The sequence below is a fragment of the Microchirus variegatus genome (genome assembly GCF_963457635.1).
Source record: "Microchirus variegatus genome assembly, chromosome: 3".
Taxonomy (NCBI): Eukaryota; Metazoa; Chordata; class Actinopteri; order Pleuronectiformes; family Soleidae; genus Microchirus; species Microchirus variegatus.
In genome coordinates this window covers 13997908-14069996 of record NC_139804.1, presented here as the reverse complement: position 1 = coordinate 14069996, position 72089 = coordinate 13997908, and the positions used below count along the sequence as shown (strand labels likewise).

Below are 72089 nucleotides of genomic sequence, written 5' to 3'. Positions count from 1 at the left end.
GCCACGCCCCCTTCCTCTATATTTTCCAAGTTATTTCATTTCAAATGTTAAGAGGTTTTTTTTATGTATTGTATATGTATTGTTCTGTGTAGCAGTGTAGCTCACAACAATAGTATCTGTGCTCCAGTTTATGTGATGGGAAGTAGCTCATACAGAGATGTGTGGTTTCTCCTTTTGGCCACAAGGTGGAGTATCCGCTAAAGTGAGCACTGCTCAGGAGTAAACAAGGCAAGCACATGTGCATGAGAACAGTTTTCCTCCCGGTTCCACAAATTATATTATAATTTTTTTGGTTTGGTTTGATTATGAGTGGCTGTTTTGTAGCCTACCTGCCACCAACCTTTTTTGTTCATTACTGATAAATTGATACATATTTTAAAAGTGGTGGGGACAAAATTGTTGATCATAAATAGTGTTAGCTATTGACACATGCTACAACTCAGCTATTACTGTTTCATGTTTTTTTCACGCGTGCATCAGCCTGAAACAAACACTCACTGAACAACTTACCTTTTGGGAGGACGTTTCTCTCAAAGTATCCAGGATTTGTGGTGTTGCCTGCTGGCCGGTACTGTGCGACCACATAGGACCTGGTGCCAGCGATGGCCACGCCCACACCCAGTTGAGTGCTGTCTTTCCACACCACCTGAGTGAAATGACCTGGGTGAAGACACAGACGTGCAGTGAGTTTTTTGGGAATGTGGCGTCACTTATGGATGTTTTTTTTTTAAAACTTAAAATAGCTTTATATTCTTGGACTGAAGACAAAAAACTTGTAAACACAACTTGTGATGATGTCTTTTTCACCTGTTTTGTTTCCATATCCAGGGTTGCCCCAGTTGTAGTCGCTCACCTCACTGTACCATGAATCTACTGCATCGTTTGCTAATATTCAGAAAGGGAATGAGAAACAGGCACATAGTGAACACTTTATTTATAACAATTGTTGGTCAAGTTTTACTGTTTTAACATCGAAGAAAAATGAAAATAATCAGTCTGTGTAAATGACCCTAAAATAAACCTAAAAAAACAGGATAATACCAAATACTACTAGGGATGAGCCGATACGATACTCAATATCTGTTTAAAAGGTATTACAATGATCGCTATTTGTAGTTTGTGACATTAGTATCGGACCTGAAAAAAAACTTAAGTTAAGTTAAGCAACTTAATATCAGGACAACACATCTTATCTTTATCAGCAAAACCTACATTTAGTTTTTCTTCTTATCTGAACACACACCGACTTGTTGCTAGTGTCTTCAAATTCCTTTTGTCAGAAACAAAACCCACATTTGTGAGCTGCCTTAAGCTAACAATAGCCACCTGCTGATAATGTGGACATTATCTTTAATCGCCAACGTCTTACGAAGACTCTTTTAAGAAAAGAAAATGTGTGTGAGATGCAGAGGAGAAAATATAAAGAAAAGTTCCTAAATGATTTAACTTATTTTCTTTAATAATTACTGAGCATGATTGACATTTTGAAAATGACTACTAACATATGCCAATAGTTGTTTTATGGACATTTACTCTCCTCACTTGGCTATTTTACAAACCAATCATATATCAGGTCATTGTCAATTCTAGCCAAATAATCTCACAGAAATGACGACAATTAGCTGTAGGCTGATGCTTTTTTTAATGATGTATTCAATCAGTTTTTCAACCATTTGTTGAGAACAGTGCTCTATCGCCAGATCACTGATCAACATGGTGGTTTTTAAAGAATTAATAAACAAGCAAAGAACACTATGTGTGTGTGTAATCCACCTGTAAGTGGGGTTGATTTCATGGCAGTGTAGACGTTCTCTCCATCATCTGTGTTGCTGTGACTCAGGAGGCCAAGCGACAGCAGGTGCTCGGCCCATCTCTGAGCTGCGTCGTTCAGCTCACTGCTGAGGGCCAGGGCTGGAGCACCGTGAAGACTCCTGTAGCTGTTGTGCGCGTCCAGGAACTCCCTCTGAAATCTGGAATCTGCAGACCCAGGGAATCTATTATCACCTGATGGGCTTTTAACCCACTGGCTGCCAACGACGTCTATAGACGTCAATTCAAATACAACCGTTCACTCCCAATGATGCCAATACTCTTTCTTTTGTGTTTATATAGCCATAGAAAACACTGTTTTGTGGGTCTTAACTGTGAAAAATTCTTGGCGGTATATGGGGCTGTCTGCGCTGGAAATGGCTGGCAGCCAATGAGTTAAGTGCTCTGGGGTTTTAAGTGCTTTTGCTGTATGAGTCACTGGAGCTGCAGGCTATAGTGAGACAAATGAGAATGCTAATAATAAGTGAGCGTATACTAACCTGCCATGGTGTCTGTGGCTAAGGAAGCTGCAATCAAATATAACATTTAAAAAAAATGGTCAATAAATGAAAACAATCAGAAAAAAAGCATTCAGAGGGTGATCAGGCTCAGCCCTGATCCCCTCTATGTGTGTGTGTTAGACGGGAATGCACTCACCTGAGTCAGTGTGGATGAATGTCCTGTTTAAACACCGATCCCTTTGCTGTTGTGAAGCTGGTATTTATACAGAACTCACCTCTCCACTCCTCGTATCTGTGTGAAGGAGGAGACAAACACCCTAGCCACTTCCTGTAAGTACTGCACCAGCGAACAGGATGTCTTCAAAGCATATGCATATGCAGATTCATAAATTCATATTTTGATGCAATCTTCTTGAACAGAGAATAAAACCATAACCAGTTCTGCTGCTCTGTCTGGATCTGGGGTGTGTGTCTGTCTGTCTGATAAATACAAGAAAACTATAAACAAAATACACTTGTGAAGGCACAACGTGGTTAAAAGCAGTTGTGGGTGTGACAGCACACTTTTCCCACTGTCTGTATTTTACCACACATGCACAAACACAGACAACAGCTCTGGCTCCTGTAAAAGGGCTGCAGGTTTTCTCTGGAATTGCCGTAGGTGTGCAGTGCCACTGCGTCGGAGGTCTCCATGCAGATCCAGCAAGAACCAGCAAGTTACACCAGAGGAACAGTCAGTGAATATGCACCAAACCGCAGTCCCATGGCCCATGATACCCTGCACAAATGATCATGATTTCTGTGTGTATATGTTTTAAATATCATGCAAATGAGCTGTGTTATCAGGACATTTCTGTTCTGAGGAACGCTAACTAGCATTGGTATTGTAACCACGTGAAATATGAGTTCGTGTTAGCTTGTTTTTGCCAGCTTCATCCTGTTTGTGAAATCAACAAAGACAGGGTGTGTTCTAGTGATATCTACTGTCTTTTCAGGCAGAATTTAGTGACTTTTCATTGACAGTAATACTGTCAAATAATCTCCAAACACAAGATAATGAATGACACCGCAAGAGAGAGCTGGGAATATAACGCCATTGTTTTCCTAAAGTAGTGTATTTGCTGTCTACATGGAAACGTGAGGCCGGCATTTTGAGATTTTCCCACTCAAAAATCGTATTTCAGGTCCTGTAAAACGCAGTCTCCATGTGGACAGAAGGGAGAAGGGACAAAAAGGAAAAAAAAGTATGCATATTCACCTAACAGCCCCTTAGTCTGACAATAGCAAAAGAAACACTTGCCTTGCACATGTTTCTGTTGGGGTTTATACAATAGTCATTTATATCCTCAGGCAGTTAGAGGAGCTGCTTTGCATATACTGCAAACACCAGACACAAACCATTTTTGACATGTCCCGGATTCCTTCAAATGCCACCTGTAATCACGCAGTTATGCTCAGTGGTGGAAACTTTACAAACACTATTTAAAGCATGTAGAGCTGTGTTGTGAAAAGTTGAAGTGAGAGATGTTGTGCAATACTGCTCTGTCTACAATTTCACAGAATATGTTTGGTCATTTTCATGGCCTTTTGACTCTCTAAAGCAGTGTTTCCTGTTTTTTTTCTGGGTCATGATTGTTTGTTCAAAAACAGCCCTGCACAAATGTGTGCATTATGTCGCATTTATGACATTTAAGGACTCCAAAAAGAAAAGTGTTGACATTTCAGTGCTGTCTCTACCTCACAAGAAAGGCCCAGACAGAAAAACACACCTATCCTTTTAATTGACCAAACCCAATGAATGTTTTGTTGTGGTTTGCATATTTGTGAGCAGATTAAATGCTGTGGATTGATGTGGACATGCGTATTGTGCATAACTGTGACACATTTGTGAAGAGAGGCCGACTTTGCTTTGTGCTGTGATCACTGATTGGAGTTTCCCAGGGTCAGCTATAGTCTACATGCCAGTGCGACACTTAACCCCAAGTAGCTCCTGGCAGCTGTTAATGAAATACAAATAATGCTGCATATATGCTGTATTTAGGTCATTAAGACGAGGAAAACATGACATAAATTAGACCATTTACTCCATTGTTTCCCAAGCTTACTATAGGAGGACCCACTTTTTAAAGATGTCAAATGACTGTGACCCAAATCACAACATAAATCGTGACAGCGAATTTAAAGCGGACCTAGACCAGAAGTTCCAATTAACGCTGTTTTTTAGTGTGTATCTGCGTCATTTTATTGTTATCTCGGGCTCAGCGAGATCTCTGAAAAAACCCGGTCCGGTTACGTAAACAGCGGTTCTGCTGAACAGCAGATCCTCCTGCTCCGGGCACTAGTCCGGGCACATCCGGTTGCATACATTGAACCGCAGAAGAAGAATAACGTCCGTTGTGGAGGTGTTTCACGAGCGACAGTGTCTTCTGACTCTGGGTCTGACTCTGGGTCAAAGTCATAAAAGGGACTGCAGCGGGGAGTCGTGAAGAAGCTATTTTTAAACATTGTTTAAACAATGTTTTGATAATGAGGAGCAGTGCATCCACCGTTCCAGAGGGGGGAGCTGCGATTCTGAGAGCGGGTGTGCTGAATATGTCACTTCCGGGTACTGGCCAATCACAAGACTCTGTCTTCTGGGTGAGAGAGTTTAGTCTCAAATCTCGTGGCTGGGAAACACCGTCAGAAAAGAGGATTTCTATCGGCTCGTTTACAGCAACTAGGAGGTTTTTGACCATAAAAACAAGTTAATGTATGTAAGTAGACCTCCATAACTAACATATATGTGCAACAGGACCACTCTATGTGAGCTTTAAAGCTATTTCTGTTACGGGTGGCAGACACACAGCATGGACCCAAATGTACGAGACCAAACAGGAGCAACGTTTAAGAGTTTTTAATGCTCAAAAAATGCGTCATAAACAAAAACAATGCACAAGGCATCAACAACAATAACAAACCTGTAACTTGACCTTCAAAATATACTAAACTTAAAGGGATACTTCACCGATTTGAATGTGGCTTTGTATTGCTAGAATAGCAGTAGTATTTTTTAGAAAATGTGCTTCCCTCCCTCAGTTTTTCACTGAGTTGTAAACAAATCTATTTCCATTTTCAAAATTTGCCCTACTGTGATGCAAAACGCGTCATTTGACTCACAGTAGGGCACATTTGGATAAGGGAAAACATATTTTTTACAAGTCAGGGAAAAACTGAGGGAGGGAAGCACATTTTCTAAAGAATACTACTGCCATTCTAGCAATACAAAGCCCCATTCAAATCGGTGAAGTATCCCTTTAAACATAAACATTCTTTGGCGAGAGCAATGCATGAGCAGGAACAAACGTGTGGGAACATACAACAGCACACAGGGAATGAGACGCCTATGTAGGGGACGAGGGAACCAAGGCCATGTGCAGGTCATCAAGAACCACATCAGGTGCAAACATTTAGGGGATCAGAAAATACAGGAAATGAACAGGAAAGGGAACCCTCACCGAAATAAAACAGGAAGTGACAGAAAACGTGACTCAACAGAAAAGGAAGTCGAACATCACTGATATATACATCTCTCTTGTCTCATTATACTATTGTAATTGTACTTGTTTTGCTTTTGTATAATTTGTATATTTTATATTGCTTATTTCATATAATAGTGTAGTACTGTCTGCTCCCAACCCTGCTGTTGCAACCATGCAAGTGTGGGATCAATAAAGTCATAACTAATGTTCACTGTGAGCTCCATCCCTGGAACATAGTGGTGGTCTGGCATTTCCCCCTTCAACACTTCGCCACTGTTGAGCAACTCCTCCGTACTAGTACTTGATATTTGATATGATATGATATGATTGATGATGATATTTTACATTCACACAAGTCCTTCTCTCTCTGTTTCTCTGCTGGTCTATTTCCTCCTTGGAATATGACAGTTGGCTACTGTCATATACAAGTAACTGTCTGATGAAGTCAAAGGGGTCCGATATGAAGGCTGCCCACTTCCTGGTCCTCTCATTTGCACGACGCCTGTGACTCCCTGACCTTTGTAGGGTGATACGTCTTTCCCTTAAGATGCTGCATTTCAGGGACCTCAGCTGATCTTTCTGCTCTTCAATTCTTTACATAAGCTATGTGACTTGACACACTGCTCGTCAGAATCTGAGATGATGTCAGGCATTGTCTCAATTCTCCTAAGATCTGAGCTGCTAGCCCTCGCGTGTGTCTTCATCCAGAACATTGCGCCACGAATACAACAGTGACTCACAAAGCATCTGTCACAGTCTGCTGTTCAATGAATGCAGCTGTTTGCACTAGGGGACCTAGTAAACACTCTGACTAACTGACTGGTGGAGCGTGAGACACGGTGTCAGTATGGAACTGGTATGGTCAGATACCTGTTCTGTCATGCAACATGTTGAAACTGCTTTTCTTTATGTCACTGTTAAAATACCGATGGATTCTCTGCTGGTTGTTCTGGGAAACTGTATCTCAATCATAGAGATGGGTGAGCTGCAGTTTTACCAACAGGCACTAGTTGAACCTGCAGACTGGGGAATCTGGGGTCATTAAAAATGAATATTTGTGATTAAAAATAGGAATCAGCACTTACATAATCCACTGGTTAAAGTGTGACAAATTATGAGCATGGCTGTGCATTTCTTAACTGAAAACAAAGATAAATGGTACATGTGGGTGGTGAATGGCTGATTAAAGGAATAGCTCAGCTTCTTGTATGGTGTGGTTGTATGAAATGCTCACTACAGAGCGCTCTGCTGGTTATTACCTTGCTTGCGTCAGTAACCTGGCCCCAATTGAACACTCAACCCAATCAGGACTGTATTTAAGTTTTTGCTTCAACTAAAGTATGGCATCAAAATAAATGAGCAAGCAAAACCAATATTAAGCAAAACTTATTTCCATTAAGAACAAAGCAGAAAATTACCATATAAAGCATGTTTTAAAAACTATTCAATTCAATTAACTCCAATTTTATTTGTAGAGCACAACATTACAAACACTATTTGCCTTGAAGGGCTTTACAGTCACGCCCTCTTTCCTTAGACACTCACGTCGAGTGAGGACAAATTCTTGTACAGGGAAAAAATATGAGAAACCTCATGAAGAAAGAGCCACAGAGGAGAGATCCAGTACTCTAGGTGTCACATGTACAAACATAAGTTTACAAAGAGAGGAAAGTGAAAGAGATGGAGACAAGGATCATTTCACAAATAAATAACATTTATAACAATTTTCAATTATTAATTATTAGCAATCAAATACTTTCAGACACCTGGGGTGAATTCCAATTCCTTGCTTAACCCTCAATCTCAAAAGTGCAAGTGCTGTCCCGATTCTCAGAAAAATTAAGTTAAGGGTCAAGTTTAAGGGCTGTATCGCCCTCAATATTGAGATTTTCCGAGACCACCCTTGGGAGCAAGGGATACCCAGAATGCATTGCGTGTTTTCACATAACAAAGATGGCGTCGAAAGCAGCGAAACGAGTGCGTGTTTTTAAATGTTAACATCTTTCAGACTATGGTAATGTTAATATTGTGCAAAGCACATGTCACAGCTTTAAGAAGGAATTATTTCAGAATGTACTTGTTCCTTTTATAAATGTGTTCCTTTTTAATACACATTTTTGTTGTCTGTATTTTAATCAGGTGCAACAATAAACTATTGTGCTTAGGGCACTGAGGTTCATTATACTCAGCAGGAACACTGCAGTTTCACTTCTCAGCCACAAGATGGAGACTGTAGGCTCAAGGTCTCTGTGTGCCTTTAGGTTCACATAAACTCCAAACTAGAGCCTGAACAGAAACAAAATATGTGAGTCTGCATGTGTGTGTTAGTCATGAGTATTAAGCAATTATAATGTGAGGATATTAAAAAAACAAAAAAACTATGTCTTTAAAGTGTGTCAAGTGCCACCCATGGCCAAGTGGAAAGGGAACTTGGCTTGTGACCGGAGGGTTGCCAGTCCGATGTCAAAAAAGGGCTGGGGTATCCCTGTGCAATGTACCCAATCCTCATTGCTCAGTGGCTGCCCGCTGCTCCTTCTGGGAAGTTTTCTAGAGAATGAGTGAAATGCAGAGAAGGAACCCCCCTGTGGGACTGATAAAAGACTCATTTAAAGTAAATGCATAGAACAAATTATGTAGGCTGGAAAACCGTGGCTGAGAATGTGGAAAAAATACCACTGTGGAATAAAGATTTACTGTTCAGGATTCAAGATCTCTCTCTCTTTTTTTTTTTTACCAAAATTAATATTTATTAATTTTTAACCACTGGATAAAATCCAGAATCATCTGCAAATGTAATAACATTTAGTCATTTGTTCACATCAAAGAAGCAATGTCTCCTTCCTCTGAACACATTTCAAATGCTTTTGGACATGTATCAGTTGCTTTCATACAATTCTCTGCTGTTTTATAACATTATCATTTTCTTATGTCATGTCAGTCAAAATAAACTATACTTATGGATGCTGAATAGTCGTTCCCATTAAAACTAATAGTCTTCATTTCATTGCTTGTGTCATTACATACAAAACTGTTGAACTAGTTATAAAATTAATTCTGTCAAACTAATTTTATACAGTTCTTTATCATGTGTTCCTGGAAATGTCTCCTAAATTGAACGATTGTTCTCAGGTGAACTTTAGCTTTCACTCACAAGGAGGTCTGTGAAATATTGTAACCGATGACAAGCTACTTGTTCACAGTCACTCAGGGATGAATCCCATGAACCCTCACTTGGCAAGAATATATGAACCAAGCAGGATATAGTGTGTACCATTTCTACAATTCTGTGACACAAATGGAAGGTCAGCATCGTGGAAGAGGGGTGAGGATGTGGGGAGGAAGGGGAAGGTGACAAAACGGGGGAAGAGGGAGAAGAGACCAAATACATAGACAGATTCTTAATGAAATTAGAGCTACAGTTGTGGATCATGTTGTCAATCACAGCCTCACAATGGCTGAGGCTGGTCAGAGGGTGCAACCACATGTTGGAAGAACCACTGTGAATTCAATCATTCACACATTTTGTAGGGAGAACAGGTATAGTACTGGACAGTAATCCAACATCTCATAATATCTCACTTACTCCCCTAACTACAGCAATGTGTAACTTTACTGTATTTTTCAAATGGCTGTACAAGTGTATAGTGCTGTCTTCAGCATTTTCAGGTAGTGTCACCGAGTTTAGACCTTTTTTGTTGCATTGGAAAACACTGAGAGAATAAAGTGTCATAATGAAAACATGACAAAGCCATTTGACTATCTTGTTTATACACGATGGTGTCAAGACTTCTCATTTAGATGACACTGACTGTTTCATTGACATGAATACTTGCTTTTGAGTAATGAACGATCCATGTTGAGTAAGTGACATGCTTTTGCCGGTTATCCTCTAGGTTTTGCAGTTTGCACCAATTGTTTTGAGAAATGCACTGACTGCTGTGCAAATGTTAGTTTTTCTCGATTGTTTACACACATTTTCTGAAAGCATGCACACAAATCCAAAAACACACACACACAATGGGCAAAAAAACCCTCAATTCTCCTGCAAAATGAAACTTTACATTCAAAACAATGTTTTATCTTCTCAAAATGGTATTTTGTTTTCAAATGACACACACAACCCATCATATGAACAGACATTTATAACAACCAGTTGAACAATGATGTGCTCAATGTAAAACATTATGATGAATGGAAAACACTTCTTCTCCATTGATCATAATGACTTAGACCTTTTTTAGTGTTTAGTGTTACACTTACTACAGACAGTACATACATAAGTGTGTCGTAAAATATTTTAGAATATTGTTTTTTAGGCCATGTGATGGACTGGCGAACTGTCCAGGGTGTGACCCAACTGATCGCCCTATGTCACCCCGTGGTAGATAATGGATGGATTGTTTTTATACTCAAAACACAACAGTAACAAATATATTTTATTCCTTTGTATTTCCTACAAAAACAATGTACACAGTGTACATTCCAACCAACACAAAGTTGCACATACAGTGATCTACATACAAAACAGAAGTACAAACAGAGTCAGTTTGCATAGTAGGGAAATTAACTTTAGAATTTTGAACGACAGTGTGTTCCTTGTGAAAACAAGAGATTTTCTTCATGAAAATTGTGCCAAATGCAGAGAATTGTTTGTAGTGTTTTGAAAAAAGTGTGTTTTAGAACTGCAATTTGAGTGTAAAGCAGGAATTGTGCTTGTAGTTTAGCAGAGTTGGTTCAGGGGGTTGGTTCATGAGTTACCTGTCGTGGTCATTGTGTCTCAAGTACCAATATTTGTGTGTAAACAATTGAGAACAACTAAAAATCACCCACTAACCTACTCTCTAGTGACAAGTCATTGGACTTTTATTGTGAAAAACAGCAGATAGCTCCTTTGGATGAAGTTTTACCCACCATGTAACTCAGATGTAATTTTGCAGCATGTATTATTCATCTTAGACATTTATCCCCATTCGTTTTGAAACGAGAAGATGGATACAGTAGACGTCGTCATCTGTCTGCTCATTCATGACTCCCCTGCTACGAATTCCTCACAGGAATGTCAGAGCTAAGCTGACAGACAGACACAATCTTAAAAGCGAGATGAAATCCTGTGTTTTACTCTTATATTTACTTTCCAAATATGACGAGAGAAAGTTTGCTTTGATCCCTCCTGGCTTTGCTCAAATCCCTTTTCATTACTTGAGCATTTGAGTGGACATACTTCAGACCAGGTGTGGGTTAATGGGGGATGTTTTAGAAGATTGAGGGGGCCCTTGGCGGTGGGGTGGGGGTGCGGTGTATTATCCCCTCATCAAGCTTTAGAGCAGATATATAAGGCCAGTGGACAGGACAACAGACGAAGCTCAGCAATCTCTTGATATCATACAGAGAAAATGTCATTAGAGAAGCGCTTGACTGTTTTACCTCTGCACAACATATTCTTATCTTGAGCCTGGAGATTTAGCCACACATCCGCTGATTTTATTGGAAATGAACTATATATTGTAATGGCACGTCGTATAGATTCCAGGCGAAGACATAGAAAGAGCCAGTAAATCTATTACAAATCAGCATTAATACTGCAGTAATATTTAAACATGACTACATTTAAAGGTACAATATGTAGTATTTATGGGTTTATATAACCCAAAATCCACTTTTTTATACATATTATGTGCTCCTGCATTGTCTAGTCACTGTATAATAGTTTTTGTTTCATTTTCGTAGTGTTTCAAAAAGTCATGTAAAATAACATGGTCGCGGTTGCATAGCCACTGTTAGCAGCGAGACGCCATGTTTCTACCGGACTCTGTAAGGACAAACCCGAGAGAACAAATCAAGCGTCTCTTTACTTGTAGCGGAAGTCCCGCCTCCTCTCTCTCCGCTTCGTCTGCTACGGCCGCGGTAGCTCGCCCTCTCCCTCGCCTCACGAACCTCATCTGCTGACACGAAGAAAGACAACGAGGACGACATTGACCACCTGAGGATACCGTAGCGCTCAGGGAAGGGAGGGGGTGAGCAGAGCAGCAGGTCTTTGTTGTAAATTTCAGCCTCTCCTCTAGATGGCACTATAAACTACTTATTTCCCCTTTAAATGTGGACAATGGAACTACACTCTCTTCCAAAACTCTTTTAGTGAATGATCTGATAACTGGTAATCATATTGATTTAGTCTGTTACTGAAACATGATTAGAAATGTTAGTTTAAATGACTCTGGTTCACCCACTTCTCTTCTTCTTTTAATATCACCAGAAGTCAACAGGTTACGCACACACACACACGCACGCACGCACGCACGCACGCACGCACGCACACACACGCACACACAAAGAAACACACACACATACAATGTGCTGTCGACACGGGATGTTTTATTCTGTATAGCAAACCAGATATTTTGTTTTCCTACTTATAAGATACGATAAGATAAACTTTATTTATCCCTCAAAGGTTAACAGTTAAGACAGACGTGTGCAGACAAATTAGACAACACAAAACAAGGGATTAAAGAATGGTAACACAGAATAAAAGGACTATAGTCTATGTGCATTATGTACAGACAAAGTTATGCCGTTATATCCAATAAATGAATGGCTAGAGAAGTATTGCACGCAGGTAGATGTGTAAATAAATATAGTGAATGATACTCGGTAACACTTTATTTGAAGGTATAACGTTTATGACTGTACCTTCAAAATAAAGTGTTACCATCTTTTCTTCCAGACAATGTAGTGTTAATGTCAAACAATAAACTAGAATAGAAGAAATTAAACTTTTAACTTCATGAAAATCAGATGTATTGGACCTTTAGAGTTGTATTAGTCATTTTATATATTTAGCACTTTTCCTAAATTCCTTGAACCTTCAGTTGAGCTGAATTTATCTGCTTGTAAGCGCTAAGTGTTAAATGCACTTTGAATGCCTCCCGTCCTGAGCTGTGGCAGCACTCGTTTTTTTTCTTTTTGTTAAAGGGGAGTCAGGGTGGGGTTAAAGCCCAATTTATACTCCTGCGTAAAGTGCTCTGCGTAGCTACGCAGAGTCCTCTACGTCGACGCAGAACCTGTCGAAGAGCCTCTGCGTCGTCTCCGGGTGCACGGAATATTTTTTAAGTGTCCGTCACTCCGTCAAGGGACTACGGAGACGGCAAGAGCTGCGATTGGTCCTCAGGACAGGCCGAGCTAAGCTGCTCTGTGCCGGCTCTCAGTGCGCTCCGGGCGTCCTGACAGAGGCGGAGCTGATCCCCGCCGATAACGCCGCTGCCGAACTATAAATACGTCATATCTTAACACACACAGCACATGTTTAGACTCTAAATGGCCAATTTCTCGCCTCAAATTATCTTAAAACTGCGTTCCGTGACACAGAAAAGTGAGAAACGGCCACTTTTTCAACAACAACAGTCTTTCTCTCTCTTTCTTTCTCGGACGCCATTGCTCACTGTAGCCAGAAGCACAACAACCTTGCGCAGCGACCCCTACTGATCGGGCGGGAAATTGCAGCGAGTGTCCGTCACCACGACGCAGAAGTATAAATGCTCGAGGCGTCTCCGTGGTGACGCAGACGGATAACGCATACGCAGTCAGAGAAGTATAATGTGGCCTTAATGCTCACAGAGCTCCTTTGAGATGCCTTTGTTGAGACAAGATGTGGAGGGGAGGGAACGTGCGTGGGGGAGAGAGAAAGAGGGAGAAAGAGCGAGAGACGGCAAATCTCCTGTCTGGAACTTTATAAGGAGACTGATATGCAGCTCTGTCTCCTCCTCTCTCAATTAAGGTGTGTGTTCAGCAACGCTTAGCATTCCCATTTCATCTTATTTCTCATGTTTTGTTCTGTTTTATTAAGTGTTTTTTTTTTTTGTCTTAATGTGTGAATGCGAATTTCTGCAAACACGAGTGTACATTCTGATTTTAAAAACACCATGCCACATATAATGATAAGAAGAAGGTTTTTCTAATTAGCTGGGAGGTCATGACACTACATTATTTGCAGTTTAATCCATTCTGATTCCTGGTGTTTTGTAATCGTGCATAACACCCCGTCATTAATGAAGTTTTCTGCCGAGATTCTTCAGAATTCTTTACTCTGCTGTGGTCAGAGTGTTAATGGATGTACAGTGGGCAGTAATTGACTGTTGCTAATCTTCAACAGCAGAATGCATGTAGGCTGCCCATTAGCAACCAGCTGCTGCTCTTCCCACACATTGTAAAATACCACCAACAGAGCCATGAGCAGAGCTGCACACACAGCGGGAGGTGCAGTTCACATCTGAGAGGTGACATGCACTTTAACACACAACAGAATAATGTAATACTAAAGGCTCAATGCAGCATAATACCTGAAAACGAAAGAAGTGTACAGATTTTTAGCAAAAAACGTCTTCTGTCATCTGTGCTGTGGTTATGTAGAACCAGACGGTTGAACAGGTAGAGTTCAACCGTCTGGTCTTGTGGTTTATAATAAGCTCAGCTTTGAACCCCGAGTGGATGCTGTATGTAAAAAAAGCTGATGTGCTTTTATTGTAAACTCTGCAGGTTTAATGTCAATGTCATATTCATGAACATATTTAATTGAATCTGCTCTGATATGCCCACTTTTCATTTAAACAGAAAATAAATAATTTACACAGTATTATTAAGGTGGATCTAAATAATCTCTGACAGGTCAGAAACAAGGTTTAAAGTTTGCTTTAGGTGTTGAGGTCATCTGGGGTTAATGCCACAAACATTGTTGACCCCAGTTTCCACCCATCACTTCTTTGTGGTTAAAAAAACTCACATTTTATAATGTTAGAAATTCCTTTAGATAACTTCCCTAAATAACAAATTGGTAAATTATTTCCCAAGCAAACTCAATTACCCTTCAAAGTGAAGCCATAGATGTCCCCCATAGAAGAACAAGAGTATAAGATTAGGCACACAGCTGAATGTTTAATAAAAGTAACATGTGACAATCAAAGATTGGGATTAATTACTGTACAAACAAAGCAGTTTTTCATTCAAAAGTCAGAAGCAGCAAATTAGATGCAGTTCTTAATGGAGGAGTAACTGTTGACATCCTGTTCATGGCTGTCATCTTCAAGTCTGTGATGTATTCTAAGCATGTGTCGTTTTTTTACCCACAGTTGTATCTGCTTTCAGATAAGATGAGCCTCAGTAAGAAAAAAACCCAAAAAAAAAACACAGGGCAGAACAGACAATAACTGTTGGAATGGTGTTCACGTGCATACTCACACACACACATACACTCATACACAAATTAGTTTTCATACTTAATCTGAAAAATATTAATCAATACTTTCATAACCTGGTGACCTCTCCAGGGTGTAACCTCACCTTTTGCCCTATGTCAGCTGAGATTGGCACCAGTGACCCCGGCGACCATCATGTGGAGGCCAAAGCATTAGAAGACGAGTGAGTACGGACAGAAAATAAGTGAGTGAGTACTGACAGAAGATGAGTGAGTGAGTACTGACAGAAAATGAGTGAGTACGGACAGAAGATGAGTGAGTGAGTACTGACAGAAGATGAGTGAGTACTGGCAGAAAATGAGTGAGTGAGTACTGACAGAAGACGAGTGAGTGAGTACTGACAGAAAATGGTGAGTACGGACAGAATATGAGTGAGTGAGTGAGTACTGACAGAAAATGGTGAGACCGGACAGAAGATGAGTGAGTGAGTACTGACAGAAGACGAGTGAGTGAGTACTGACAGAAGATGAGTGAATGAGTACTGACAGAAGATGAGTGAATGAGTACTGACAGAAGATGAGTGAATGAGTACTGACAGAAAATGAGTGAGTACGGACAGAAGATGAGTGAGTGAGTACTGACAGAAGACAAGTGAATGAGTACTGACAGAAAATGAGTGAGTACGGACAGAAGCTGAGTGAGTGAGTACTGACAGAAGACAAGTGAATGAGTACTGACAGAAAATGAGTGAGTGAGTACTGACAGAAGATGAGTGAGTGAGTACTGACAGAAGATGAGTGAATGAGTACTGACAGAAAATGAGTGAGAACGGACAGAAGATGAGTGAGTGAGTACTGACAGAAAATGAGTGAGTACTGACAGAAGATGAGTGAGTGAGTACTGACAGAAAATGAGTGAGTGAGTACTGACAGAAGATGAGTGAGTGAGTACTGACAGAAAATGAGTGAGTGAGTACTGACAGAAGACGAGTGAGTGAGTACTGACAGAAGATGAGTGAGTGAGTACTGACAGAAGATGAGTGAGTGAGTACTGACAGAGCCCAACCTAAATCTGACAGGCAAATTTAATATAATCCACACTCAGGTTGAGCCTAATGGAGCAAATTTAAGCTGTGCTAAATTGGAGTAACCATGGTTACCAATGTTTCCCTTTCTTTAAAAACGTGCTGTGTAATTCTATCGATCCAGTATCAGATATTTATACACACAACATTTTTAAAAATCATCGAAGAATCGGTCTTTGTTCAGAGCGGTGACTACACGGCAGCCATCGCTTTCCCTATTGTGAGCCGTTTTAATGAAGGCAGCAACCCGCCACTGTGGAATGTGAGGCTGCTGTGAATCACCACCTTGCACATTTGCATGTCGCTTGATGGAGGCACTGAAGTGAGAAGGGCCTGTCTCAGCCAAACACCCACCCCCCCCCCCCCCTCCTCTGCACAGCAAGTGTTTAATTAAACTTTTTGTTGTTGTGATCGCAGCAGGTTGGAGTTAAGCCTCATACTGGTGGGGTTGGGGTTGGACTGGGGTTTGGGGTTGGGGGTAGAGAGGGAGTGTGGGAGTGGGAGTGGGGGTGACTAAGGCATTGGACTAGCTGCCAGAGATGCCTCCACCAACCAGTTATAGCTGGTTAAGCTCCTCCCTCCCCCACCTCTTTTCCTACAAGAGGGGGTGGAAGCCGAGGCGACCGTGAGCAACAATTCAGTAATTTGAGACTTCCACTCATGCTAATCCTCGACTGGACTCCAGGATTGGCTTCTAAGAACATGCACTTGTCAGTGGGCGACAGTTGAATTTACATTTTAGATGGGAGTGACCATTATTACATATTTAGGTTTTAGAGTAGCAACTATCTGTTGTTACCATTACATTTATAAACAACCCATTTTTTGCTGCTACAAGTGAAACATCTGTGGGAGGGTGAAGTATTGCTTTTGGCAGCTCTGGGTGTCTGTTTGTGCTTCCGTACGTTCACTTGCCACTATGACCAGCAGGGGGCGCCAGATGCTTGTCGCGTGAATGGGGTGAAGTCTGCTATCTCTGATTGTCTTGTTTCATTTTGAAATGTTTCAGGATTTCTTAAATTATAAAGGGGCCTAATTAGACGGTTTCAGACGACCTTTTTGTGCCTATATGAGTATAGAATATGGAGGTTCTTTCAAAACTCTTGGTACATTCACTGAGTTTCATTACTTATCTTCCGACCATCTATAAAGAAAGCCCATTTTTCATCAGACTTTATCAGGGATTAAAAACAGACTTATTTCCAATAACTAACAAATCAAGATTCCATGAGTGTTCCAAGAGAGGAGATGTTTTACCAAATTCAAATCAAACACATCAAGCCTTTATGTAATTCACATGTATTCTCATAGAGTATTTGACATCACTGAAATATTACAATATATGTGAAATATAATTTTACATATGTATTATTAAAGTTAAGATATCTAAGTGTGTGCAGTGAGAAACTCAACATACAGAAAATGCTGGCTGTGAACAGTCAGTCCATTTCTGGTGTGTGTGTTCGAGTGACAGACGAATGATGCGAGCAAAGGACCGGTGGTTCAGTGAGTCCAATCCAGTAATCCATCCCATGTTTTACTGCCCTCACTCTCTGCTGGGGTGATTACTCTGCTTTACTCCAGCCCAGCTTGGACCCTAGAGAGTTTCTCATTCACACACACTCTGAGTCTCAGCGGTCTGGGATGGAGGTGCAACAGGTTGGATGGAGATTCTATGGACTCACTGGATTGTTCTGATCTGACTGCAGTGACTTTACCATGGAATTTGTCCGAGATTGGTCTCGATATCAGAGGACGTTGGTGATCACTGTGATGGTGTTCGAACTGGGTAAGTCCTCATTTTCAGTGGAGCAGTGGGAGACATAGACACAAGCTCTGAACATCACAGGAGGAACATTGTTAGACACTCTTAGACAACAGTATCATAAGAGAAACAGATAACACATAAGATATAAATAAACTGTTGTACAGCTTTTTTACAGGCAAATACAAAGTAGAGTGAAATGTACATAAAAAGTTGATTGTATGGTTTCATTGAAATTTAGATGGACAAACTTTGTCTACAAGAAAAGAGGAAATATTAAGAATAATATAACAGTAAATAAATCAAGCATATCATTTTACTAACAATAAGAAATCTATCTTCAAACAGTATCATTGTTTTTGCACTATGTTGTATTTACTAGTGTATTCGAAACTGGCAAATTGAGTTGTTTATCTCTCTATAAAAGTGTCTCATTGCTCCTCCATGTGTGATGAATGTGTAGCTGGTGCAGCAGCAGTCACTCGTGTGTCAGAACGGGGGGGCTGTGGGTCCACGCTCGACCCCCAATCCCTTATGAAACTCTGCTGACCCATTTTTCCCGCGACCTTTATTTAAATAAAGCGTCTGAAGCCCATTTAAAAGGTGGCGGAGCGGCAGCATGCAATGGTTGGTGGATGGATTGTTAAAGGTCACCATGGCAACGAGCTGAGTGTCCGGCTGCACTGCTGCACAGTTTTTTGTCTCTTCTCTGAAAAGGGGGGAGGGGGGGGGTGGAGTATTAAGGAGCGTGGCAAGAGACTTGGCACTTCAGGATTTAAAGACATAAACAACAGCTGAAAACAAAACTGGAAGCAGACAAGAGTGACTCAAAAATACAGTTTTCTTATATATATATAAAGTAAAGCTTCAATGAAATCAAGCCGCAGAACAAGTGCAGTTTAATCAAGGAGAAAAACAGGTCTGCCATCTCCAGATGACGCGCACAGATGAGTCAAGTGGATTTCAGGCTCTCGGAGAAACATGTGACTAATTAAAAAGGAATTTTGCTCTAAAAAAGTGTTGAAAGCCAGTGACCCAAACTAAAAACTGAAAATATCTAAGAGAAAGAGTTACAAAAAAAAATAAGTAATCTAAGTGATGAGGTGTCACACTTTTGAATGAAGAAAAGCAAAAAAGGATTTTAGGAAGGGTTGCATCAGGGGGCCACTTGGTTGATGTAGTGGTTAGCACTCTTGCCTTTCTGCATGGAGCTTGCATGTTCTCCCATTTGATTCGTAATGTCAGTTATAACAACATTAACCTGAGAAGTTAAATATCTCTGTTTCTTGTTTCTGTTTTTTATGTTCTTCTTGAGAGGAAATTAGATAATTAAATACAGCACACATGAGTGGACACCAGTGTGATTGACAGCTTGCCTCATTCCAAGTGACAAACTGACATGGTGTCAGTCAAAATGCTCTTCAAAACAACTGGAGGACTAAGACCACTTTTTATATTTGGTCTATGGCTATTATTCATGGGGTCATGGGTGATTTCTTTTGGTTCCCCCCATACACATTTGCATAGTTTTACCAAAATGAAATACACATTTTTATTTATCTTACCAAACATCTCTTGATCATGATTTGCTTAACAATTCAAAATGACAGATATGGTTGTAAATGTGTGGCTAAATTATGCACAATTTGCTTGTCATGATTTTTATAGTGATTTGGATTTGTGATGTTACAAAGCAGGTCCACATCGTAAGTTTGGGAAACCCAACTGATTTTAGCCACTTGATTAATGACTGACCTCAAAACTATTTATATTTGTGGGAGGGTGATGAGCAGTTTACCAAACAGCTCAAACACATTGTTCAGATATCGTAGACTTGAGCAGGCATGTTATTAGGTGAGCCTTTTGTAAAGAAACTATTCCAGTGGCCATGTTTTCACTCAGAGTGATGTTGCATACAATTTCGTTAATAGTATAGTTGCCTAAGTCATATTTGAACATTTTCGGAAAACAAGAAAAAACGATTTTTTTAGCAAGCACATTGGTAAAGTTACGCAGATATCACAATTACCAAAAAAAAATTACTTTTGCAATTATGCTATTAGGCTAACGATTTGGAGACGGAATTCAGATTTCCAACTCTGGAAGTAAGAACATTCTCACCAAACCCAATGTGATTCAAACATGGCTCTGCTAACCGTAGACATGTTGTGATGATGTTTGCATGCACAAAATACTGCATTGAGCTCTGTTATCAACTGGTCAGAGGTGGAAAGTAACGAAATACATTTACTCAAGTTACTGTATTGAATACTTTGTGTGTATTTTGTATTTTTTAAGTACAATTTAAGATCAGGATTTTGTATTTTACTTGAGTACGTATTGACTCAAGTATTGTACTTAGTTTCTCTATAAATCCTATCCATTACTGAATAAAAATAAAAATTCAGCACATTGAAGACCTACAGGGGGAAAATATACACCAGAACCAGATGAATGATGATGTGATTAGCACCAGCACTGGTGCGTGATCATAGAGGGCGCACGTCAAAAGTGATGTCATATCCCGCGTCGTGCCGGGCGCGTGAGCTAGTTTTGAATTTCTGACCCCTTGTCATATTTCTACTACCCTCACACCGCACGCAAAGTAACTAAGTAACTTTTACTTTTACATTTCAAATGAACTACTTTTTACTTCTACGTGAGTACATTTTCAGATGACTACTTTCACTTTTACTTGAGTAATATTTCATCAAAGTAATGGTACTTTTACTTGAGTACAATATTTTAGTACTTTTTCCACCTCTGCAACTGGTATTGCTAAAAATGGCTAAAAATTAGATACGTTTGTGTCCAAGGTTTTTCAACTCAACCCAGGACCAACATTAACTGCTTTTCACAAGAAATATATTTCTACATTAGGTCTTATTATTCAATGTTATTCTAGTTCTACTTAAAGAGATTGTTCAGTTTTCTAAGTCGGTTTTACCGAACTACTGACACAAAGTCAGTGGTGACTTCACTGAAAACATGGCTTCCAGTGGGGACACAAAAACAGATTATAGCCACGTAAAAGGACCAACTTATGAGATCTATGGCAGCAAATGTTAAGGATTATCTCAAGAATATGTTTGCCATGCTACCTTGCTGTGAAAAACAGCAGTTAACAGGAGCCGCTATAAGAACAGTTACAGCAACAAGCACTGTTTCGAGTGAAATCCTGCAAACAAGGAGTAGGCATGGCCTGCACATGAGCGCTGTCTGCGATAAACTCACCACTATCTAAGTACATTGTGTTGAAGAACACTGCTAAAAAAATCATCACCATCACTCAAACAGCTAATCTGACACTAATAATGACATCCCTATATCACCACAGTCAGATTCACTGAAATCTCATGTTTTCATCATTCTGATGTTTGATGTCCATATCCACGGTATTTATACTGGACTTTTGGTAAACCATCCATTCATCCATCCATTTTCTATAGCCTTATCCTCCACTTGAGGATCACTGGACTGCTGGTGCCAATCTCAGCTGACATAGGGCGAATGGGAGAGTCCACCCTGGACAGGTCACCAGTCCATCAGTCCACACATGGGGAGAACATGCAAACTCCACACAGACATGGTTGCCCTTTGGTCAACCACATCTCCTACCTCCCCCCGAACTGAAGAGACACACTAAGGTCTCTGGACAGCGTTTGTGGTTTGATCAGTTAGCTCAGTTCAGTGTTATTGTTAGCTGGAGATCCTGGTACCAGTCACTGCCTGGGATCAGCGTTGTCTGACAATAACCATGATCTATGAAGTGCTGTGAGACAAGGGCATGTGTGGGAGGAGCAGTTATCAGCTCTGTGGAATGTGTGAGGAGTTGATTGGCTTTAGATAGAGGGTTAAAGAGAGAGAGAGCGGAGACCCCCACTGTCCTTGTAAGCCTGCAGGACTCAGAAGATTACAGTGTGTGGAGGTTTAGAAGAAACGACACTTCAGCTTGGTTCAGATAAAAATGTATTCTCTTATGGACACAATCTATATTAGATGGATTTAGCAAATCATGTTTTCAGAATGCAAAGGTGATTCAACTGGAAGGTTGTGAATTTGATTCCTAGCTCCGCTAGTCTACATGCCGAGGTTTCCTTGGACAAGAGACTTAACCCTAATGACTGCGTGGGTGAAAGATGGCAACACTGAAGTATAAAGTTTGGGCACCCCCTTTAAATTTTCATGATTTTCCTTTATAAATCATTGGTTGTTTGGATAAGACATTTCAGTTAAATATATCATATAGGAGACAAACACAGTGATATTTGAGAAGTGAAAATGTGGAACAATTATTTAAACAAAATTAGGCATGTGCATAAATGTAGGCACCCTTGTAATTTTATTGATTTCAATACCTTTAGCACTAATTAATGGAACTCAAAATTGGTTTGGTAACCTCAGTGACCCTTGACCTCCATACACAGGTAAATCCAATCATGAGAAAAGGTATTTAAGGAGGTCAATTGTAAGTGTTTCTCCTCTTTGCATCTTCTCTGAAGAGTGGCAACATGGGAGCCTCAAAACAACTCAGAGATTTAAGCCCTCATTTTCAACTGTGAGGAACCATGTGAGGAATTGGAAGACCACAGGCACAGTTCTAGTTAAGGCCCAAAGTGGCAGACCAAGAAAAATCTCAGATAAGCAGAGGCGAAGGATGTTGAGAACAGTCACAGTCAACCCACAGACCAGCTCCAAAGACCTACAACATCATCTTGCTGCAGATGGTGTCACTGTGCATTGTTCAACTATTCAGTGCACTTTACACAAGGAGATGCTGTATGGAAGTGTAATGCAGAAAAAAGACTTTTCTCTGCACCTGCCACAAACAGAGTCGTTTGAGGTATGCTAAAGCACATTTGGAATAAGGTGCTGTGGACTGATGAAACTAAAATAGAGTTATTTGTGCAAAACAAGGGGCGTTATGCATGGCAGAAAAAGAACACCGCATTCCAAGAAAAGCACTTGCTACCCACAGTAAAATTTGGTGGCGGTTCCATCATGCCATGGTGCTGTGTGGCCAGTGCAGGGACTGGGAATGTTAATGTTTGTTAAAGTTGGGGTCGCATGGATTCCACTCAATATCAGCAGATTCTGGAGAACAATGTCCAGGAATCAGTGACAAAGGTGAAGTTGTGCCGGGGCTGGATCTTTCAACAAGACAACGACCCTAAACACTGCTTAAAATCTACGAAGGCATTCATGCAGAGGAACAAATACAACGTTCTGGAATGGCCATCTCAGTCCCCAGACCTGAATATTATTGAACATTTGTGGTGTGATTTAAAGCGGACTGTCCATGTTTGGAAACCATCAAACCTGACTGAACTGGAGATATTTTGTAAAGAAGAATGGTCCAAAATACTTTCTGCCAGAATCCAGACTCTAAATTGGAAGCTATAGGAAGCGTTTAGAAGCTGTTATTTCTGCAAAAGGAGGATGCACAATTTTTTTCTTTCTTGCCTAATTTTGTTTAAATAATTCTTGCACACTTTCTGTAAATCATATAAACTTTATTTCACTTCTTAAATATCACTGTGTTTGTCTCCTATATGATATATTTAACTGACATGTCTTATTCAAACAACCAATGATTTATAAAGGAAAATCATGAAAATGTACAGGGGTGCCCGAATTTTTCTACAATTCCAAAAGAAAAATGTATGTACTTAATTTACTTGTGGAAAGTTATATACACAAAAGTTGCCCTTAAAACAATATTTTTTAAAATATAAAAGTACGTTTTTACAAGGGAATTCAAGCTGCAGTGGAGTCAGCTGATCTCGCATTGAGCAGGAGCTGTAACCAAGAAATACAAATAAAAAAATACAAATAAATTGTAAACAAATAAATAAAATGAAAACATAGTTATTGGCTAAGGTCTGGCTCTATGATTCATCACTGCACCTCGTTCTAAGAGTAAACTGTTGACTTTTAGGTTATAAAGACCATACAGGTGCATGTTATCAGGAAGCAGGAACAACAGAGCATTTCTCATGAGGTGTCAGGTATGGAAGACATGGTGGTGGTGATGGGAGGGGAAGTGAGCGACTGATGTGAGGAGGAAGGATCAGATAAGCACTGTGATAGCAGATGCATGTGAAAGTAACTGGGATTGTCTCAGTGAATACAGTAAGAAATGAGGAAAGAAAGGTGTTACAGATGTTCTGAGACATTGTTTGTTGTTTGTGTGAGTGAAGTAGCCTGGCTAACCCCAGACTGCATCTCATTTTAGATTCAGTAATTATCTAGAAAGGGTGTCGTCAACTCCCACTTTCAAGAGGCGTGACCAAAGAATGCAGATCAAAATGTACACGTTTACGGATCGACCTAGTTAATGATCCAAATGATGGAAACGCGCTTGTTGAAATTATCGAGGTGCTATGGCTATTTAGTAATTGTGTCAAATTAATTTTCAAGAATTGTCAAGTGGAAGCCACATCCGAATTGAAAGACAGCGATTCTCTGTCATCATCATGTTAAACCTGCCTGTCGTTCCCCTGGGGATTGCAAGTTGTTCCCTTTCTTTAGTGATTCTAAAATTGGCCAAAATGGCTAAATGCCAGATGTGTCTGAGCTCATATAGTCACATATGAGCTTGAATCCCAGTACTTGGATCCTGATGTGTTCCACGGTAAAAACATATTAATAGATTACATTCGAATTCACTATACTCCTATAGAATTTATTATGTTATATCTGACTGAGAGCTTTTGCACCTCAGCAGGAGTTTGATCTGTGATTTCATCCTAAACTAATTTTCCACTTGCCTTGATTCCATTCTTCAGTCTGCAAATAAAATTGCCATGCTACCTTGTGATATCAGAGTTTCAATTTCCAGATCAGAGTTCTTCTTCTTGGCTGAATTACATTTCTACATGGTGCATGTGAATGGTTTTGCATGTAGAAGTAAATGGTCTGTATTTATATCGAGTTATTATTATTATTATTATTATTATTATTAATCGAGTTTTACAGCATGAAGGAGTTGCTGTGGCATCTTTGTTTGATGTTAGCAACTATACTGCAGCCAGATGTCATGACATAAGAGTCGATTGTTGTACACCAAATAGCATATAGCGTTTTTTGCACTCCTGGTTCAATGTCTGGAATTTGAATCTAATCTAATCTAAAAAAAAAAATATGTATGAGTAAAGCTCTGACAACTCCACCATGGAGATGTTAACGCAGGGAAAGAATTTCAATAGAGGGTTAGGGTTCGGGTTAGATCAAACTACCCAAATAAGCGTGCACAGGTTCATAATTCCAAGGAGTAATAATAATAATAAAAATAATGCATTATATTTGGAGGTGCCTTTCATGACACTCAAGGTCACCTTACAACAACAAAATAATAAGAACAATAATAACAACAACGGGCAGAGAGTTAGAGAGTTAGAGGGAGTAGGTCTGTTTAAAAATGTGGGTTTCAGATGGGATTTGAAGATGGAGAATGAGACAATGTTCGTCAGACGGGCAGGAAGCGCAGTGAGGCTGATAGATGAGCCAGATCTTAGTGTCCGGGAAGGGGTGTTGATGTGAAGGAGGTCAGAGAGGTTATGGATGGCCTTGAAGGTGTGAAGCAGAATTTTGAAATCGATGCGCAATTTAACCGGAAGCCAGTGAAGCTGTTGCAGAACAGGTGTGATGTGATTGATAGATGGGATCCTGGTGATGATTCGGGCGGCAGAGTTCTGAACCAATTGGAGTTTATGAATGGACTTGTGGGGAAGACCAATGAGAACGGAGTTAATAGTCAAGGCGGGATGTGACCAGGAAGTGGACCAGGATGTCAGTGGAGTTGGGAGTAAGGGATGGGCGGAGACGGTTGATGTTGCGTAGATGGTAATAGGCTGACCGAGTAGTGTTATTGATGTGGGTTTGGAATGGGAGAAAGAAATGTATTTCCATCCAACAATAATATTTATTACAATTTGAAAATATTACATTAAAACACCATACAATAGCTAAAATATGGGAAGGAGCTGTAGTAAATAAACAATTAATTAATAATTAATTAAGCTAATTTCCAAACTAAATAAATTGTACCAATAAACAAAAACAGCAACATTGTGGTGACTTGAATGTTAAGAAAAGAACTTGAATGAGAGAAAGCACGCAAACAAAATTACAAATAAACAAATCTCATCCTGGTGGTGACGAACGAGGTACGTGTTTTATAAATGAATACAACAATAATTGTTGAAATTCTATACTCCCCTTAAAATGATGTGTGCATCTGCCTTTCTTGGCCAGGTCACCCTGCTGTAACCTATAATTACACACGCATTCATAACTTGTAGATCATGATTATGGTACAAAGGAAATAAGAAAGAAAGACATACCAAGAGCGATCCGCAAGAGGGGCACCTGTGGAGGGAAAGGCAACCTAGGAAATTGCAAATAGCTATTGTCGTCATGGAATGTTGCTGAATGCGCCTTTAATATTTAATATCTATTTACTCTTCATTTCCAGGTCTGTGCACAGTGGCAGCTGACAACTGTGTCTCATCTCCCTGCAAAAATGGTGCCATATGTGTTCCAAATACAGATGATTATGTTTGCCTTTGCCCTAAAGAACCCGTGTGGTACACGGGTAAAAACTGTGATGTGCTGTATGATGCCTGTATCACAGCACCGTGTATAAACTGTACCGGCAACCGTGGGACTGGTGAGTTCTCGTGCCACTGCCCAGATGGTCTGATGGGGAACAACTGCACTGAGGACATAGATGGATGTGACAGCAACCCCTGCAATGGCACCAAGTCTTACTGTGTCAATAGAAACAACAGCCGTCATTCCTGCCACTGTCCCATTGGCTCGGAGGAAACATGTCAGAACGGTGGCACATGTACGGATATCCCTGATACTGGCCACAGGTGTCTGTGTGCTGCTGGATACCAGGGGACAAACTGTGAGAGGAACACTGACGAATGCCTGTCTGAGCCCTGTCAGAACGGAGCCATCTGTAAAGACGGTGTCAACGCCTACCAATGTTTCTGTGTGCCTGGATTTCAAGGCTATCACTGTGATTTGGACATTAATGAATGTGCCTCACGCCCCTGTCAAAACAATGGCACATGTCTGGATATGGTGGATCACTACACATGTGACTGTGCTCCAGGATTCAAAGGTAAGACACTGGTTATAGTGTGTCAGGGTTTATACTTACATTAAAGCTGCTGTCAATTACAGTTTGTCAACTTTTAGCTAAATTCCCGTCTGCTACTGCATTCCTATCTCTCCTTCTAGGTTTTCTTGGACTGTAAAACCAACCTTATTTTTGAATGCATAAGTAACTCTAAGTTTAAATTTGTTTAATCTGTGAATGGAGCAAAATTGCTTTTATAATGTCTGTAAAAGTATTGATAGCAAATCAGCTTCACATCAGTGTAGTATCACAGAGTGGGAAGACAACTTGAGGAATGGCCTCACATTTCTCTTTTGATGATACTCTCGTACGGTGGCAAATGCACTGCAATGTCCCAAAACACATACAAAAGGAATGTGCCACAGAAGAAAAATGATCTGTAGAAATCCAGAACACAGTCCAACTTTTGTTTTGTTACCTGGCTCTCTTTAAGTGACTTTAGTGTTGCTGTTGTCTGCAGCTCTTGGCAGCCACATGCTTATTACTACAATAATTATGTGTGTTGCTCATCTCATATCTTGGCCCACTGCCACTCCGTCTCTCTTTCCATCAGGGATTAACTGTGAGGTGGAGATTGATGAGTGCGAGGTGCACCCCTGCCAGAATGGCGCCACCTGCCGAGACCACATTGCCATGTACAGGTGTGAGTGCGTAGCGGGCTTCCAGGGCCATGACTGCGAGGTCAATATTGATGAATGCGCCAGCAAGCCTTGTCTGAACGATGGCACGTGCATCGACGGGGTCAACAGGTAAGATCATGTGCGTGTTTATACTGCGAGAACTACAGAAGTGTTTGAATTATTTTGTTTTTTTGTGGGTGCTGAGGTCTGACACACACCACAGATATTTTAACTTTAGGAAAACGGATTTAATGTTTATGAACTGAAGATTACACCATACTTACACCAACATCAGGTATTGGGTTCAATGCTGCCCTGGTGTACTCATATTTTTATTGGCAAAACTACTTGTTGAATGGGGTCTGCCGTACCTGATTGCCTTGACTCAGAATAAATGGCTGGAAAAACAAACAAACGTGAATTAGTTATTTGTGACAATCCTTTCAAAAAGTGTGTATGTTTTACTGTAGCAGAAGATATTATCCAAATATTTGAGAATTGATTTCTGAAAAGTTAATTAACAATGGGTTACATGGCAGAGCAGCAGCTGGTGCTGGAACTGCAATGGACTGGTGACCTGTCCAGGGTGTGTAGAGTATATAGAGGTAAAACATTGTGAATGAACAATAACACTCAACTCCAATCAAATGAGCAGACCCATGATCCCATCCTGCTCACATGTAACTACTATAATTCTAATCTGTCTGTGTTTATCTGTCCCTCTCTTGTTGAGCCTGGATAAGCCAGTGTGTCACATCCAACAGTGTGTGTGTGTTGTGTCAGCTCCAGATTGCATGGCAGACATTAAAGGATGCCAGTGATGAGAATTAATCCACTGAACAGTGAGTCACAGTAGTGAGGCATTAAAGGGCTGGAGGTGCTGACAATACCTGGTATAGTGGTATAACTGTTGGGAACAGCAGGGGGTGAGGGAAATGATGGGTGAATATATAAGATGAGACATCTGAGCTTTCTTGTCACTCTCATTTCAAAAAGAATTGTCTCTGTTTCTATCTTTATTTAATGCTTTTTTTATTGTTGTCATTTGCATCTCTACTTTTTCCCCGTAGCTACAAATGTGACTGCGAAGGAACAGGCTTTGTGGGTGACCACTGTGAAGAAGATATTCCTGAATGTGCTTCCAACCCCTGCAAACATGAAGCCACTTGCTTGGAGGGAATCAATCTATACCAGTGTCTTTGCTGGCCAGGTACACTGGGACTCACCACTGGCTCTGATATTACCCAACCCTTGTAGGTTTTAACAATCACCTTGGACATAGCAAGGATTTTGGAACGAGTTTAAAGGCCCAATATGCAACATTCCATACCACAAAATGTCAGGAAACTGGCTGCTTTGATGCCCAATTCTGATATATTGCTTGATTTGATTGGATTTTTCTATTATTATTTATTTGACAACTTGCTTACATTTGAAAATCTGCATTTACACTGGAGAGACCGAACTGGAAATGGTTAGTATGCTGACATGGAGTGAAGGTGGAAGTGGTGAAAGTGGTTTTATTTTGAAATCCTTGTCCCATTGACTTAAAAGGCAGGAAACCTTGCCATGAGTGCACTGGCTTCAGCCTTCTCCTCCATTGTATTGGCCAAAAAAGATTCATGTGATCATAGATAGTCGCCATGCATGTTTACATCATTTGATGCAGTCTAATGTTCAGGGATTATTGAATCTATCTGCTTACAGTGTAGATGCTCATTTACATTCTCATTCATATATGATTTATTTCCACGTACAACTGATGCCTAGAACCAATTATGAATTCAAAATAATTGTTTGAACTTCTTCTTTTATGTGTTTGTATGCGTGCGTCCAGGTTATGAGGGAGAGAACTGTCAGGTGGATATAGATGAGTGTGAGCACAATCCCTGTGAGAATGGTGGCATGTGTTTCCAGCGTTCAGACGCCCAGAACTATGGGCTGTTCCCTGAACTCGGCACTGCCACGCTCACATATGAAAGTGCAGCTGGATTCATCTGCCAATGTGTGACAGGCTTTACAGGTGAGCAACGTCACAGCAAAGACACCTTCACATTCTCGGTTAACTGGTCATGAACTGACAGAAGGCGTTTGTTCCTCATGCAGGAGACAACTGCTCCATCAACGTGGATGAGTGTGAGTCAGCGCCATGTCAGCATGGAGGACAGTGTCAGGACCTGGTCGACTCTTATCAGTGTGTGTGTCCAGATGGATTCACAGGTAAGAGGAGCAACTCATCTGCTCTCCTGCTCTTTTTTCTACCACTTACCACTGTAAATGGAAAGCATGACCTCCAGCCAGAACCACCCTACAGGCCATCTCTAATATGACTAATTGAGTTATTCCCATCTTGACCCGCATGGTCATAATCAACACGAGGTTAAAACACGTTGACCTCATCTTCTTCTGAACATAAGTGAGCAAGTTAAAGGGATAAGTCTGACTTGTTTGAAGTCTCTCTCACATACAGCTGTGCTTAAGAGCAGCAAGCTTTTTGAAAACAATGAAACAAGGAAGACATTTTGAAGTCATCAACTGTCCAACAGTGGAAATGACTTTAACTGATAAGAAATGAGCTCATACTAAAATGAAGGGAAAAAAATAAATACAATAAAATAATAATAATAACAATAATAATAATATATAATTGGGGAGTCAGAAAAATTTAGCTTTTTGCCTTTTATATATTCTACATATAACAGTAACTGGAGGCCCATGGGCCAGCATCAGTATTGATGATGAGTGCTAACTGACAATTAACTGACATATGTCTGGTTTGAAAAAGAAAAACAAACAAACAAACAAACAAACAGAAAAATCTTTAGAGATTTTTTTAATGTTTAGAGAGTAAACTAACTAGCATATGTCAAATGTGATATGATGTACAGTTATTATTAACATTACAAACAGCGTAAATATATTTTGTTAAAAGCATTTTTTATTTTATTTTAAATCTGTGTCTAAAAAGAGTCTTTGTAACAAGTTGATGATTAAATATATGATGATGTCACCATTATCACCGGGACACTATTGTTAGTTCAAGGCTGTTCACAAATGTTTTTTTCTGGGTCTTTTGTGTGCTTTGTCTCTGACAAAAAAAGTTTTAAGACACAAGCAACAGTTTTTATTTATTTATTTGTTAAATTACACTTTTCTTAAATTAGATTGAATAGTTTAAATTGGGGTTTGCCTGATGAAGATACAATGTTTTTATATTCAAAATGATGCTGAACTGTTTGTTTCCCTTTTATTGCTTAGTGTTAATTTTTCACAAGTCATACAGGCCAGTTTAGTCAGATAACTCACAATCTTCTTCAACAAACACTAAAAAGGGTTTATCCTCCTCCTGCTGACCACTCCTCATGGTCCACCAAGGCATTCATTCGTCATTAGAGGAGATTTAGCTCTGCATCACTCACGACAGGGACGCTGAAGTTGGATCTGTGCTTGGAAGCGAGGAATTCAACCACAAGCTTTCGTTAACAAAATTGGGAAGATAATTTGCCACCGATGTTATGGCCACACGATGTTAAGCCACAAAAGAGTGAGCAGTCAGTTGGGATGATAGTAGGCATATGGTATAGAGGAGCACAATGGAAAACAACAAAGCCAATAAAGAGGCCATATGTCAGACAGCCATGTTGGGCATTAAACGGGGGTCTCTTAGGAAATTTGTCCGTGGGAGGGGGATTACAGCAAAGCTGCTTAGCAGACTAATTAAGGCCTGAAAAAGGACAAAGACGTAATGGTTTGTTCTTTTTTTTCTGGATCTGTATTCCATTCCTGATATATATATATATATATATATATATATATATATATATATAAACATATATATATATATATATATATATATATATGTTATAAACTAAATCAGCATCTGCAGCAGTGAACAATGATGGAGGGAAAACAAGAGACGAACTGCTCCTCCTGTGTTGTCTTCGTTACACATCAGCCATGTACATGTGGTACATTTCACATTCATTATGAAACAAACAAATATTGTAGCTATTACAAGCCAATTAACTAGTTAGTCAGATAGTTAGTAAGTTAGTTAGCTCTAGTTAGTTAATTCAACAATAGACAAATGAAACAAAAACAAGTCTTCAGTATTCTGGAGGGAAAAAAGAATAACATTGAAAACAAGGCTTCTCAAAAACTAATATGTTTTTTTCTTCTTTTTCTTTTACCCACACAGTAAAAAATATGCAGTTTCACAGTACTGTAAGAATCATTTTAACACCATTTCAGATTACAACCAAATCCATGACCGTATTAATTTTAACTATTTCATTATTAAAGTAACGCACAGTGAGTTGCATAGACTAAAATAGGTATTCAACTATTTAGTGTTAAATTAAGACTAAAAGAGTTCAATTTAACTCTAATGTTAATTGGTGTTAAATTGCTTGAGTGTCCTTATTTGAAATAGAGAAGGTGTAACTTTTACTTTATGTCACTTGGTACAACACTTGTTTTGAGTAGTAAAGTAAACGCATATTCAAGGCAAGTTTGTGCCATTCTTAGACGAGGCAATTCATAGTGCTTTACAGGCAAGCAAATACATTGGAAATTAAAACACAATCAATTCAAAAAAATAGAAATCAAAACAATGTAAAACCGTACAACAATTTAAAATCAAGCAGAAATTAATAAAACTGTGGATTTTATTTTAAAACCATTAAAATCAATCAACAGGAAAGTTAAAGTGGTTAAAATTTGCAATATTAGAAAGCTACAGTAAACAATAATGTTTTCAACCCTGATTTAAACCAGCTGACAGTTTGTTCAAGCCTCAGGTGTTCAGGGAGTTTGTTCCACAGGTGAGGAGCATAGAAGCTAAATGCAGAGTAAACCTGTCCATGATGACCTGAGGGGTCTGGATGCTTCATAACCAGTGAGCAGCTCTGACATGTATTTAGGCCCAAGACCATTCAGTAGACCAGTAGCAGGATTTTAAACTTGATCATTTGACACACAGGGAGCCAGTGCAGTGATTTAAGGACAGGTGTGATATGGTCCATTTTCCTGACATATGTGAGGTGCTCAACAATACAATACGCAGGTGAACAGGATGAGGCTCATCAAGAGAACAGGGAAGGGAGGGCTGAACAGAGACAGCAGGTAAGTGGGATTAACAACACAAAACAAAGCAGAGAGAGACACAAACGGAGACAAACAAGACACAGGCATGAGAGTTGGTTTGTAGATGAGAGGATACAAGTAAAATGCATGAAGAATTCCAAGGAACTCAGATTTAAGAAGACAGAATTGGACGTTTCCATTCCAAGAAGATGACTAATTACGTAAACGTCAGTGTTATTATTAGATCCACAGTAGAAGACAGGGCATCATAAAAACTACTGATTCAACCAATTATACAACCATTATACCATCTAGTGCTGCTCCCTTGTGGTCGACCAAACATTTTTTATTCACTGCAGAAAAAAAAACAAAAAAAACCACCCTGCATATTAGTCCTCTGAGAAGGGATCTCTCCTCTTTGAGGTTTGCGTGGAGTCTTTATTTATTCGATATGAGGGTCTGAGGACAGAGGGAGTCACTAGATGTACAGAGTGTAAAGCTCTTCGAGACAAATTGTGTTTGTGATGTTAAATGAAATGGACTTGATTTGACTATTAACTCGTGTGCCGCATGAAATCAAAAATCGAACTTATTTTTTTGTCTCCCTAATGTCACTCACTTATGCCATTACTAATGTAATATTAGTTGTGTTGCGAATCAAGGTTTTCAATATTTTTCTGCCTTTAAAAATGCCCTAAACTACTGCAACAACCAACAACACAAGCAGGGGGAGAAACGAGCTGCAGATTCAAAAAATAAAAAATAAAAAAAATAAATGCAATGTGAGGAACAAGCTGCAAAAGAACAATTATCTGCAGATAGCCAAAACAGTACTCCGGGTCTGTGGGAGCGCTCGTGTGTCGTGCAGGTCTACGTCCAGCTGTTACGATACTCTGGGACTGCTTCATTCTTATTTTATTACTCAACTCTTCTTTGTCATGGCTCATAAAACCAAAACACACAACAATATTGCAATGTTTGGCTCTATGTGTTTGGTGCAGTTGTGCTCAGGTCCGGCCCCACCTGAACCTGTGGAACTGCAGGCTGCTTTATTGACACCCTTCTGCCACTAGTGGGCATCCATAGGCCACGGACCACAGAGGGCAACGCGCACTGCGCTGCATTCCACTTGTCAAAGGTTGACAGGACCCAGATGGAGCCTGGAAGCTGCTTGGGCTGGGCTGCAGACAGGGGAGGAGAGGCGAGGTGTGAGGGAGGGAGGGATGGATGGAGAAGGGAGGGAAAGAAAAACCGGGCAGGGCTGACTTGTAATCACTCCTGCCTGGTACAGAGTGGAGGAGTGACAGGGATTGTATACAGTAACCATCACAAAGAGCAAGTGTGTGTGTGGGTGAGAGAGAGAGAGAGAGAGAGAGAGAGAGAGACTGCTACCCAGCAGTGTGAAGAATGTGTTGTCAGTTGACTCAGTGGATCATGGTTGTAAGGAGGCTGCTGCTGCTGCTGCTCCTGTGCTGCTGCTGTGGGCTCTGGGGCCTTACAGGTATAGTCTGGTACAGCACATTCCAGTACTATATTAACTAAGAAAGAAGCTGCGTGTGTGTGTGTGTGATGTCCTAGCGTAGACATGACTGACAGCTTGATGGTTCATTGGGCGTTTTCGGTTTTATTTATAGGACTGTGATAATGCAAGTCGACTGATGCTTCCAGAGTTTGATGTCGGATGAGGTGAATCTGTGTGTGTGTGTATGTGTGTGTGTTACAGGCAAGTCTGTCACTGTCACTTTACAGTCACATGATGGGGACTTGTCTTCAATATGGGGATGAAAAACAAGTCCCAATAACTTAAATGACTAGATTGTGAGCTGCACGGTTAGGTTCAGGTTAGGGTTAGGGCACATAGCACAATATATCTACCTCCAGTTGTTACTGTAATTATTGGCTATTTCCTCCTCATTTCCTCATCTGCTAATTACACAGATAATGAGTCTTAATCAAATCTGCCTGTACATCTGTATCTGGATGCAAACCTCTGCTCCAGTTCCACTTACTGGGCTCCCGTTTGTGCACGTTTTATGGCTGAAAAGTTAAAAAGCGGAATCACTGTCGTTGAATTAAAATGCTTAATGTGTACTTCTCTCCATACAGGTGTACACTGTGAGGTGGACATCAATGAGTGTGATAGCAATCCCTGCCACAATGGCGCCACATGCGAAGATGCTGTCAATTCCTATCAGTGCCACTGCCCGCCGCCAGAGCCTGGCCTGGAGCCCTGGGGCGGGAAAGACTGTGACATCCGCCTGGTCGGCTGCCAACAGCACCAGTGCCAACACGGAGCAGGTTGTTACCCGATGCTGACAGAGGATGGAGAGCACGGATATACCTGCCTGTGTACGGCTGGCTGGACTGGAGAACATTGCAACACCTCAACCACCTTCTCCTTTAACTCTGAGGGCTACGTTCACATGCAGCTGCCAGGTTTCAAAAACCGGACCAGGCGAGAGAATGATGACCATAACCACAGCCTCCAAATGCAGCTGAGATTCAAGACCACTCTACCTGACATGTTGATGTACTATCGTGGCACCTTTGAGCGATACGCTTCCTTGGAGCTTGTTAGTGGCTCGCTCCAAGCAAGGATAAAGTCAGGGATGGTTCTGTTGCAGGTCATCTACCCTGGCCCAGTCAATAATGGAGAATGGCACCAGGTCTCTGTGACCATGAATGAGAGGCTGGTCCTGACTGTAACACCTGGCTGTGAGGAAAAGTGCCATGTCATAAATGAGGACCACAACCAACTGATCTTCCTCCAGCCCAGCTCCTTTCAACAGCTCTACGTAGGAGGAGCACCACCGGAATATTTAGGCCATACGTCCAGTGGGAGAGGGTTCATTGGCTGTATGGAAGACCTCAGAGTTGACCATACACTGCTTCTGCCTCAGGACCTCATCAGAGAAGAGAACCATGGCCTGAAGCTGGGATGCAGCAAACAAGACTGGTGTCAGGATGACCCATGCATGGCCCATGGGCAGTGTGTGGACATGTGGGTTCGTGCCAGATGTCAGTGTCACCGGCCGTACTACGGAGAGCGTTGTGAGAAGGGTGAGTGTCGTTTTAGGTCAATGCTTAAGATCACACTGTGGCTTTTGTATCTATCTTTTAATCAATCAGAATCTGAGTGAATCTGAAAACCATTACCATCAACATTAACATCTTGGTAAAACAGTAAATAAATGGTAAATAAAATGTACTGCTTTACTGAAGGAGTTAATTCAGAAGTATGCAGTGGGTGGGAGATATTCAGGTCTACAAATACAAATTTGAACTACTGGTAGTCAGGAGGATAGACTGCTGAAGGTCAGATCTGAGTCTATCAGCACACCAAAGTTTTTGATTTGAGACTATGACTCAACGGCAGTCCTCTTCTCTTCAATGACCTCACTTTTCTCAGAAAAATTTGGATCATCCTGTAATTTACTTGCTCTAAGTATGATAGTCAGTGTTAGACATCTGCAGGATATCTACATTTGACTTCTTGAACTCAACTTTTTAACACATTTTGTTAAAAAGTTGAGTTCAAGAAATTGCTGAGTTGATTTAAAAACTACTTTTGCAAGAGGACGATTAGAGATTGGTTTATAATTGGTTAACAAGCATCCAGAATACTTTTTTTTTTCTTTTTTTAGAGATCGGCTTAATCAGCTTAAGGTCTTTAGGAACTGTCTTGTGACTGTAAACAAATTTTTAATGCCTTCAAGTAAAATATTGCATGTACATGTGTGTTGGGATCCAAATGTGACAGTTTGTGCCTTTTCCTCCTTAGAGTACCCATCCTGGACCTTCGGCCATGAGAACACCACCAGCTACTCTGCCTTCAGTATCTCTGAAACACATGGAGACAACTTCACTGTTTCGTTTTTAATGCGCTCCCTCAAACACAATGGTCTGCTCCTGCAGCTCCGTCGAGAACAAAAGCCTTACCTTACAATCTACCTGAAGGAAGGCACTGTTGCTGTCTACAACCCTCACACTACATTGCTGTCAGAGGCTACATTTGTCACAGATGGCCACAGTAACTTAGTGTCTCTTAAGTTTCGCTATGGCCATGTGGTCTTTGCTAAAGCAGGGGACCATCGTGCCTTAGGAAATGTCAGTGTAGAGGCAGGGGATGTTGCTTATGTTGGGGGGCTCCCTGTAGGCAACAGCATGAATGCCTGGGGTGGAAACTTCAAGGGCTGCCTGCAGGACATCCGGCTGGACAACAAGCACCTGACCATGGAGGGTCATCCAGATAGGGAGGACGTTTACCAGGCCAGCACGGAGGAGAGCGTGCTGCAAGGATGCCAAAGCGATAACACATGCAAGGTAAAAGAAATACAGTTTACAGTTGTAATTGGTAATTCCTTCCATTATACAGTCCCCACGAATGTGACCTCAAGTGCTACTGCTGCAGGTGTAAAATGAATATCAACCAAATACATTTAATTTAATTGGAATCAGCATAATCATGGGTTTTTGGGTAATTGTTAAAATGGTATACTCTAAAGTCTGGACTGTTTCCTCTGTAATAACAGCATTCTACTTGCTACTAGCTTCTAGCTATGCTTATATGCCTTTTTAGCATGTATGCAAAGGTAGAGCTGTGACTCCTGGGAATTAGAGTATTTATGAGAGAGCAAAATTCATACCTATTGAGTAACAGAATGATGCATTTCAGTCAAGACACTGTTGATGTCTTGATTCAATTTTATCCTGTTTTTGTGCTCATTTTCCTCTCAGTAAAATTAAATTCAAATTGATTAAAATGAAATTGATCATAGGTGTGAAGGTGAGTGTGAATGGTTTGTCTCTGTGTGTGGTTGTTCGTCTCCATCTTTCACCCTTTGTCCCCTGGGATTCATTTCAGTGGCCCGACGTTCCCCCATATGGTAGATAAAGTGGTAGACAATGGAAGAATAGAGTAGATAGAAATAAACCAGCTGACAGAACCGATCAGGATGATACAAAATAAACTGGTAACTGGAGGATAGTGTGTGGTTGCATCTGAGACAACTAAAACCGGATTCTACCCCTTTTTCCATAGCATAAAATGAAAACATTGCAGGACTGTTTAAGTTTTGTTGGGCGACAATCTTTACAAGTATAAAAAGGATGAAGGATAAATCAGACTGAAGTGTTGAACAAGTTGATTGTTTGAGCTGATTAGCAAAGCCAACTTATCCCATGGGCACCAAACCAAATGTTCTTAGTCCATTTGAAAACTCCAACTAACATTCATGGTCACTGTGGCATGTTATGAAAATAAACATACAGAATCACATCCCATATGATCCAAGTTCAAAATGCTATCTGGTCCATATTCACTTGAATGGAAAGCAGCTCACACCGTTTGCATTAGTGCATTGTGCTGCTGACAAACACCTGGGCACAAACATTGACCTGCATTTGAATAATTTTGTCTTGTAAGTCATCACTAAGTCCTTTTACAGCTTTAAGCCAATCGGTCGCATCAGGTGAGAGATTTTACAAGTGACGGTGTAATCCATCCATCTGTGTTTGTTTGTGCACAGGATGAGCCCTGTTTCAACGGTGGACAGTGCCAGGTCACCTGGAATGACTTCAAATGTAACTGTTCCATCAACTACTCAGGCCGGCTATGTGACACTCGTCTGTGGTGTGTGGACAGCCCTTGCTTTGATGGAGTGCGGTGTGTGGACTTACATGATGGTTATGAGTGTGAGTAATCCAAGTCATCAAGGTTAAGTGGCAATAATTTTAGCAGTTAATCTTATTCATAGTCGAGGAAAGTTTGACTGGTGCCGTCTCACAATGTATGGACAAACTGTCTATCGATGACGCTCACTGACATAAAAAGAAAAAAGAATCATCATAAAGTAAGTGAGGTACTCTCTCTATATTATTTTAAAACCTTGCTATAGACCCCAGGTCACTAATCCTATTAGGATCCAGATATATTACCATTTATTTATCTATTACCAGCAGTATCAGACTGAATACATCTGGTCTTTACATTAACCCCTGTATGGAAACATTTTTTTCCAGACAGGCAGCATTATATTTTCAACTTTCTGATAAACGTTCCCTCCAAGAAACACATCACAATAAAAGCGTGTAAAATAAACACGATATTGAGTTAATATGCATTGTAACATGAGTGAATTTGGCATCTAGATTCACAATTTCATGAATGATTGTGCCCCTAACTTGGGGCACAGTAAAATAACACAAATAATACAGTAAGACTTTATATACACACACTTTACCATCTACCCTGAACTGCTGACTGGGAACCTGAGTCGTGGATACAAACTTCAGCATTGTGATTTACGACAGCATGATGCGATCAGTGTCTGGGTTCTAATCACGGTGCCACATCTGCTCACTTAAAGCAGTGATTCACCTCTGCTGTCCTCAAGATCTTTGGTGATCTGGTTGTGTGATAATAACAAATGGAACCCTATACTATAGTTTTGGTTGAAAATACCATTTTCAAAATCAAAAGTATTTATAAATGTTAACTTTTGTTAACTTTCCAAAATGATTTCATTGATTTGAATAGTTGTTTGAGTGTATGCAGGAAAGCTCCATTGTAGAGACAGACACTTTCTGAACATTTTTGACTTTTCAAAAATGCTAATATTTGGTCTTCTCCTCTCATAGGTCTAACTGAAGCCATGTTCCACGACAACTCTCTCCTGTATGTTGCCAACAGCTCCCTGATTGGTTCTGTTACCAACGTCACCATGGACATACGAACGCGAGACAAGGACGGGATCTTGTTGCGGGCCGATAGCAAAGCCGAGGTCTTCTGTGTGATCCTGGTCAACTCCTCTCTGCTGGTCAAGCTGTACAGTGTGGAGAGTGCAGAGCTGCTGGCCTTCAAAAGTGACAGGAGCATCGCAGATGGAATGTGGCACCAGATCCAGCTGAACATGGTTGACCCCACAAAGTCAGCATCGCGCTGGCATCTCACCGTGGATGGACAAAGAGCTGGTGGCAGCTTTGGTGTTGCTGGCAATCTCAACTTCCTCAATCACACGGAGATCTGGCTGGCTGAGAAATACACCGGATGCTTAGCGGACGTCAGAGTGGGCGGAGTCTACCTGCCACTCATAAATGTACCAGAAGCCCCTCAAATGAGCAGCTTCTCCAGACTGGGCGGTCATGAGGCAGTCATCGGGTGCCAAGGTGCACCAGTTTGTGATTCCCAGCCCTGCCTCAACCAGGCTGTGTGTCAGGACCAGTTTTTTGAGTTTAACTGCAGCTGTAGCCCAGGGTGGGAAGGGGAGCTGTGTGAGGTAGAGATAAACGAGTGTTTGTCAAATCCTTGTGTCTATGGTACATGTACAGACCTCCTGGCAGATTACCAGTGTGACTGTGAGCCTGGATACACGGGGAAAAAGTGTCAGGAGGAGCTCGATAACTGTCTGGAATTCAGATGTGTGAATGGAGGAACCTGCGTGGAAACTGTGGCAACTCACACCTGCTCCTGTCTTCCTGGATATATCGGCAAACGCTGTCAGTAAGTACACACCTTCATATCTCCATAATGTACTTTTTAGATTATTTTGGGAAGAGTCTGAAAACCCATATTTTCATTTATCCCTGAATTCAGGCAGTTTACCTGCATGTTGTTGGACTGTGGGAGAATGATCCTGTGATATTTCAAGTTTGTTAATATTGACACGATTACTTATGATACAGAGATGAAATCCTTGTCTAGATACTCACTTACTTCACCCCACAGAGTGGGAGTGAAGTATTGTTTTTAGTGGCTCTGTGTGTCTGTCTGTTTGTTTGTGTTTCCGCACTTGGCAATATGACAAACAGAGAAAAGACTTCTTGCATGAATGTGATGAAGTCTGCCATCTCTGATTGCCTCGTTGTTCCTGTTTGTTAATTGCCTTAACATAGTAGAATGGACATAGGTGTAAACCTCCAGTGTGTAATGCGTTCCAGAGCCCATCCAAACAAATGGGATGTGGGACTTATCCTACCTGAATTGTACTAGCTCCTACTTCAAAGCGATCAAGTAATTGAAGTCGATTGTTAGAAAACATGGACGATCGCGGCACTTTCACTCTATGTTTGAAAAGGCATTTTGACTGTCAGCAATTCAGTTTACTACAAGCAAGCCGTATATGTAAAAGCGATACATATCGATATATAACGTCATGAGTATACTTTTACCGTAGCCCTACATATCTTCATGCTAACAGATAACAACGACGACATAATTTCACGCCATAACATGAAAATCAAGTTGTGATGAAATTGCTGTGTCTAAAACAACTCTACACGCAGGAAAATAAAGTTTATAGCCTATTCTTCGTGCCATCAGTCTCGGTACATTTAGTGGACATATATACCACCTCCAGTCACATCTCCTCAGTCTTTCAGGTTTCCATTTTTGTATTAAAAGTATCTGTGCTTCAATGTTATTCAGCTGCAACAACAGCAGTCTTTCTCTCTCTGACGCCATTGCTCACTTTAGCTAGAAGCACAACCTTGCGTATCGACCCCTACTGATCGGGCGGGAATTTCGCAGTGCGTATCCGGCACCAGAGGTGGAAAGTGACAAAATACATTTACTCAAGTTACTGTATTGAACTTACTGTATTTTGTGGGCGTGCGCCAAAAGTGGCGTAATATTCTGTCGCGCCGGGCGCGTTTACAGCCTATTCTTGTGACTCCATGGGCGCCACCAATATTCTCCGACTTCATTTTGGTGAAGTCAGGGTAGGTCAATCAGCTTCGACTGAATCATCGACTTCACGAGTAGGAGGTCCCACATTTAGACAGGCATTCCAGTGCACTTTTTCTAGTTGGAGGTAGGATAAGTCCCACGTCCAACTGGTTTGGACGGGCTCTGGAACGCAGAAAAACTCCTAGGGTTAGGTACCATTCATAATTGAACCGATATGGTACCGGTATCGGTATCTGGAATTCGGTGCTGGTACCAAACGGTACCTTATTTCGGAGCCACTTTCATCCACACTCTTCATCTGAAAAACTGTGCTCGCACTGTGCAAGTTTTGTGCATGGGTGGAAACACTGTGTTACCTCATGATAGTCAGAGTCTCAAATAGCCAAAATCAGAGATGAGCTCTTAGATGAGGTCAGTATCAAACATCTGCTTCCATCAGGGTGTGTTTGCTGCAGCTACACAAAGTCCAGTGAAAAAGGTACAATGTGTTGCTTTAACTTTTGGAGAATTTTGAGGGTTGTTTTGTTTGTGTTGCTGTGCAACAGGTCTGCTTCATACAGAGGCCTGCTCAGGCTGTTTTATTTATAAAGTAGAGGTAGATTGTGTAGCTGTACAGCAGAGTTCTCAAACACATGTGGTCCCCATGAATGATTTAAATTGGGTTGCCATATTTTGTTCTTGCTGATGTTCTTTTGCCTCTGTTTGGTCTTCATGAGCATACATGGATGGAACATTATTAGTGTGCTGCATCCTTTATCTGAAAACTAGTCTCTGTTTTTAATACTAAGCTCTTACTAAGGGAACATTTAGACCAGGGTTTACGCTAGCTGGTATATGCCGAATTTTGGCCGTTGTCATTGGAATTCGAAAGTCAAAGTCAAAGAGCTCTCTGAAGTAATGCGCGCATCAGATTGATGATGAACTGAACAGGATGTCTAGAAATAAATAGACATCTCTGGGCCAGTTTTCCAGGGGAAATCTACCCTGACTGAGCACCACCATAATTCCCCGTAATTCTCACACCTGCCGAACGTGGTTTTGTGCTCTAAAACTGAATCAAAATAGCCTAAAAACACAATCCTTACTTCAATGAGTGACTTTTTATGTGTTTAGGTTTATGACTTGAGATTTGCAGCTAGTGGCTTTTTCGAAAAAAGTCTGTAAAGTCGCTAAATATGTGCACAGAATAAACTAAACAGAATAACATAAACTAAAACAAACAAAGATTATGTGCATCTCTTTCTCTGTCTCCGTTTTCTGTTATTATTTCTGTTATCTATTTTCTTGTTTACAATGTCGTGTTCTCTATTTTTTGGTGTTGGTTTCCTGAAACGACAAAAAAAAGATATTTTATGTTTCGTACCGTTTCTGTCTGGACATGGCCTAAATCCCAATTTATACTCCTGCGTAAAGTGCAGTCATCAAATTTGCCAGCCGACAAGTACCTGTAGTGGGTTTCTTCGTCCATGTCCCTCAGCTGTCCAATAAGGCTGTTAAATTTGCCTGCCATCAGTCTCGGTACATTTAGTGGACATATATACCACCTCCAGTCACATCTCCTCACATCTCCTCAGTCTTTCACGTTTCCATTTTTGTATTAAAAGTATCTGTGCTTCAATGTTATTCAGCTGCAACAACAGCAGTCTTTTTCTCTCGGACGCCAGTGCTCACTGTAGCTAGAAGCACAACCTTGCGTATCGACCCCTACTGATCGGGCGGGAATTTGCAGTGCATATCCGGCACCAGAGGTGGAAAGTAACGAAATACATTTACTCAAGTTACTGTATTGAATACTTTTTTTTGTGTATTTTGTATTTTTTAAGTACAATTTAAGATCAGGATTTTGTATTTTACTTGAGTACGTATTGACTCAAGTATTGTACTTAGTTACTTTATAAATCCTATCCGTTACTGAGTAAAAATAAAAATTCAGCACAATGAAGACCTACAGGGGGAAAATATACACCAGAACCAGACGAATGATGATGTGATTAGCACTAGCACTGGCGCATGAACATAGAGGGCGCGCGCCAAAAGTGGCGTAATATTCTGTGTCGTGCCGGGCGTGTGAGCTCCAAAATAGTTTTGGATTTCTGACCCCTTGTCATATTTCTACTACCCTCACACCCCACGCAAAGTAACTAAGTAACTTTTACTTAAAGTACATTTCAAAAATGAACTACTTTTTACTTCTACTTGAGTACATTTTCAGATGACTACTTTTACTTCTACTTGAGTAATATTTCATCAAAGTATTGGTACTTTTACTTGAGTACAATATTTTAGTACTTTTTCCACCTCTGTCCGGCACCACAACAAGAACTCTGAGGGCTCGAGGGGTCTCCGTGTCTACGCAGTTGGTTAACGCATTACGCAGTTGTAGAAGTATAATGTGGGCTTAAGAATACTGCATGTCTATAATTTTGAAATGTTACCACCACATGGGCCATTAAAACAGGGCAAGAAACAATACAAGAAACATTTATCACGTCAAACTGCTGAAAGGCTTTTTTTTATTTTTATCAGCAGCAGAATTCACTTCTGGAAATGTGTGAGTAGTAAGTTGCTGTTGTCTCCATCTGTCTTGACATATCACTTTCTGTGTGCTATACTGGTATACAAAGTCGTTTCGAACCCTGTTGCATAAAAAACTTGACATTTCCAGGAGAGAAGAACCCAATGAGCAGTGGCAAGCACCTTACAGCAAAAAGATCCAGACTGTATCGTCTGCTGAATGTGTGTGGGTTTTCTCTGGGTACTTCAGTTTCCTCCCACAGTCCAAAAGCATGCAGAAGTTAAATTGACATATTTCTAAATTCACTGTAGGTGTGAATGTGACAGTGAATGATTGTCCGTCAGTCTACCTTTCGCCCTATGTCAGCTGGGATTGACTCCAGCGCCCTGCAACCCCTGTGTGGCAGATAACAGTAGAAATGATATAAAACGAGTGAATTAATAAATGTTGTAGGCTTGCTTCCTTGCTGGGTTTTGTAGCTCAGTTTATCCCAGTCCAATTGAAACACCAGATCTACAGAACATACAATCCATTGTTAAGACTTTTATTTGAGTGTGTTTCCAGGTCTTACTTGTTGCATTCATGTGCAAAAAAATAGACCTGATGTGAGTCGTGAGGAATCCAGAGGCTGTGGTTCAGCAGCATGATTGATGAACATGGGCACTGAATGAGGAATGTCTTTCTGGAGGAATCTGCATCCAGTTTAGCCTGCAGGGCTTTTAGAGAAGGGTTTATTACAGGACTATTGTATAAGACTGTGATAAGTCGTAGCAAGTGGTAAAATAATGATCTGTGTGTCCAATAGGTGGCGTTTCCCCCCAATGGCGTGTGATGCAAAAACTGAATGTCTTAATGGAGGGGTTTGTATTGGAGGCAGCACTGGAGGAAACTGCACCTGCAAGCCTGGATACACTGGTGCCAGGTGAGAACACCGCACACACACACAAACACAAACACACACACACTGTCTGAACCAAGTGTAAAGGTCAGAGGAGAGAGAGTGTGTGCATGTGAGCAGCTGCTCTGTGTCAGTCAGCGTTGTGTTTAAACCCTCGCTGATGTGTTTCAGGTGCGAGACAGAAATAGATGAGTGTGATTCCAGCCCCTGTCTCAACGGTGCCACCTGTCTGGACAGACTCAACCACGTCCAGTGCTTGTGTGTGCCGGGCTTCAGCGGCTCGCTGTGCGACAGAAATGTAAGTGACAATGAGCAAATTGACTTTCACAGAACCTGGATGTGAGCATGTGATAGTTTTCAAATCCACAGCTCAGGAACCAGGTTCACTGCTGTAGCTGCTAATGAACCATAATCTAGAAATAATGTCTGAAGACTAATAACCATAGCTGACTGTGGTATGCACACTCCCTGTCCATTCCCTTGTCAGTTTTAGAGAACCTTTCCCAGCTGGAAAGGAAACGTTTTCTCTCTCTCCTGCACCAAAAAATTAAGCATTATTAGCTCATGTGGGACAAAGGAACTGTATAAATCATCTAATAATGAAATTATAACCCCTGACATATTATACAAGAGCTGTCAGATGTCTGGATTAGAATCTACAACTTTAAAATGACTGTTTTAACACTGGTTTTCTCTTATAGAAGGAGGAGCACACAGAACGAATCCCCTGGCTGGTGGTGACCATCCCTCTCCTCACCCTGTGCATGTTACTTGCCATCCTGGTGGTGTTTTTCCTCGTCATGACCGCCCGGAAGAAGCGTCAGTCGGAGGGCACGTACAGCCCTAGCTCGCAAGAAGTCGCTGGCGCCAGGCTGGAGATGGGTAGCGTCCTCAAAGTGCCCCCAGAGGAGAGGCTGATCTGAGTCCTGCAACTCTGCCTCATGCATTTACATCCAGTGGATGTACTGTATTTAAGTATAGGGCGTAGAAAACGTGTTCTGCAGTGTGACACTGCTGGGCTCTGTAGCCCTACAAGAAAAGAAGATGGGGGATACGTCAATGACATGTCCTCTGTCTGGGAAAACTACTGATTTTCAAGCTTCACGAGTGAGGCTACTGAGAGGGTGGTGAGGACCAAGGGTTACCTGTGGTCCAAATATGCTCCGATCCTGGATCTGTAAATATTGAGGACACTCTCAGGCTTGATTCAAACAGGACCAGAAGCTTCTGAGCAGGACATTATCTAAAGGAAAGGAAAAACAAACCTGTGGATGCAAAGAAATATATCTACACAGACATTTATTCAAACACCTTGATCTGCAGATTCCACATCTGACTTTATTTTGCAAGACCGAAGGAAAGAGGAATGTGAAGAGGGAGGAAAACACATCTGAAACAAATTCTTACGAATCACACTTTTACTCTCATAGTGTACAATATTATTCCTTCAACAACACATTCCTTGTAATTCTATTAAACAAGGGACATCTGGTTAATTGTGAGATTTTCTGGAGACAGAAACTCGTTTTAATTTCTTACTGGATGTTGTTAGAGGTCTCCTGGTAATGCTAATCCGGCATTTGTTTAGCTAATGGGTTATGCCACTTTGAGTGAAGAGCAGTGTTCTTCCACCGTGTGTTATTGACGAGAGGTCTTGTACATAAAGAATTGGCATTCCAGTTACCTCAGTGGTTTGAGATCAGACAACTCACCTAAGTGGAATTTGCTCCAGTTTCCACAGAACTTTATAATCCAGATTTCCAAATGGATGTTGCCTTTGTTGTTCTGTTGTTGGACTCTCTAAATTGATCGTACGTGTGAATACCGTCCCTGTATGTTGGCCCTGCGATGACTGGTGATATTGCTGAAATTAGCTCCAGGGCCCCCTGCAACCCTCGTGTGGAGGATAAAGTGGTAGAGAATGAGTGAGTAAGTAAAATAAACCAGCAACCTAATGCAGTCCTTTAGATGGACACAACATGCATTATTTTATATACAAAGTCAAAAAAGTAACATGTCCACAGCAAAAAAAACAAAACATTTTCTCACTGTTTATACTTGCAGCAGCCATTTTGAATGAAGAACTCAAAGCCTGAGGAACTCAAAAGAGTTCTCAGAAATGGAAAATGATGACCTGAACAGTAATGCACTAACAACAATCATAAAAAAACTAAGGAGGGTTGGACAAACTTGTAGTTGCTGTGGACTACTGCACTGAAAAGTCCTGAATGTGCAGATGTGCATCGACTTCTGCAGCTGTTAATAAATGCTGTATTACATTGTGACTGAGCACTGTACGGCTAACGATTTAACCACTATTTTTTTGTTTTTAACTGTGTTAATGCTGTGAGCTTTTTATGTCTTTGTGTTGTGTAGAATGTGTGGTTTAAGTACAACTCACTGTCTTATTTACGTTTTAATTTTATTTCTTCAAGGGAAATGGTGTTTTATGGTAGAAATTCTATTGTGTGGTCATCAAACATCAGTATTTGTGGAAACACATTGTTTCAACTGTCAGAAATAAAACAAAAATGCAAGACAGAACTGTAGCTATTTTTTCTTAGCTTATGAAGGACATAGCTGGAGAATTACAGATACACAGTTATTTTCCAAAAGTGGAATAAGATTATTCAAACCTATCTATGTTAAGTAACTAAAGGCAGATACAGTTAGCCTGCAATTAGCTTAGTATAAAAACTTAAAAAGAGGGAGACATTGCCTCTCTTCAGGGTAAAACCTTATTTGTCTATGGTGATTTCTGACTGAATTACTTTTTTTTTGCAGCACTTCCCATAAATTCCTTTACTTAGTTTGTTTCTTATTGTTATTATTATTATTATTATTATGTCGTGTGAACACTCAACATGATCAATTACAAATGAATATGGCAGGTCAGTTCCACATCAGTTTAATATCACAAAGTGGGAGGACGACATGAGGAAGTGGCCTCATATATAACATATGAGGATATTTTAATTACTTTATGTTGTCACTTGGTGTTAATTAATTAATGCATTAAAAAAACCAAAAAAAAACCGAGGAGCTATAATCCAGTTTTAATTACACAACTCAGAGAACTATAACAACACAATTGCAATTAGCTGTGGTTTTACCTGCGGCTGCTGACAAAGCCTTGTAAAGGAATAGTCCTGACACTTCAAATTTAAGGCTTTAAGGAACAAGCTAAGCCTTGGAGGAGTACAATGTTTGTATAGTGCTCCGCATCCACATCCCATCTTGTTTGTGACCTGTTTATCTAGAAGTGATGTATTTGAAAAGTTATGTCCTTCCTGCCGCGTAAAGCTACACAACCGGAAATGCCAAACTTAATGTCTTGCACAAAAATAAAGGCTGACGTCTACTTCCTTTTACTGCTTAACATAAGGGCTATAACCGGTATGTAAACATGTATTTATGTCACCACAGGGAGACTAAGTGTCTTTGACATCATCTGAAACTTTAAAAGCATTACTTATCCATATATTTGTGTATACATAATATGGATAAGTAATGCTTACATACATATAAACATATGGCGACCTTGAGTGTCTTGAAAGGCGCCTTAAATATAATGCATTATTATTATTATTATTATATATACATATGCATATACTGTATGCAGATATATATATAAACATATATACATACATATACTTATATCCTATGCATATATACACATATAAATATAAATATACATATATACACATATAAATATACATATATATACATATACATATATACACATATACATCTACATATATACACATATAAATATACATATACATATATACATATATACACATATAAATATACATATACATATATACACATATACACATATAAATATACATATATACACATATACATATATATACACACACACATACATTTATATACTGTGTGTGTCTAGAAAAGGATGTGAACAGGAGAGTGTTTTGTAGTTATTAAGAAGATGTAACAGTTAATTAATTCTTAAACAGATAAATAAGATGCAAAATAGTTCATATAAACAAAGATTGCTTGAATGCATGCCTCCTAATGGGTTAACATGATTAAACCCTAAAGTAGACCTACATGTATGCAGTGGCGGAGCTAAAGGGGTGTAAAAATTGCACTAAATTCATTCATTTTTGAGTTTTGTTTTGCCACATTAGCCACTGTATGGAAAATACTCAAGAATCAGGGATCACTGAGGAAGATCCCACTCACATTAACAAATAATCTTTCACGAACTGCTTCCAGCAGGAGGCAGCAGTCGTCCTTGCAAGCTAAAGACACAGTTTTTGTCTATGGTGTGAAGGCTCAGGGTTTTTTATCCTCCTCTGTATGGTGAAGCTGGAGAAGCTGGTCACTTCCCCATGCAGCCATGTAGTCTCCTTAATCACCTCCCTGATACCATCAATTTCATAGTTAGACATATGATTTGCTATTAAGTTTTCCTACACATTTGTATCTAAAAAAAATTCTGACTTTATTTAATACAGTCACTCTCTGATTTATAGATGTACACAAACATGTCCCAACATTATCATTGTGCCTTTTGTTTTATTCTTAAAGACTCAACCCTAACCCCAAAAAAACAAACAAACATACAAAGTAAAATAAATCATAAAACAGTGGTAGCTCCCACCGTGACAGCTCTCTAAAGTAATGCACAGCGGATGTATAGATATAAGACAAATGCCTTCAAACACACACCTGAGCCTTCAACTCATTTACACATGTGCTGGAGATGAAGAGATGACACTGTAATCATAAAAATCTGCATGTTTTTTTAACAGAAATGTCCTAATTGTCATCATGAGATGATACCAAAGCTCATGTTTAGTTTCAGTATGAAAAAACAGTTGTAATTCAAACAGGCCATTCTCCCTCCACACAGCAAGGGAAAGAAAGAAAAAAAAAAAAACAGATGAGTTGAACTTTTAACCCCACCCCTCGCTCATCCCTCTCTTTGATGCTGTAATGGTACATTCCTTTGTGCCTTGGTGACTCCCTCCTATGGTCGCTTCTGGCTTGGTCAAGACTTCGCTTTTTAATGATGGCAGGACAAACATCCTCCTCCTCCTCCTCCATGAACAATCCACAAATGCTGCTATTTCACCCTAAGATTGTTTTGCTGCACAACAAAGCAAGTTTGAAAGGGCTCAGGAAAACCCCCTTTTTTTTAATCTATCTAAAGTAGTGGAATGACAGCAGATGGAGCATTTGCTGTCTTGAATACAACTTTAACCATATTATGACAATTACCCCCACTCAAATTGAGAATGTTGAGTCTGATCTGTGCTACCTATTCTTCTATTCTCTCCTATACCGACAATGCAACTGCTTGGATAGGAAAGACATCATCGTCATTTAAAACGGTTAAAATAAGAAGTTATCAAAACTGAATTTACATTTCTCAAGATGTTGCAATGCATTGGTGCTTTTTCTTTAATTCAGACATACTAGAAATAGTATTTGTTTATATACTTAATGCAGACTGGTCTGTGGAGTCATGATCCTGCAAACCTCCCTTTCAGTCCAACCAGAGATGTGTTTTCCTGCACAGTGTATTTGTTGTTGTAATGTTTTAAAAAAAGAAAATGAATAAGCAAAGTTGGCCATTGGATGTTGACCAACTGCAACTTCATTCTATTGCAGCCTTCATTCGTCCTCTCTAGCACCCCCTAGCGAACTAGAGGTGACAGACCAGAGCAGGTCCATTCAGTTCAGTGATTTTTGTGACTCATCGATCCCTGTGGTTGAATTTCAAGGAAAAGATCAATGAAATGATCAGAAACACACTATATAAATATATATATATATATATATACATATATATATATATATATATAAGTGTATAAAATTATTCTATTGTCTTATTTTTGGTGGAACAGTACACTAGATCAAAGGTTTTTGTCTTTCAAAGATGAACAATAATATTACCATTGACAATATTAATAATACATTTTATATTGATTTTGCTCAGGGAACTATAACAAAAACCAGGAAAAGTTTAATTAGTTATCAATTTGGATTATGATTAATAATCAACTGAATCATTGATAAACCTCAATGCTTCATTAATAAAGGCTTAAATTGAAATGAGGGGAAGAGGTTATCAATATTCACTCTTATGCGTCATAAGCCAGACTTCACTGTGTAATTATGAAACATTTATTTAAAGACAAAAAACTCAGTTTCAACTGTTCTATGAGACGGCACAGTGTAGGTTTTATTCACTGTGTGCTTGACAAGGATTGGACAAATTTGGCAAAAACGTCCCTTCCTAGACATCCCAGCTTCAGCAGTGGCCTGGCATGGATGCATTCATGATGATAGCATGAAAGGCAGAACCAGTTTTTGATTGACAGCGTTGCAGAAACATACATCACAGCTCTTTATGCCTCAGTCCTTTGCAGATTTTGAGAAGGAAGTCTGTAGACAAATACCGGGTTGTTATGTGACATATAGTCCATTTTCATTTTTCCATTTACTTACAGTCGTACACTGTAAATAATAACACTACTCTTTTTTTTTTTTTTTACATAATTACCACATTTCCTTGTTCTACTTTTTTTTTTTTTTGCAGAATTTATATCAGAATGTATGCATGAATAACTGGGCTTCAACTGTTTCAAAGACCAACAAACAACTACTACATAGATGAGCTCTGTGGAGCAAGTCAGTTGCATGTTGCATAATGTGTCTCCTTTTAGCAATATTAGCAGCTTTTTCTATGTAATCAGCCATAATAGACGCTGCTCTGCTAACCTCTTACAGCCTCCTCTAGCACCAAGCATCATGTGGCAGGCATATATATATTATATCTGCATATAGAGTGTGGCAGAGTGCTCACATGTGCCTCTTAATAAAAACACATTAGAATGACTTGATTCACAGATTTTCCAACATCTGGTGTCAAAGTGGTCTTGAACTGCAGCATCACCATGTAACCCGTCACCTCTGTGTGAGAATTGTCCCTCAAATATACTTGAACTCCACTTGATAATATGGTGATATGCCAATAACAAATGTAATCTGGTAGAAACATATATTAGTCAGGAAACAAATCATAATGCAGTGTTGTTGTGTGGCAAAAAAATGCTGTTACCAGGGTTTAAAATCCTTATTAGAGAAAACGTACAACCTGCTGTCACTACACATATATCTGATATATAGTATATTGGCATAGAGCAACACATACAAATGAGATTATAGTGTCATTGTGAGTCGGGAGAACGGTTCATACACGTCCACATCTCCTTCTCCACCCATCTGCCCTCCACTCTCACTGACTGGATGGCTGGCTGGCAAGTGACAGAACTGACAGACGAGGCCTGTTCCTGGGTTAGTATCATGTAAGTGGTGGCGGTGGGATGTGGGGTTGGGGGGTGTTGGAGGGGGGGCGGCTCCCAGCATTGTCAGCCATCATGGTGCTATCTCCAGGTCTAATGAGGGAGGCTGCCGCCTCGGCACTGCTGCCTCCCCGGTGTCAGGAATCAGCCGACAAATCAGCGGTGCATCGCGGCAGCCCCAGCACAAATGATATGTTGACAAATGCAGATATTTCACTTTTAATTGACACTAAGAGACAGAGATGATCCGACTGCCAGGGCTTCTGAGGAGACAAGGACAAGACAGGGATGGGAGAGAGATACGGCGCGTGAGGGAGAAGGAGGGGTGCTAAAACAGTGTGAGAGAAAAGAAGATGTTGGAAAAAGCCTTGGAAAATGTTTAATATTTGCGCAGGGTGTCATTTTCTCTGTGTGCTGTGGTTGAGGGGGAGCCAGGGGGAGGGGTTAAGATTAGAGGTGTGTGTTTCTGAGACTTGTCATTGTTGACAGACGGCGTATTATACGGCAGCCTCAGAGATGACTGACTCTTCTAAACCTTGATAACATTGCCTATTCATTTAGCCAGGTGGGTTCTCTCTGTGAGCTCCGCTGCTTCAACTCCGCCTGACAAAGACTGAATTATAGGAACACTTGATGTTCTGCTCTTCTGCTCTTATTGTCTGTTGGCTCGTTCATTTTTTTTGGGGCCTATAAAGGCCTTTGTTTCCTGCTGAAATCTGATTATGGAAGGAAGAAGACAAACGAACCACAGCACAGAGTTACACATTTAATGACATTACTTCATGACCTATAGATAGTGGCAGTGTTTTAACCATCAATGGCTGAAATGAGTAAATGAAGGTGATGATAGCAATAATTCCTAATTATAGGTTTATGCTGCATTTGGAGTTGTAACTTGAAATCTCTGAGTGGCCCCTTAAGTCGTATTGAGGATTACAAGATGGCTGCTTCGATGCAAACCTTTCCCATTTATATACTTTTTACTTCATTCATACACATAGTACTGTTTCATTTGTGTCCATTTGACACTTGATTGTCACAATTTACTTATATTTTACAAAAACAATCCCACAAGCCTGAAAAACAACAATGCGCATATATTTGTGAATACAGGCACAGCATATGTTGATTCCACTTAATACGATGACCCTAATATTTCTTTATCTAGAGATTTTTAAGACTTTACAAATACATTATAAGACATACATAGCACACAAACATCATATTTTAAAGAGTTACCACAGAGAAAACTGTCAAAGGAGATCTTTTTATATGAATTTGCTGACAGTTAACTCCGTGTAACTTCTTAAATATCACATTATAATATAATATAAGCTCACATGTGTTGGCTGATGGAGTGCAGATGGGTTCCCTGTTGCCCTATTATTCTACATCTTCTTATTAGCATCTTACTGACATTAAAAAGAATAATTATTAACATAATTAATGGACAGTCCTGTCCAGCCCTCTTTGTTGTTATTGTTCTGTCACTGACCGTTTTTAGATATTTGCCTAAGAGCACAAGTGGATATTATATATGATGCTAATAGTAATATTACAAGGTTACATGCAATTGCATCAATTTAAAAGATAAAAAACCTGCTTTAGGAAACATGCCATAAAATGATGAACATAAAAATACATATCAGCAATAAAAAAAAAAAAACAGCAACAATTGGAGAGCGTCATGTGCTCTGATGTTTTCTCTATGACTTTGGTGCATAGGAGTGAGTGAAAATGCTGTTCAACAGTGATATACATTGGCAAACCTGTACAACAGGGTAAAGACCATATTAGATGAACCTTTTCTTAAGTTAATCTGTTTTTACTTCTTCCCTGCCTGTGCACATGAAAAACAGGGGGCCCAAGCAGAAAATGGGCCCCTAAGAATGCTTCATTTGTATGCAGCATTAATAATTGTGTGACGAACAGGAGACCAGGCTCAATGGCTCGTGGCTTTGGTTTGATCTAAGGAGCAAATATCCATTTTACCCGAGGCCCCTATAAGCCCCACTGCTGTTTATTTTTTACCAATTTGTGTGAACTTGGTTTAAAGAATATACATTTAAGTAGCACAAATGTAGGATTAAATCAAACTCATATTTCAGTGCCTGATAATTATGAGTTTTTTCTGATCATTTAGAATTTCAGCTGTGACAATAATGTGACAAGTAAAAAAAAATGAAGGGGCACAATACGGCTCATGGGTCTTGTGCTCTTCATGCAAATAAGTGTCTGACCTAAAGAGGAAAATCAATAATTATCCCTCATCAGAACGACCTGCCTGGCAAAGCTGCTGATTTTCTTTCACACTGCATTATTATTATGAAATAAAAAAAAGGAAATAAATCAGCCATTCTTTTGCATTTGATGATTCTCCTCAGCGGCATTTTAGCCTGTGATATGAGACTATTCTGCTTTAGCATGAGCTGAATCCTTGAGTTGTTTAATAGCTGTTATTTATTGCTGAGCATCATTTGACTGAAGTAAATGGAAGTATAAAACATCACTATAAAAACATTGGAGAACTTGTTTTTTTCTTTCCAAAAAAGCACACTCTTACCATTTCCATTTACACCACTGCAGACTGACTTTGACCCTCTGTAAGTTCTTTGTCCATCATTTAACCCATTTTGAGGGGAATTGCACATGGTGCTTGCTTGCTTTTCCAAGATTTCTCTCTTTTTTTTATCATTTATTTATTATAACATAAACAAGCACACATGGGAAGCTTTTAGCTGGAGATAATTGGTTCATACAAATAAAGATAGAATGAAATTGAATCACATCTTACTGGTTTTACTTGGTCAGTCAATTTAGTCTTCTTTGTGCAAAAGAGGAAAAATCTTGTCTACAGTATCTATTCATTCCTCACTGGAGGATGGTTCTACTTATTAACAAATATAGGTGTCCATCCATTTTTTAATTACTGCCAATAGTTTATTTTTTTGTAATTTATTTTTCAATTTTCAAGGTAAATGTTATTTTTGTGAGACAGCTGCATCAGGAGTAATTTACATTTACCCACCCACCAACTGTTTATGGTTTTTGTTATTAATGTGTCTGTATTTTAAGATTTAAGAACTGTCTGTGCACTTTTGAACTGAAATATTTTTGATGAATATTATTAAAAAATGAAAATGAACGTAATGATTATTGTACATAAAGTCACTACTTTTCAAAGTGACTTCCTCCATAACTTGTGAACTCTTAAATCGGTGCAGCTTGTGGTTGTGGCCATCAGAGGGCAGACATGAGCTGCAGCCCCGACTGTGGCTGGAGACTGATGAGCAGAGGGAAACCATCCAGGTTTCATTGTGTTTATCTCACATCCTTGGGCTTTGCTCATCAGATCAGTTTAAATTACTAACCCTCCCAGCTTCCATGTCTCTCTCATGAATAAAGCTGTGGCCCTTAGTGGAGCCTGCACTGTCTCTTGGCAACGCAAGACTGCTCTCTGAAGCTTAATAAACAGTCACACACACAAAAACCCACACATGCACACAGGTAATAGTTGCGGGTCACAACAGAAACATCATTAGATATACTGCTGTCACCCGTCTTGGATTCTAAATTGGATGAGTGGGTGAGAGTCATACAGTGCGGCAGAATATAATGATTCAATTGCATATTGCCTGATCTATTTAAAAAAAAGGGAAAAAAAAGTGGTGTCTTCTCACCTTTAAGTGTCTGCTGGAAGTGAAGGGAGACAGACTTAAAGTAGCCCAGGAATCACATCCAATCTGGGCTAATTTGCTATAGACCCGGGGGTGGGAGTGGGAGTGGCTGCATGGGTGGGGGTGAGCAGGGATGAAGTGAGAGTTTTTGCAGAGAAGTTAAGTTTTTCTCAGAGGCAAGTGCGAGTATTTACTCTGCTGATGAATTTGTAGTTAATTGTGAGTGTTGGTGTGTATGACTATGTGGGGGGAATGTTAATGTGCACCCTTGGGTCGAGCTGATAGAGAGGGAGACATCCCTCATTAAAATAATTAGACCTGCAGGAGAGGATCCCCTGGCCCAGAAATAGAAACGCACACCACTTCCACATCTATCACACACGTACAGACACACACACACACACACACACACACACACATACACACATTTGCGCAGCTAATCTTCTTAGGACACTGCACTGATTTCCATTAATTGGGACAGCCTATCCCTAACCTTAAGCATGAACAGTTAATGCCTAAATTTCATCTTAACCTAACCACAATTCAAATCTTAGCCCTTAACTTAACTTAAGTTCTGCATAAATGAGGTTCTGCCTCATTAGGACTGGGTTTCGGTCTCTATGAGAAACATGTACAGACCATAGACCAGAGGTCTCAAATGTGACCTTCTCTAGTCAGGTGGGAGCTGGGAGTCCCACTGTGTTGATAAAAATTGGTTGTTGTAATGATATTTCACATAAATCAATTTTGTTTTGACATGGAAAGATATGATTTTTTATACAACACTTGTGCAAAATTCATCTTTTAATATCAAAAATAGGCAGGCCACATGAAATTGTTTGGGGTGCCATCGCTCTGCATTTGAGACAATATGGACAGTCATGATAGTAGCAGAATTAGCTTTTTCCTTGTTCTCCCTTCATCTATAGCCTCAGGAAAAGAGTAAGTCTTGATAGTTTTTTTTATAGAATATGATACACAATGGACAGAAGTGTGATTGACAGCTGGCTCCAAGAGGAGCCTGGTTACAGTTAGTTTGTCAACATCATGTCAAAAATTCACAATGTACACATTTTAAAAATCAGCAACAGCATTTTAGCTGAGTCATGTTGTGGGTTGTTTATTATTAATTATACTGTTTTCTACACAGTTATTATGAAACAGCCGTGTAAAAGCTGCAAAATGACATTCGGATTGATATCGGTGTCCCAGGCTGTACAGAGGAACAAAGCGCAGGCAGTGTTTCAGAGTTCAAAAACAAAACAAGTCAGGACACAGGCAGGAAAACATAGATGTCAAGGGGGTAGCAGCCTATTCAGTCTATACTCTTTTATTTTCTCCAATGAAATATTTAGAAAACTATTTTGAAATTGAAGCATTTTGTTTTTCAAAAGTAAAAAAATGTGGGCCTCTGTGTTCAAAAGACAGTTTATGTTTTGTAAGTAAAGTGGCTGCTAAATAAAATGAGTGATGGTTGGATTCCATTTAGCTGTGTTCAGGGCTCTGGTATTAACTGACTGTTGCGATCATGCAGTTGTCTAAAATAGAGCAGAAATAACCATCACATCAGCACCACATTAGCATCAGCTTCAGGGCTTTAAAAAGATTGTGTAAGATTGTGTGGAGGTGGTAATACACCACTAAAAAATTATATTATGTAATATTGTGGCTAATTTCTCGTAATGTCTTCGAAAGCTCCTTTATGTTTTCTTTAGTATGGATCTAATGATCATGAATTTTAAAGGGAGTATTTTCAAAATTAGGAAATTAGGTTTCTGACATTTTCTCGTGATGAATTAGGTTATGTTTTGGCAAAAAAGTGCCTGTTTAGTGACTATAAAACAATATCACGCTTGCAAAATGTTGCAACATCTCGTCCATAAAAACACAATGCAACAAATCCTCTGACGTTTGGTCTGCTGCTTGGCAAATGTTGCCTCAATCATGATTCATTCCACCTTTAACTAAATTAAACACTTGTATTGGCACTTTTAAAAAAGCTTTACATTGCAATATTAATCTGTGTGCAAATGGTACCGTGGCATTCGCGCACTTTGGTCCCCCATAGTGTTGTGTCGGTCATGAATGATTCGTTCGAAAGAGCTGATCTTTTTAGTGAACCAACTGACTGGGATCACTTCATGAACTGATTCGTTCCTTTCTTAGTTCAGTTGAGCTCAGCAGCGGTCGTGGCGGCCGGGAGTGGAACTACTGCGTTCTGTTAATCACTCATGAAGTCGTTTGCCGACGCCGTCACTCACTCGTGAATCTTCGGCAAACGATGCGCAGCCAACGTACGACGAGCGGGGAGGGAATAGTAAGAAAAACTGTCTGCCGCTCTCACTCTCTCCCGGAGGATGTGGTTTGTTTGCGCTGTCACTCACTGACTCAGTCTAGTGATGGGATTGGCAGTTCATTTGAGTGTACTGAATCCGTTCATTAAAATGATTTATTCAAAAGATTCGTTCACCGAATCATTCAGTGCTTAGCAGGAGCCCAGTGCCCTGCTACGTGACTCACGTCTTCCCTGAGTGCAGTACGTTCGCGCCGTGGGTCATTGAGTGACTGACAGCGAGGACGAGATTCATGTCCTCAGCCACAGTTCTCCAGTTCTCTGTGTGTCAGTTCGTTCGTGACGTGAATGAGATTCACGTCCACAGCCACAGTTCTCTGTGTCAGTTCGTTTGTGACGGGGGCGAGATTCATGTCTTCAGCCACAGTTCTCCAGTTCTCCGTGAGTCAGTTTGTTCGCGACGTGAACGAGATTCACGTCCACAGCGACAGTTCCGTGTGTGTCAGTATGTACGGGGGTCAGTGAGTGAGTGACAGCACAAATGAGATTCATGTCCTCAGCAACAGTTCACCAGTTCTCTGTGTGTCAGTTTGTTCGCGAATCGTTCTTTCAAACAAATCATTCATGACCGACACAACACTAACTCAGTCATGATTCGCGAACGGACACAGAGAACTGTCACGGAGGAGGACGTGAATCACGTTCGCAGCTCACGCTGATTCGCGAACACAGAACTGTCACAGATTCACGTCCTCAACGAAAGAGTCACGGCGGCGCGCTGCTGGGTGTCTATTGTAGAAGACTTCTACAGAAACGGCTGGCAATTTGGCGTCCTTTTCTCCAAGCTAACGGCTAATGTTGAGTCAAGCTAAGCCACTTGAAAACAAGCACACACACACACGGTACACATAAAATAATGAGAGGAAAGGAGACAGAAAAGAGACTCACCAATAGCTGCATATGCTCTATGTGCCTCTATAATAATACTACTACTACTACTAATAATAATAATAATAATAATACTTTTATACTTTTACTTTTTATTTAAGTGTTATTATTTTGTATTATCATCATCATCATTATAATCATGATGTTATGCAATTAAACTGTACTTTTATATCAAAACTTGGGAGGGAGGGCAGGCGAGTGTAGTCACTCACTCACTGACCCGGAACGTAGTGACACAGAGAACTGGAGAACTGTGGCTGAAGACGTGAATCTCCTCCGCGAACGTACTGACACAGGAGAACTGTGGGCTGAGGAGGTGAATCTCGTTCATGTCGCGAACGAACTGATACACAGAGAACTGGAGAACTGTGGGTGATTCCTTGCTTAACCCTCAATCTCAAAAATGTGCGCACCCGCTAGTGCAGGGGTCACCAACCTTTTTGAGACAGAGAGCTACCTTAAGGGTAAAAAATAATATGGAGGGCTACCATATAATATATTTTTGTTTGTTTACCATTTAAATGATTAATATTATGCATTCAACTGCATACACATTCATTCCAGTGCTTACTCCTAACGATTACCAGTTTTTATAAACAATATCAAAGATATTTTACTGAGCGATCATACGGATACATGCAAGTGAGGTGAAGTGAAGTGAGCCCGCGGGCACCGTATTGGCTGCCCGCGGGCTACCAGGTGCCCGCGGGCACCACGTTGGTGACCCCTGCGCTAGTGCAAGTGCTGTCCCGATTCTCAGAAAAATTAAGTTGAGGGGCAAGTTTAAGGGCTGTATCGCCCTCAATATTGAGATTTTCCAAGACCACCCTTGGGAGCAAGGGCTACCCAGAATGCATTGCGTGTTTTCACATAAGAAAGATGGCGTCGAAAGCAGCGAAGCGAGTGCGATACAAATTAAGTATTTTCTTTGTTAATAGAGATATAAAAATGATAAAAAAAACCATTGTATTATCTTAGTTTAGGCCAATATTATGGATTACTGACGTCATTGTTGCGTAACATTTATTTTTATTTTACAATCTTTTGTCAATAGCCGGCCGGTGCAGACAAGTGATCGTTTGCTATTGTTTACTTTTCAATAAGCCGTGGTGTGTGGTAACTGTCAGCTGAATATGTCTGTGGTTGTGGTATTTGTATGAGTATCATCTTATAATTAACTGACAACCTAATAACTTGACTGAAATAAAATAATAAATAAATAATGGTGACGTAAATGTGTTCTTCTTCTTTTTTGGAGTTGACAGACTGGACGCAGCTTTCACGTTATTCTGCCCCCTACAGTCGGAAGACGTATCTGCATTTAAGGGGTGTCCCATTTCTAAGTGACAAAATAACCCTCAACACTTGGTTTTGAGGGCCAGTTAAGATAAGGGTTGAGCTTGAGGGTTAAGATTGAGGGTTAAGATAGGAATTGGAATTGGCCCTTTGGCTGAGGATGTGAATCTCGTTCGCACTGTCACTCACTCACTGACCCGCGTACTGCACTCAGGGAGGACGTGGGTCACATAGCAGGGCACTGGGCTCCTGCTAAGCACTGAACGATTCGGTGAACGAATCTTTTGAACAAATCATTTTAATGAACAGATTCTAGTGATTCAGTACACTCAAATGAACTGCCGATCCCATCACTAGTCCCCTACTTAAGCCTGTAGACTAGAATGTGTCTAACAGCTGTAGCAGCCACGCCCATGTCAACCTCATTTTTGAACACTTAGAAAATCACTCAAAATTGCTAAGGTGGTTACTAACATATTTTCATGTGGAGTGACAAAGTAACAAGAGTTTGGAATGACTTTCTGTAATCTATGACTAAAGAGAACACAGCCATACAAATTCAGGTTTGCAGTGTAATTGGTTCCAATCACGTACATGAACAATTTGAAAATATCCATCTGACACAGTAAGTACAACACAAAATATCAGACACACAAACTCAGGTAGAAACAGGTAGAGGTAGATGATATCGAAGACAATGCAAATTAAACATCAAAAAGAAAATAGCAACAGAAAATCTATATGGTATTCAAATTTTGAAATTGTGATGTGTGCAGGATACAGTGTGCCAGTGTTTGGTCTGGTGGTCAATACCAGTTAAGGTTTCCCGTTCAGGGGTGACTTCACAGCCACAGTAGACAACAGTCAACAGTTTTAGCTGGGATGCAGGGAGGGAGCCAGATTCACTCAGGCTTTGTTCACAGCTGTATACGATGGAGAAGACGAGAAAGTGACCATGAAAGCCTGGTGCTGTTTCTGTTTGTCTGTACTTAATATGGAGGGAATCTGGGGAGGAGGAGAACAACAGAGCTAATTAGCCGAGTGGAGCTGACAGTGCCCAGCCAAGTGGCTCAGAGCCTCTCTGTGTGTGTGTGTGTGTGTGTGTGTGTGTGTGTGTGTGTGTGTGTGTGTGTGTGTGTGTGTGAGCGAGAGAGATGATTCAGGCCACATGCATTTCTGGATGTTATCCAACAATAAACCCCATCATCCTCTGGTTTGTGAACAGTTATTTTAAAGAGAAACCAGAATTAACCCTATTTGGTAACACAGGGTGGAGCCTGACTGATTGGCTGTGTTCCATTTCTCATTGGAAGTCAGAACTGGGAGTGACGTCAGCCCCAAGTTCACCGCGTGCCCAGTTGAACATTTTGGGGGAAAAAAAGATGGAAGCAAATTTACATTGGGCTAGCCATTGTTAGCAATACCAGTTGATAACAACCTCTGCATAGCGACATATCAATGGTTAATGAACAGTACTATCTGTAGACTGATTTTCTGCAATTTGCCAACCCATTTTATTTAGTCAATAATCATTTTTAATAATGTAATCATGTATTGACTGCCAATCACAGAATTCTGGTAACCTTAAGCAAAGGACATTTTTCGTCATGGCAACATTTTAGCATAGGGTCAAGAATCCAAACCCATGTGGCTGCTTTCAGGCAGGGTCAGAAGTGCTTCTTGATCCTCACCTGCTGTGGCATATAAAGGAGCAGGGCCAGTGCATATTAAAGGTTCATCCATATTGAAACCACAGCATGTCTGATCCTGCCCTAATCCATATTCCTTCAGAGCAGCAAGAATAAAATAGCTCTCAGTGCTCATCTTTGACATTCATTACAGTACACTCTCACACTGTTGCTCAGATTGGAACTGCATGGGTAAATGTCGTCACACAGTTATATGGCCAGAGATGTCATTATAAATGCAAAGTGTGATGCGTTGAGAATGAGGGAGGCTTTTTTTTCGGTCGTCCAGAGAATACAGTGGATAAGGGGCCATATGGCAAGGCCAACTTCACCAGTTCAAATCCCAGATTAAGCATTGCATGTTCTCCCACACATGTGTTTTCTTTGGGTACTCCGGTTTCCCCCTGGATAGTGGGGACAAACAGCCAGACATGAATGTCCTGTAAAACAGGTGAAATAGGGAAACAGAGGAAGCTGCCGTTCGTCTGGTCGGCTTTGCCAGAATTAATAAGGTAAACACAGTGTATCATTTTTTCACACTTTCTAATTTTTTACAAACCAAAAGAACTATAAAATAAACACCTTTGTTTACAATAAAGGTCATACTAGCAGGCAGTGTGTGTGGCTGCACGCTCCGGCTGCAAGCACTGTGGCCAGGCACCTGTTTGGAGCAATGCGTCCGATCGTGTAGCCAGAGCCCGGCTGCAGGCACCACAGAGAGGCAGGTCTTTTTCGTCGCAGCCATAGCAGTCTCGTCCCCCTATGGGTGAGTCTAAAAAGTGGGGAACTAGTGTTGTAGTTCAAATCTTGAATTAACATTTGGCCACCGATGATGTCAAACGACTCATAACACGCCAGTTGACGTCATCAGTGGCAAATGCAAATAATATTTTTTTAGAAATCAGGGGAAATCCTTATCCTCTCCACTCCACTCCAACTCCCGAATCTTGTAGGTAAACCCCACTCTGTGGGGGCGAGCGTTGTCATCTTGGTGACCATAAGCTCTGTTACAACAAAGAAACAATCGACCATACTCACATTTCTTTACTTTTTGTGAAAGTTGAATAAAATGACCATTCCAACAGCTTTTTGAGCCACATGTACGGTGTGTTGGTGTTCTTTTTGTGAGTGACAGAGAGCTGATTAACAGAGTGGTGAGCTACTGGATGAAAAACAGGCACATCCTGAAAAACACACCACATGCAAATGTGTTTGTCACTCTGACAGTATGTCTCAATTAAGGCCCGGAAAGCCGAACAGAGCTAGTCTGAGCTGCCAGCTTCACTGACCCCCCCTTCCCATCTTCTATATAACACACAAATTGTGTCTACACACTTCCTGAAAGCATAGTGACGAACTGCAAAGAACAAAGAGGGAAAACTGAAGTAGAGGGGAAGAGGAAGCCTTCAACAGCATGACAGCAGGGGAAATTCTTGAGAGGAATCAGTAGAGTAAATTGACATGTGGAGAACTACGGTGTGGTGGGACGGTAATGATAAGACTGGAGCACATGCCGTGGCAATGATGCCAATGCCAGCCGTTACGACAGAAATCATGGCAAACAATAAACACTCAGATCCGACATCCCACTGCAGAGAGCCCTTACACCTGCCACGCACCTGCCCGCAATCATAACCATCGCTACCAAGTTTGATGGCTGCCATCATGGTAAAGCTCTTTATTGGCGTGAGTTTCATCCAACAGATCATTCACACACAGTCTGGTGTCCATGACTTCAGAGGACAGCGGGTGGAATAGCTCAGTGGTATAGTCCACAGACCTTGGTGTAGAAGCCTGGGTTCAAATCCCGGTCAGGGCAGGTCAACTAATAACCTTTAACGTTATTTGCCTTTCTCCGATGTGTCACTTGATCAATGTACGTTCCTTTGGATAAAAGTGTCAGCTAAATGACATGTAAACAGTAGATTGACATCCTGGACACTTACTCTTATGTTAGCCATAACTACTACCTAACATTAACCTGACCTCATCCTAACCATATAACGTCTTCACCGTAAAATGTAATCATTTGCATTACAGGGAAGGAAGATAAGTTATGTTTGTTTTAATGTCGTCCTTGTACCCCTTTTGGCCTCCTGAGGCACAATTTTCTTTCGAAAGCTGGGAGTAGAGAACTTGTTTGGGGAGGCGATGGTCAGGCAAGTGACAAACATGACCAGTCCATCTAAGCTGGTGTTGGGCAATGGTGACAGTGATGTAGGAGATGTAAACCTCCTGAGGATTGGATCCTGAGGTTCCTCTGATGATGGGTCTCAAGAAGAGTGGGGTACAATGTTTCCTTATAGACCAGGACTTTGGTCTTTGCATGGAGGTTGTGGCTCTCAAAGACCCTTTTCCTTAGCCTTGAGCTCCACTGGCAAAGCTGAGGCAGTGGTATATTTCATTATTAATGTGTAAACAGTAATACCTGGAACACACACGTTCTGCCATTTATTTTAAGACACAGTACAGACTTCCATTTTTTTTGGGAAAAGCTCCAACTGGTCCAAAACTCTGCAGCCCACATCATCAGTAGAACCCCCTCCATAGAGCACACCACCCCAGTCCTACAACAACTTCACTGGCTCCCTGTGACAAGATCCTCCTTCTCATCCTCAAAGCTCTCCACAATCTTCCCCCCTCCTACCTTTCTGACCTCCTTCATCCTCACAATCCCTCTCTTTCCCTCAGATCATCAGCTGCCCCCCAACTCTCTACACCCTCTGCCCGTCTCATTACCATGGGGTCCAGGGCTTCCAGCCACTCTGTCCCCCACTTCTGGAACTCTTTCCCACACCACATCAGCAACATCGACTCCCTTCTCGCCTTTAAATCCAGACACAAGACATTTCAGAATCGCCTTCTCCCTATGATCCCCAACCTTCTCTATCTCACTCTTTTAGCTTTCTTGTTTTTTTGTTTTAAGTTCTTAGACTTCTAGCTTTGAATATTGTATTTTAACTGCCTGTGTTTTATTTATTTTTTATTGAATTTTTATGTTTTTCTAAACATGTACTGTAAGGTGACCTTGAGTGCTTTGAAAGGTGCCCTTATGGGTTAGGGTTAACACATGACAGCCCCAGAGAAAGCACTCGCCAAAACATTTTGAAATTTGCATCATATTCAGTGACACTTTCTAGCCACATACTTTAATCTTCCAGCATCCATTTTGTCATTGGCTCACTTACCCTATCTTTAGTGCCATAGATCCAAAAAACAATCAATGAATTACAACAAGAATAAGGATGGGATGGGATGGGAAATGCACATCGGAGCAGTGGTACCAGCTAGACAGTTGTGCATGAGCTCTCTCTCTCTCTCTCTCTCTCTCTCTCTCTGAGTGAATGGAGGTGTGAGTGCTGAGAGCGTGTGAGTTACTGGAGTTTTTCAGTGGTATGAGTGTTTTTTGTTCGTATTTACTTTTTCCTTTTGCTCCTATTTATGTGTTTATAGTTTGTCTTTTTTTTGAGGTGTGTTTTGTTGTGTTTGGTGTTTTCTGGTGGTGGTTTTTGGTGGTTGTTGGTGAAGCAGCATTTGTTTGGCACGATGCCGGTCGCGGTGGCTGCTGCCGCAGAGTTTGAACGGCTGACTCGTCGTCACGCCATCAAACTCATCCCGGCTGTGCAGTGTTCGGTGGAGGAGGCGGGTTTGGCAGTAGGAGAGGTGGTGGGGTACGGCAGCGTTAAGTCTGCCTCCCGCATGAACGGAGCGATCGTTATCTTCCTGGATAGCACTGACAAGGTGGGGAGAGCCGTGGAGAGCGGTGTCGTGATACGCGACACTTTCACTCCCGTTCTCCCGCTCGTCAGTCCTGCCACCAAGATAACGATCTCCAATGCTCCACCGTTCATTAAGAATGATGTGTTGGCTAAAGAGTTGTCTCGCTACGGTCAACTAGTCTCTCCTATAAAAATGGTGTCTTTGGGCTGCAAATCTCCGCAGCTAAAACACGTCGTGTGTCACCGGAGACAGGTGTACATGATCCTCAAAGACACAACAAGTGATCTCAAACTGTCTTTTTCCTTCAAAATCGAAGGTTTTACATACATGGTCTTTGCCTCGTCAGAGTCGATGAAATGTTTTGGTTGTGGTGCGGAAGGACATTTGGTCCGCTCCTGCCCGGCTGCGGGGGCAGAGCGGCGCCCGGCGGCGGCCGGGTCGGTGCCGGCGGCGGCGGCCGGGTCGCTGCCGGCGGTGGCGGCCGGGTCGGTGCCGGCGGCGGCGGCCGGGTCGCTGCCGGCGGTGGCGGCCGGGTCGGTGCCGGCGGCGGCGGCCGGGTCGCTGCCGGCGGTGGCGGCTGGGTCGCTGCCGGCGGTGGCGGCTGGGTCGGTGCCGGCGGCGGCGGCCGGGTCGCTGCCGGCGGTGGCGGCCGGGTCGCTGCCGGCCGGGGGCGGCTGGGTCGCTGCCGGCGGTGGCGGCTGGGTCGGTGCCGGCGATAGCCCCGGTGGCTGCCCTGGCGCCCACGGGTGATGCGGTGGCCTCAACCCTGGAGGATGGTGAGCCTGCGGGGCTAGCGGTGAACTCCGTGGGCCCCTCATGCTCAAGCCTCAGTGACGTGAAACAACCCGAAAAAATCAAAGAAAAAATGACTCCAAACGAACCAATTAATTTAAATGATTTTAGTGATGATGAAACGATGTCTGTTGACATAAATAATAATAATAATAATAATGATTTTTCTGACGATGAAATGAAAATCTCTCAAAAGAGAAAAAACCATGACTCTCAGAAACCACACACGAAAACAAGGAAAATGGTGAAAGAGTCAAAAAGTGCAGCAGAAATAGAGAGTGACTTCTGTCTCACTCAGGATGAGCCAACACAAAATCTCTACTCTCCTGAGGAGATTAAGAAGTTTTTAGAGAAAATCAAAGGTGCCAGACTTCCTGCTGTAGAGGACTATTTTGATGACCTCAGACTGTTCATTCAGTCAGCTCGTCCTCTCACCAGGAAGTCTGGGAAAACTGAAAATGTCCTCTCAGACAAAGAAATATATCGCCTAAAAAATGTAATTATAAGAGCGAAAGCACAAATGGTCTCAAATGAAGAGGACTTTTAATTATTTATGCTTTTATTTACTGACATGTTTTATCACTACTGTTTTCTTTTTTAATCTCGCTCCACTAATGTGTGATTTTAATATCAGCATTTTAAATCTAAACGGAGCCAGAGCTGATTTTAAAAGAGCTGCTCTTTTTAAACTTATGGAAATAAAGAAAATAGACGTGATGTTTTTACAAGAAACCCACAGCACAGCTGAAATGGAGAGTGATTGGAGGATGGCTTTTAATGGTCAGGTCATTTTAAGTCATAAGTCCAGTCTGAGTGGAGGGGTGGGGATTTTATTTGCCAGAAGTTTTTTACCAGTTTCTTTTGTGACTGAGGAGATTATTCCAGGTGTTTTATTAAAAGTCAAAGCTCAGTTTGAAAATGTAAAGCTTGTGTTTTTAAATGTCTACGCGCCCACCAGTGGGGTGGATAGGATGGCATTTTTAAACATTTTAAGTGATACTGTAAGAGCTTGTGGTACGAATGATTATATGTTTTTAGGGGGGGATTTTAACTGTACAGTTGACCCAACCTTAGACAGGAATCATCCTGAACCACATCCTGCATCATCCCACAGGATCAGGCAGCTGATAGAAGAACACGAGCTGTCTGACCTGTGGAGGGGTTTTAACAGTAATCACAAACAGTACACTTGGAGTCACACAAGGGGTAATCTTTTATCTCTGGCCAGACTGGACCGTTTTTATTGTTTTAAACACCATTTTAATATTTTTAAAAGGTGTTTTATTCAGCCTGTGGGTTTTACTGATCACTGTCTTGTCTCCTGCTCCGTTTTTATTAAGAATGTTCGTTTAAAGAGTGCCTATTGGCATTTTAACACGAACCTTTTAAAAGACCAGGCTTTTAGAAATGCTTTTAAGTTGTTTTGGTTTAACCACAGAGAGAGTAGGCCTGCCTTCCCCTGCATTCAACAATGGTGGGACTTTGGGAAAACCCAAATCAAACAACTTTGCCAGCAGTTTACTTGCAATGTCACAAGAGACTTAACCCGATCAATGAAGGATCTGGAGAGACAAGTAGGAGACCTGCAGTCTTCAGCAGCTTCTACAGGAGATCGAGGGATTTTAAACTCCCTCAAATCTAAACAATCGGCCTTAGCCAACCTGCTGGGCGTTTCAGCACAGGGAGCTCTGGTCAGGTCTCGTTTCATGAACACCTCAGAAATGGACGCATCCTCCCAGTTTTTCTTTGGGCTGGAGCAGAAAAATGGACAAAGGAAGACCATTCACTCTTTACACACGGGTGGTGGCTCTGAAGTCTCAGATTCTTCTGAGATCAGGAAGTTTGCTGCCAGTTTCTACAAGGAACTGTTTAAGAGTGAGTGGACAAATAATCCAGATGTGTACAGCAGCTTCTTCAGGGGTCTCCCTCAGGTCAATAACGACCAAAACTCCCAGCTGGCAGCAGAGTTGAGCCTCCCGGAGCTTCTTGCAGCTTTAAACAGCATGCACAATGGCAGAGCTCCGGGGTTGGACGGCCTTCCTGCTGACTTTTACAAGTCCTTCTGGTCCATCTTAGGACAGGACCTGCTCGAGGTGCTAAACCACAGCTTCCGGAATGGAAGACTCCCTCTGAGCTGCAGGAGGGCCGTCATCTCCCTGCTGCCAAAGAAGGGAGACCCTCAAGACCTCAAAAACTGGAGACCGGTCTCGCTGCTGTGCACGGATTATAAAATCCTGTCCAAAGCCCTAGCCCTGAGACTGAGGGAGGTGATGGCGTCGGTCATCCATCCTGACCAGACTTACTGTGTGCCCCGCAGGCTCATAAGTGACAATGTCATCTTAATCCGTGATGTTTTGGACCTCTCCAGTTCATTGGCTGTAGAAACTGGTCTTATTTCCATAGACCAGGAAAAGGCTTTTGACCGGGTTGAACACCAATATTTATGGCAGACTCTGGCTGCTTTTGGGTTCAACCAAGGCTTTATAGCCATGATCAGGGTTCTCTACAGTGACATTGCGAGTATTCTGAAAATAAACGGCGGACTCAGTGCTCCGTTTAGCGTCCAGAGAGGGGTGAGGCAGGGCTGCGCTCTCTCTGGTATGTTGTACTCTCTGGCCATCGAGCCTCTGCTCCATAAGCTGAGAAAAAACTTGAATGGTGTTTGTTTCCCCCAGTGTGAAGTGGCTTTTAAACTGTCTGTCTATGCAGATGATCTCATAGTGCTGGTCAACACACAAAAAGACATCGACATTTTAATTGACACTGTTAATGATTTTACTTTGATTTCTTCTTCGAAGGTGAACTGGGGGAAGAGCGAGGCTCTGATGGTCGGGGAGAAGCTGGGGGATCGGCTCAGGCTGCCCGGGGGTCTGGTGTGGAAGAAAGAAGGTCTCAAGTATCTTGGGATCTTTTTGGGGGACGAGACCTACAAAAAAAAAAACTGGGAGAACGTGGTTGAGAAGGTGAAGGGGCGCCTCAACAGATGGAGATGGCTCATCCCCAAAATGTCGTACAGAGGTCGCACCCTGATCCTAAACAACCTGGTCTCGTCCGCCCTGTGGCACCGGCTGTCCTGTGTTGATCCTCCAGTTTCTCTCCTAACAGAGGTACAACGGGTTTTAGTCGATTTTTTTTGGGCCGGGATGCACTGGATCCCACAGGGTGTCCTCTTCCTGCCCAAAGAGGAAGGTGGTCAAGGCCTGATTCACCTAGCCAGTAGGGGCGCTGCCTTCAGGCTGAATTTTATCCAGAGGCTACTGACGGGACCAGAGGACACCCTGTGGAGACCCTTATCTCAGTGCATCCTGAGGCATTTTAACAGCCTGAGTCTTGATTTTAATTTGTTTTTAATGAATGGCAGTGTTTTATTCTCATCCTCCCTCCCTAGTTTTTATAAAAGTGTTTTTATGGTCTGGAACCTGCTGAAGAGGGAGAGACAGCAGGGGAACTCCCTGCACTGGCTGCTGCAGGAGCCCGTCCTGTACGGGTCGGTACTGGACCACCCGAGCTGGGCAGGACCCACATTAGCTGGACGGCTGCAGGCGGCAGGCATCTCCACGCTGGGACAGGTGGTGGAGCTGGCCGGACCCCAGCTGGAGGATCCTGCTGAGCTGGCGTCCAGGTTGAGATTACATTCTTCCAGGGTGACAAAAAACATTCTCAACCATTGGAGTAAAAAACTGACAGATCAGGACACCCTGCTTTTAAAATCTTTTAAAGACGGTACTTCCTCCCCCAGGAAGGAGGATCCTTTTCCTGCCATCTTCCTGGCTGTGGATTTTAAAGACTGCTCTGGGCCTCTGTTAGAGGCAGTACCCCCAGTCTCCCTGGAGGGGGCCTCAGGGAAAATTCTCTATAGACTGATGGTAAAAACACTTAACAGGAAAAAATTAGATAGACGGACAGACACTCCCTGGAGGAGACACCTTGGTCTGGACTTGAGGTCCAGACCACAGTGGAGGTCTCTCTACAAGCCTCCACTGTGCAAAAGGCATGGAGACCTGCAGTGGAGGGTTCTTCATGGGATTTTAGCAGTGAACTCGTTTTTATCTTTGATAAAACAACACACGGAAGACAAATGTCCTTTCTGTGGACTGAGAGAGACAATTTTTCACTGTTTTTATGAGTGTCAACGTCTGTCTGCACTGTTCCTGTTTTTACAAGCTGTTTTTACCAGTTTTAAAGAGAGTTTTAGTAAGCAGGGTTTTATTTGTGGTTTTAAATACACTCGACAGAACAAACACAAGAGCCAGCTTTTAAACTTTGTTTTAGGGCAGGCTAAGATGGCTGTATATGTCAGCAGGAAGAGGAAGGTGGAGGAAAACCTCATATTTGAAACAGTTCCTGTGTGTGTGACCCTGATCAAAGCCAGACTTTTAGTTGATTTTAATTTTTACAAAACAACAGGAGACCTGGACTCTTTTAAAGATCTCTGGTGTTTTAACAACGCTCTATGTTCTGTCTCAGCCGGAGAAATGGTCTATGCTAACTACCTCATGTAATTTTTTTTTATCTCTCATGTTGTGTTTTTTTTGTTGTGGCTTTTTCTTTTTTTTAAAAATGATTTAATTTGGCACTAATTTTGTACAATGTGTACAGTTTTTAAAATTACTGCCAAATAAAAGTTGATTTTAAAAATCAAAAAATCTCTCTCCCACTGTAGCAGTGAGGTGATGGTAGAGAGGATGATGATGGCTGATGTCGAGCTGGCTGGCTGGGCAGCCATTTAATTATTCTCCAGACAGGCTTCAGAAACAGGGAGAAATGGAATAAGAGAGAGAGAGAGAGAGAGAGAGATTTAGAATATGGGAGTGAGTACATAAGGGAAATAGAGATGGAGACAGAAGCAGTGACAGCCACAAAGAGCCTCTGTCTGTCTTTCTGTCAGCCCTCAGGACACAGAGACACTCTGCAGAAGTTTCCAAAAATCTGATACACTGAACCTCAGAGGCTCATCTAAGGCTCTGCTGAAAAACATCTTCAGTCTCAGTTTGTAGAATATGGATGAACTGTTGGAAAGATTGAAGTCTGAAGGGATAGCTGGACAGCTGTACATGAAGTTAGAGCATACAGAGGTTTGACAGACACAACACGTACTTTTGTCATGGGGAGTGTTAATAATGTACAGCTAAAACTGTAGTTCATAACTTTTACATGCAGCTGGTAAATTGGATGTGCCTATATAGTGCTTTCCTCGTCTGGATGACCACTTAAAACTCCTTTACAGCACAGTTTTTCGCAATTCACCCATTCTCATCACCACTGTGCTAGTAAAGTTTGACGGCTGCAAAGAGGTTATTGTGTACTGAATACACGTAGAAGTGCGACAAAATGGCTAATTGTGCTGCTCAAAAGATTTTGGCAAACGACTAGGTTCTTGTCCTCGCCCATTTCCAATGCTGCTGCTGTATAAACACAATGTTATAGCCTATTTCTACAAGTTCAACTAGTTCCCTGGTGTCCTTGAACATGTCTGTGACACGCTTAAATATGAAGCACCATAGCAGTTCAATCACCCTGCCAAAACAGCCTTGTTCAGAACGGTCAGTTTTGAG

The 72089-nt window shown here is 41.1% G+C and overlaps 2 protein-coding genes across 2 annotated transcripts in view; one reads left to right on the top strand and one right to left on the bottom strand.

The window, feature by feature from the left end:
* Positions 1-2316, bottom strand: part of LOC310924970 (Golgi-associated plant pathogenesis-related protein 1-like) — a gene marked incomplete at its 5' end in the record, with an annotated part of 4162 nt that extends 1846 nt beyond the window's left edge. Inside the window, 4 exons of the mRNA XM_083886836.1 lie at positions 511-660; positions 808-885; positions 1774-1977; positions 2310-2316. Of these exons, the coding sequence (XP_083742962.1) occupies positions 511-660; positions 808-885; positions 1774-1977; positions 2310-2316 (439 nt within the window). The remainder of the gene's footprint in view (positions 1-510; positions 661-807; positions 886-1773; positions 1978-2309) is intronic.
* A 15463-nt stretch (positions 2317-17779) lies between these two features.
* LOC310924478 (protein crumbs homolog 2-like) lies at positions 17780-45703 on the top strand (the record flags this gene model as incomplete). Its single annotated transcript, XM_083886221.1, has 13 exons — positions 17780-17849; positions 26302-26958; positions 27530-27725; positions 28667-28806; positions 29434-29619; positions 29703-29816; positions 34788-35741; positions 36463-37004; positions 38210-38375; positions 39321-40182; positions 44688-44804; positions 44952-45078; positions 45482-45703. The coding sequence occupies 13 exons, from the start codon at positions 17780-17782 to the stop codon at positions 45701-45703; spliced, it is 4353 nt and encodes a 1450-aa protein (XP_083742347.1).
* Between the last annotated feature and the right edge of the window lie 26386 nt (positions 45704-72089).